Consider the following 72,089-nt stretch of genomic DNA (forward strand, 5'->3'; position numbering starts at 1 on the left):
TACCACATGCATGTTGGTACGATTGGATAAGGATTGGGGAAAGGTATTTGCATGTTTTTCTCTTAGGGCTGTCCACCTCGGATTGTGATTATTTTTATTACATTATTGTAAGTGTAATAATTTATTATTAATTTAAAATAATTATAAATTTAAATTTTTATTATTTATTTTTATTTTATAGTTATTAGATATGAAATAAAAAAAAAATCATTACAAATCTGTAATAAAGAGAATCAAAAAATTTATCTTCCTTTACTCTCTAGTGTTTAAGTAAAGACGTCACATGAACAACTATGAATGGTGATGGCTATTTCATTGGATTTTTTTGAACGGGATGGCTATTTCATTGGATTGAATTATATAAAATTGTTAGTTTCAAGACTAATAATAATGAGATTATCAATTTTTTAAGATTAAGCATCCTATTTCACATCTGGAAAATCTGTGAATTACAAGGGATAATTAGTAGAATCCTGTCCTATTTGGTTTTTATTTGGAATCACTAAACATGGAATACATGACTATAATTTTTTTATTTGGAATGTCCCCAAAATAAAAGGGGTATTTGTGGTTTTTTCATTTTACTTTTTTTTGTTGAGCACAAAGTTATAATTTTGGGGAGGATTTATATGTATGTCCTAATAGGTGGACTTATTGTTCAATAGGTCCTGTAAACATTAATGACATTTTTCATCAAACACTATTAAAAAAACGTCACTAATTGTTAATTTTCAGCAACAGTTTAAAATTTTCACCACAAAAAAGTCACTAATTATAATTTTTAGCGACAGTTTAAAAAAATTATCACAAAAAATCACTAATTTTCAACTTTCAGGGACAGTTTAAAAAAATTATCATAGAAAAAAGTTACTTATTGTAAGTTTTAGAGACAATTTATAAAATCCGTAACAAAAAAAGCCATTAATTGTCAAATTTTAGTGACATGCAAAAAATTATTTTTCGTGACAATTTTACTATGACTTATTTTCAATAGAATTTATGGGAATTAAGTCTAATTATTAAGATCTATTAATTTTTTTTGAATTTTTTGTAGAGAGCTGCTATTAGCACTTGCCTTTGTTTTTTGGCGCCCCCAATTCTTTGAACCCCCACCCAATTAAATGAATCTCCTCAATTTTTTCTTTGAACCCCTACCTTAATTCCAATTATATCTAGGAATGGCAACAGGGCGGGGCCGGGGATCACACTCCCCGTCCCTGATCCCCGATGGTGAAAATTCTCCCGGCCCTAATCCCTGACAGAGAACCTATCACCCTTCCCACCCCCGCCCCCTAACGGGGATCGGGTTTCCCCGACCCCGAAAATCCCCGGCCAAAAAAAAAAAGAAAAAAAAAAAGAGTAGCTTTCATCATCATCATCATCATCATCAACATCATCATCAACAACAACTATAGTCTACAAAATCATCATCAATGATCATTATCATAAACATCAACAGCTAAAAAATATATATCTATATCTATATCTATATCTATATCTACATATATACATATATATATATATATATATCTCAGATCGGAAGAACAGTGAGAGCTAAAGGGCGACCAGTGGTGGTAGATCTGGAGACGAGGCAGCAAACGGAGGTGTGAGAAAGAGAGAGAGAGAGTGGTGGTGGTGGTGGTGTCGGTGACGGTGACGGTGGTACGATCAACGACTGACAGTGGTGCTAAAAAATGTTCATCACGGCTCAGATCTGGAAGGAGCTCTCCGTTGCCAATCTATCTCTAAACTTCTCCATGGCTTAAATCTGGAAGGGGTACATTCATCTCTCACAGAGAGCGAAGTTTTGGAAGAGGTTCATTCATCTCTCATAGAGAGCGAAGGGAGAAGAAAGAGAGAGAGGAAGCTGTTCATTCATCTCTGAATCTGTTCAAAAATAAAAGAGCAAAGGGAGAAGAGAGAGAGAGTGTGAGAGAGTTGAGAGCCTTATCAATTCAGTAGCTTTTTGACCAAATCCTTAGAAACCTGAGCCTAAACATATATATATATATATATTATATAAAGTAGCCTAGACATATATATAGATATATTGTTCGGGGATAGTCGGGGCCGGACCGGGCCGGGTATGGAAAAGTTATCACCGTCCCCGGCCCGAAAATTATCAAGGATTAAATTTTTAATACCATCCCCGGCCCTATGGGGATAATTTTCGGGGAAAACCCGTTCTAATCGGGGTCGGGGGATCGAGTCACCGTCGGGCCGAGTTTAAATTGCCATCCCTAATTATATCCTCTCCTTAACCTAACCCACTTTCCCAACCCAACCATTGCCAGCTCCGGCCACAACCTCCTCCGGTGACCAACCTGTTACCGTTGTCCATCTTACACAACCTCGCGCTGTCATCATCGTTGTCTCTCACCGCTCCCTTCTCTCCTTCTCTTCTTTTTCTTCCCTTGCTCGATCTCTCTTTCTCTCGCTTGATCTCTCTCCCTCGCGGTGGCTAAGGTTTGGCTGCTAGGGTTCCGCGAAGATGTGGTCAACGGTGATGGTGAGGATGTAGATGAAAAGAGGAAGAGGAAGAAGATAAGAGAGGGAAGAAGATGGTGATGGAACCTAATAATTCGTAAACCCTAGTTTTCGTTCCCACACCCTATCTCCATTCTCTCTCACCTTCCAATCAATTGAGAGCAACAGCAGCAGTAGCAGCAGTAATGGCAAGAAATGAAGAAGGACTAGCGATCAGAATCGATCTCGGCACCACATACTCATGCATCGAAGTTTAGTAGCATGATCAAGTCAAGATCATCTCCAACGACCAAGGCAATCGCACAACCCCTTCTTATGTCACCTTCACTAACACTAAGCATTTGACTGGTGATGCTGTCAAAAACCAAGTCGCCATGAACCCCATCAACACTATCTATGATAACTCTCTTTCTCTCTCTCTCACTACAAGAAATCAGCTTTTTAGGGACAAATTTATTCCATCCCTAAAAGTGTAATATTTGTTGGGAAAAACTTTAGCCAACCAATTTCCTCCGTCGCCAAGTTTGTCCCAAATGGTCTGTCCGGAAAAGTCAAAAAATGACTTTTAGAGACAAAATTTTGCATTTGTCACTATAAATAGACTTTTAGAGACAAAAATATGTGGTTGCAAAAAGTTTTGATTTTGAGACAACCAAAATTTGTCTCTAAAAGTCTAATTATTATGGGGTAACAAAATTAATTTTTGAGAAATCGGAGAATCAAGGAGATTCGCCGGGAAATCGGAGATTCGCCGGGAAATCGGAGAATCAAGGAGAGATGAGGCGACAACGGATTGATCCAGACATCAAATTCGTTGAGAAGAGATATATGAATCAGTAGAGAAGAGAAATTAGGGATTTGAGAGAGAGAGAGAGAGAGAGAGAGAGAGGAAGAGAGTGAGTGATGAAACTTTTTTTTGTTTTTGTTTTTGTTTTTGAGTCCCCGATTATTGAGTTCATAAATTAATATATAAAATATAATAATATATGATTTATGTTTATTAGGGACCAATTAAAATTGTAGGGATATGATTTAGGTTTATTAGGGACCAACTAAAATTATAGGGAAAAGTGATTGATCCTTTTACAACCAAATAAATTTGTCTAGAAAATGTAATAACATGATTAAATATATTTTAAAAAAAATTCTGTCATTTTGTCCTTAAAAGTATAATTTTTATAAACAAATTATTTTTGTCCCTAAAAATTTGTCTTTAAAACCTTAATTTCTTGTAGTGTATGGTGAGGATGAAGATGGAAGGGGCGGTGATGGCTGCGTGGAGGGTGGTTGGATCTAGTGATGACGGGGAAGCTATCAGCCAGAGTAAAAGTGGAAGTGGAAATGAAATTGTGGTCGGGTTGGGGTTAGGGTTGGAAGGATAGAGATGGGGTCAAAAATGGAAATTGATGTTAAGGTAAAATCGTAATAAAAAAATATATATAGAAGAAGTGGGGTTTTAAAGAAAAAAGATAAGGGCATTTGCAACTCTCTTTTTTGTATACCTCTTAGAGATGTGCATAGTCAAGAATTCCATATGACACTACCAATTTTAGTACAGACACCCTTTCTTTTTTAAGACAAATTTAGAGAAACTCTTCAACTATTGCAAAATTATAGTAGAGTAGGGATCAAAGAGCAAATTCATCAAACCTCTAATGAGTCCTACTCTCTCTTACTGTTCCACTATCGGTTTTTGTAATCCTTTGAGATATGCTTTGCATATTGAGACAAAGTTCATTACAATTGTACCAACATACTCCTCCATAACCGTGTCAAATATTGCTTCTTGTCTCTTCACCTCCATTACTTTATCAACCTCATGTCGTGCCATCACCATATTCATCATTACCAATTCGAGGTGAGTGAGGATCCTCTAGAGCCATTTTTCTAAAAATAATTTTAGAGTATTTTTTTAAATGGCTAAAATTTAATTTTATCAAAATTGAGGGTATAATAATAATTATTTTACCTTTCGACTCTCAAAATCTAACATTATCACTTTACAATGAAGCTGAGAAAAATCACTCTAGTGGATCCTAACTCATTGGAGGCGACAAACTCAACCTGAAATCATAAATCTGTCAAATTATATTAATTTCAAATCTTTTTAAATTATCAAACTTATAAATGTTGTTCAAATTGTGAAATTAAATAAATAGATTTATGAAGAAACCAAATTATATACCAAGAACATATGCTGATAATTACAATTAAATTTCAACAGAAATACACAAAACAATAAAAGGGTAAAGAGACGAAACCGAAGCCTGCACGAAAGCAGTTTCCTTAAAATAGATTTCGCCGCCTCACGGGTCGAGTGCTTGAGGAATCCCAGCGTCTGTCTCCCAGGATACGACGGTCAAAACCAGCTACGGCAGAAGCAATTTCTGTCTAGCTTAGCGAACAAGAACAGTGGCAGCACTCTCTCAATGTAGGAACTTTCTGGCAAACTAACTTGTAAAATGGAAGTAAAAAATTTCTATATTGAAACTTGATAGGAGGGTCTCAATTTATACATGTAAAGGGGAGAGAAGAAGAGCCTCCAGCCTTTAAGGCTGGTCATTAAAACACCAAGCATCCATAGCCCCTTTCCAAAAATATGAAAGTTTGGATGCCCAAAGGATTCACACCCTTTAGCCAAGAAAAAGGATTTAAATACTCTTTAAAATCCTATTCATGAATCTAACATCATGAGGCAATTTCTTGGCAATTTCTTATTCAAAACCCAATGGTTTTTGGCTCACTTGGACCTAACACAATAAAAGGTTGGGACCCACTTTAATATTTAATTAAAATTACCACACTTTAATATTAAATTAAAGTCACAAAAAATTATTTTTTTCAACAATCCCCCACATGAATAAAAATTGACCGCAAGACTCAACAAACGGACATCGTTCAACAATAATGACTCGAAGAGAGAGTACAACGAACTAATCCCGACATCAGAGAAGGTAGCTTTTGGCTTTGAATCTCTCCCAGTGAAAACCTATCGAGTTTACTGGCTGATCAGTGAATAAGACATCTTGAACTGCTCTGCCGTTTATGTAAACTAAGACAATAGATCTCACACGGGAATTACTCCTACCACCATTCTATTCTCACTGGTGTGCCCTGTGTGGCCCTGGACACTAGCCTGGTTCAACGAGTGGTTTCAAAGAATCTTGGCCTGCCCAATTCTTCTAGAAGCGGCCCCACTTCACACTCACATAGGTGACTCTACTTGAGTATCCTGCAATACCCAGCTCAACAGCTTAACACACTAGAGTCATTAAAAGCTCAGCTTAACCTCTACACTTGCAGGTATCACTGATAGAAGGAATGGCTGGAGGTTTAACCTCCTCAGTGACATACCACCGTTATACGCAATTAGGTTGTCCCATTGAACCTAGATCTTGGGATCTCCAGTCAACTAGGTTGGGTTTCCATTCCGGTAACTTCCAAAGGCCTCAACCTCATTCCTTTTGACGACGTTTCGACTAACACTCGACTTAACCCTTTGGTTAGCGGATCCACAATGTTATCCTTAGACTTTACAAAGTTTAAAGAGACAACTCCATTCGAGAGTAGTTGTCGTATGGAATTATGTCTACGACGGATATGTTTAGACTTTTCATTATACATATTACTCTGTGCCCTACCAATTGCAGTTTGACAATCACAATGAATACAAATAGCTGGCACATGTTTAGACCAACGTGGAATATCTTCAATGAAATGGCGAAGCCATTCTACTTCTTCCGTTGCTTTATCCAAAGCAATAAACCCTGATTCCATCGTTGATCTAGATAAACACGTTTACTTGGAAGATTTCCAAGACACGGCTGCCCCACCAAGAGTGAACACATATCCACTAGTGGACTTTGAGTCCTTAATATCTGATATCCAATTCGCGTCACTATATCCTTCAAGCACCGCTGGATATCGAGTATAATGCAGCCCATAATCCCGAGTGTAGGGTAAATACCTTAACACCCGCACAATGCCCTTCCAACGAGAAACATCGGGATTACTTGTGTATCTACTAAGCCTGCTAACCGAGTAAGCTATATCCAGCCTTGTACAACTCATTAGATACATTAAACTTCCAATTACCCGAGAATATTCTAACTGTGAGACACTTTCATTATTATTCTAGGTAAAATGTAGACATAAGTCTACAGGTGTCGATGACACACTCGTATCTGATCCACTAAACTTCTCAAGTATCTTATCAACATAATGAGACTGAGAAAGTACAATTCCGCCAGAGATTCTGGTAATCTTAATTCCCATAATAACATGTGCAATGCCCATATCCTTTATGTCAAACTTAGAGTTTAACAACTTCTTGGTAGTTTTGATCATTTCATCATTACTACCTATAATGAGCATATCATCAACATATAGACACAAAATGACATAACCTCTGTCAGTGTCTTTGACATAAACACACATGTCATATTCGTTGAAAACCCACTTGACAACATTACATTATCAAACTTCTCATGCCATTGTTTAGGCGCTTGGTTCAAACCATACAAAGATTTGACAAGTTTACAGACTTTCTTGCTTTGTCCTGGAGCTGAAAAGCCTTCAGGTTGCTCCATGTAGATTTCTTCATTCAAATCCCCATTTAAGAAAGCTGTCTTTACATCCATCTGGTGTGTTTCTAGATTGCGCAAAGCTACTAACACAATCACCATGCGAATGGATGTTATCCTAGTTACAGGTGAGTACGTATCAAAGTAATCCAGGCTTTCTCGTTGCCTATACCCTTTGATAACGGCCTCGCCTTATACTTGTCAAAAGACCAATCAGCCTTCATCTTTCTTTTAAAAATCCATTTACAGCCTAAAGGCTTACAACCTGGAGGTAAATCTACCAACTCCTAGGTTTGGTTCTGTAAGATGGAGTCAATCTCACTTTTGTTCGCTTCTTTCCATCAAGGACTCTCAGGAGAAGTCATAACTTCGTGGAAAGTTTGAGGTTCGTTCTCAACCATATAAGTCAAGAAGTCTAGATCAAAAGACTTGGATATCCTAGCCTTTTTACTCCTTCTGGGCTCATCTAAAACCTCAATTTGATCATCACCTGAATCATCAACATGATCATCCTCACCAGCAAGCTCATCAAATTGCTCCAAAGACCTTGGAACCCCTTCATGGGTTCGGCAAAGAAAAATGTCTTCAAAGAAACATGCATTCCTTGACTCCATGATGGTATTCCTGTGAATGTCTGGAATTTTAGACTTATGTACAAGAAACCGATATGCACTACTATTATGTACATAACCAATGAATATACAATCCATGGATTTCGGGCCTATCCTAACCCGTTTGGGTATAGGAATCACCACTATTGCAAGACACCCCCACATTCATAAGAATTTATAAGAAGGCTTAACGCCATTCCATAACTCATACAGGATCTTGTCCACTTCGCTTTAACACAAGTTTCACACTTGTGTTTCATCAGAACGGCCTTGTCGGACTCAAAAACCATGCGAAAACATGTTTACAGAGAAGAGACCTTGAGACAAGATTCTTACGAATGTCCGGAACATACAAGACTTCGTTCAAGGTTAGCTCGTTTCCTGAGGTTAACTTCAGGACCACCTTTCCCTCAACAAATGAGGTAGTAGAGTTTTCCATAAACAACTTCTCACCATTTGTAACTAGTTCGAAAGTTGTAAACAGCTCCTTCTCGGAGCAGATGTGGCGTGTAGCCCTAGTAAAACTAAAACCCTTCGCTACCACAATTGTAGCACTTCCCAAAGAACCGACAACCAGGTTCCCGCGGCTTGTGTGCCAGCTTCTTTTGCAACACCACCCCTTGGTCCCAGCTTAGAGCCCTTGTTCACGGGGGGGCTTCTTCCTTACCCCAGAAGATTTTCCGTGCTCAATGACATTCTCCTTTACTGAGGAGGTGCTCCCTTATTTCTTTCTATTATCCTCCTCAATTTGGAGTTGGATAATTAAGTCTTTTTTGTAGAATTTATACAAAGTCTTAAACAAATCCTTGTGTCACAATGATTATGAAACTCTCAAAATCATATCATAGTAAAAACATTCCTAGAATGTCATTAACCGAATTAGGCATCCAAATATAATTGGTCCAACCTATCACTCTGAAGCTAATAGTCTTACTATTAGGAAATACAAATCCAGTGTTCAATAGTCTACTATTTGGAACTTCATAACATGACCAGTAGTCTCATCACTAGGAATCACTAATTTCTCAACATGTGGTCAGCAGACTTTCTACTACTAGGAATCACAATGTCTTAGTCTGTGATCAGCAGTCACTTTACTACTAGGAATCACAGCGTCCTGACATAGGATCAATAGACTCTTTCATTACTAGGAATCATCATGTCTTGACATATGACTAGTAACCTCTCCACTACTAGAAACCATGATGTCTTGACATGTGATCAATAATCTGTTCACTACTAGGAACCACAATCTCATAACTGTGTAGCCAGTGGTCTAACACCTCCTAGGAACCACCAGTTTTCTATCTCTGTGATCAGTGATCTTGAACTCACTAGGAGCCACCAATTTAAGAATATATTTGGAATTTAAAAAATTCAAAAAATATTCATCCACTATAACAGATTGTCTCATCTTTGCTTTCAAGCAAAGTCACATAGCAATCATAAATGCTATAAATAACACAAGGATACCAAACTAATTGCCTCTGATGATTTCCTTTAATCATACTTGATCTTATGATTTCATTTAATCATACTTGATCAGAGAAATTTTAATGCAATCTTATGATTTCCTTTAGTCATACTTGATCTCTCAAGATCTTCCTTTAAGAATCTCGTGAGGCTAAGGTTGTTAGGTGGAACAACATTTCTGTTTGTCACCTTTTGAAGCCATTTTTGAAACATCACAACAGAATTTCACTTCTGTGATTTTAGAAATTAAACTTAATCCTTAGAAAATCCCTCAGATGGAAATTTAATTCAAAACTAGTCTCACCATTTAACCTAGAATCGAACATGGTCAGGAATGTTCCCAGGAAGACTGGAGGGGTCACATCGGTCCCACTTAAAACCCAGTTAACCTTTTGACAAAACATCCAAGAGCATGTTGACTCCTAATCCATAGGAAACAATTTTAAAATTAAGATTTCCAGGGGATAAACCAGGTTATAACAAACCAATTTCCAAGCAAATAAAGTTTGCTACCAGAATTACACCATTCATAAAAGCTAACCGGTACTCCCGGAACTGAGCCCATTATTTCTGAATAAAATCAAAAATATTTTAGCTACAGCTAAAATTTGGTTTCCTTTCTCAAAACCAAAACACTTGAGACATAATCAGACTATAACCAAAGACTTTCTCCAAACTTGGTTTTCCAACACTTTGGGAATAAAATGATTAAACCCAAAGACTTCCTCAAACTCCAAAGGTTTGAAACCAAATCCGTCTTAGTTGTCATTTCTGAACAAATAAGAACTACTCTTTAGCCAAGGCTAAACACTTTGGTTTCTATTACAGAAAACTAAACCAAATTCCAAATTTACAAGCAATTTAAAAATTGCTACAACCAAATACATGCATATAAAATGCTACTAATAAAACAAGCAAAAAAAACTTGCTACCACAAATTGATAAACATACCAACTAAATCTCAAGCAAAACATGCTTCAAACATTTAAACAAAATAGCCAATTCATAAGAATTCTATTTAGTCCAAAAGCCTTTCCATGCTTAGGTATTCCTATTCAACACAAAAGTTAGTAGTCCAAACATTTTTTATTTTTTACATTCCAAATACTATTCATTTGGTTTTGTATTTGTTTTTCCATTCCCTTTCGCATTTGTATGCCTACAAAGAAAGTTAGTAGCAAACCACAACAAAATACAAACAAATAATCTAAGCAAAAAATAAATATAATAAATAATAGAAACCATCTAGCCAACTATTAATTATATAAGTAACCAATGAATTAAAATGCCAATTAAATTAAAACTTAAAAAAAAAAAAAAGTTCAATACTGAGTTATGAATGAAATTAATTCATAATAAACATTTAAACTAATAACTCTAAATAAATAAGTTAAATTCAAAGTTAATGCACCCAATTAGATAATTCAGATTAATGCACCCAAATATATTCAAATTAATGCACCCAATTAAATAATTTAGATTAATGCACCCAATTAAATAATTCACATTAATGCACTCAATTAGATAATTTAGATTAATGCACCCAATTAATTCAAATTAATCATGTACACAATTCATAAAAATTCTATAACTCTAAATACATTAAACTAAAATTAATAGGCAAGAGTTATAAACCAATAACCAGTTAACAATTAACATATGCAAATAATTCTAAAAACATTAACGCTATGTTTGGATTGAGTGATTTTGAGGGAAAAGGAAAGAAATGGAGAGATATGTATTTCTCTTACTTGTTTGGATAACTTAAGTAGAGAGAAATTGAAAAAAATTGAGAGAAATAGAGATAAACTCATTTATCTTATGAGCCTCATTTTCAATCTTCCCAAAAGTGGAGAGATTGGGAGAGAAAAGAAACTACTATTTTCATAATACCAATTTTGTCCCTATAAAAATAAAAGAAATAAAATAATTGAAAATATAAAAAGGTTATTTTAGTAATATAACATAAAATAATTTCTTTTCTTTTCTCTTAATGAAATCTAACCAAACAAGAATGAGAGAAATCACAATCATTTCTTTTCTTTTATTTATCCCTTATCCAAACAAAAAGGAGAGAAATCACAATTATTTCTTTTCTTTTCTTTTCTCTTATAACTTAAGTAATCATTTCTTTTTTTTTTCTCTCCTAGGTTCCCAAACATAGTGTAAATTATGTAATCTAGTTTAGAAAATAATAAGCATGTAACAAATTAAAAACTAGAATAGAATTAGTATGTAATATGTTTAAACCACACATGGATCTATTCACTAGCAAACACAAATATATTAATTTACTTACAAGGATGAATCAGTGCAAGAAGGCATGAAAATAGTTTTATGTGCATGCAAAGAAGCAAAATCATGAACCGGCAATTAACCTACATAAAATGGAACAATGGCCTATTCATATAAATTACTTGAATCTCTCAACATGTAAATTTATATTTTGTATCATTGAAACAGTGAGCAATTCCGTAACAGTTCCTAGTAACACTATACAAAGCTAACCTAATTGTCTATATAAATCTATTCGATCAATTTCATAGAAAATATATATAAAATCTGTTTTAAGCTTGTTGTTCAAATTGTGAAATTAAATAAATAGATTTATGAAGAAATCAAATTATATACCAAGAACATATGCTGATAATTACAATTAAATTTCAACAGAAATACACAAAACAATAAAAGGGTAAAGAGACGAAACCGAAACCTGCACGGAAGCAGTTTTCTTAAAACAGATTTCGCCGCCTCACAGGTCGAGTGCTTGAGGAATCCCGGCTCTGTCTCCCAGGATATGACGGTCAAAACCAGCTACGGCAGAAGCACTTTCTGTCTAGTTTAGCGAACAAGAACAGTAGCACTCTCTCAATGTAGGAACTTTCTGGCAAATTGACTTGTAAAATGGAAGCAAAAAATTTCTATATTGAAACTTGATAGGAGGGTCTCAATTTATACATGTAAAGGGGAGAGAAGAAGAGCCTCCAACCTTTAAGGCTGGTCATTAAAACACCAAGCATCCATAGCCCCTTTCCAAAAATATGAAAGTTTGGATGCCCAAAGGATTCACACCCTTTAGCCAAGAAAAAGGATTTAAATACTCTTTAAAATCCTATTCATGAATCTAATATCATGAGGCAATTTCTTGACAATTTCTTATTCAAAACCCAATGATTTTTGGCTCACTTGGACCTGACACAATAAAAGGTTGGGACCCACTTTAATATTTAATTATAATCACCACACTTTAATATTAAATTAAAGTCACCAAAAATCATTTTTCCAACAATAAATAGATTACTTCTTGCTAATTGAATTAAAATTGATTTTAAATATGTCTAGCATGAATACTCATTTAAACAAGTATCACTACTACTGCCGCAACTCTACCACCACCTCCACTCCACGGCTACTCCCCACCACCACCATCAATTAGAAAAAGGGCATTGTTATTATACCTCAGAAGTTAGACTCACTTTTCAAACCCTATGATGTGATAATGAATTAAAATATCTAAGGCAACTCTCTCACACATATCTTTTTTAATCATTGGCTAATTATTTTTGTTACACATTATTGAGTTTAGAAAGTGAGCCTAGAAATTAAACTTATATATTATTTTTCTAATAAAGAATTAATAAAATAAACGAGTAGGTTGAATTCATTTATATAATCTGCAGTTAATAATGAACGGATTTAAATTAAATTATTTTAAATGTATAACTTGTTTTGACTTGCCTCAACCGCCCAATTTATCGCCTCTATTGCAAATGCATCAATATCACTCTACTAAAGCTTTCTTTGCTACACTTATGGAACAAATTTCACCATTGCTACCAGGGTACTCACTACCAGCTCATGAGAGCTCAGTCCTACCAGCAAATAATGTCACAATACTAAGAAGAAAAATAATATAGACCTAGTGATATGAGAAAGAGAATTGCCACATCATTAAATTTGAAAAATGAGTTTAACTTTTGGATTAGAATAACAATGTCCTACTAGTGAAAGAATTTTGACATATGATATAAGGTAGTAGTATATAAGTAAATAAGTCATATGAATCCCATTCATTCACTTTAAGTACAAAAAAACTTATTTATTATTTAAAAATATTACAATTATATCTGGTATATTTTCCATATAAAATTTTGTTAGAAATTATTTTTCTTATAATAGTTGGATTATCCATCCTTCATATTCTCTCATGATATAAAATAATATATGCAAAAAAATCATACAAAGCTTTATAATGAATAATGTTGCAAATTTATATTCATTTATTTTAATATATATATTTTTATTTTAAAATCTTTTTTTAAAGAGAAAAAAAAAGGGAGAAATTGCACTTCAGTGCATATTTTAAAAAAATATTATAAATCAACGATAAACTTTATTAATTTTAATAATTAAAACTATATATATTTTTCAAAATACCACTGAATTTGTAATTTTTTCAAAAAAAAAAAAAAAAGAGAAAAAAGAAACAGATGATGATTACCCGACATAGGGCTCCAATTTGGGCTTGTGCCGTGAAGGCAAGGGTGGGAGTAATTAAAGCAAAAAGTAAGATCAAAAAATTCCAAAATATGACTTTTCCAAAAGTCCATAAAGCAAAGCTTCTTGTTTTTGATCTATCATATTTCAAGATCCAAACACATAAAAAGTTAAGCCCACCATTGTGGAAATGGGTGTCCTATTTGAAATGGCTCTAACTAATAATTCCAAATATCACTTTTAATTTCATGAATTCAAAGCACCCTCTTCCATGTTGTTTCTACGAAATAGCTGTAATGACCCTGACCTACGTTGGCGTGTGTTGAGTTTCACATCAAATTGGAAATTTGCATGAAAATTTCGAATACCTAAAAATAATTGATGTATTCTTGACTAAGTCTTTTGAGTGAGTTCAAGTGGATATCAAATTATTAATGCAACATGATATTTCAATTTCATTTCAAATCAAGTCTCCTTGACTATGGCCTTTTGTGTGAGTTCTTCTCATGAGCATTGCTTCATCAATACACCATGGCATTTCAATTTGTTCGTCTTAGCATTATTGGCCATTCTAATTTCTCAAAAATTTCTCATTACCTCATTCTTATCATGTATTGTATGAGATATAATATATATGGCATTCAAATTTATGCATCATAATTTAATTTTCCAACACGAATCATTGCCTCGTTCTTAAGAAAAGAAATTGGAGATTTCTTAAACATGATTTTTAAATTCATCCCTCCTATGGTCCTTTGGACTCACCCCAGGTGTATAAATTCAAAATTTAGAGGTCATTCCCTAATCTAATTAATCGGCCAATTGAGAAGTGAGTCGAACTTTAGACCTCCTGAGCTACTGACTATTCAAACTACCTCTCAAAGAGTTCTCTTGAATCTTATTGATTTATGTGTTCACTTTTGTTAACATAGACAATCTCATCCATCAATAAAATTCAAGAAATAAAAAAAAAAGGCGGTAACATGAGATCTTAAGTCATCTTGGACTTCTCACCTATAGCTAAGTATTCAACATGTTTTACATACCCGAAAATAGAACCATAAATATACTCAGAATTTAGAATCTAAGGCCTGGATTTGTTTATACAAAAAAACTTAACTATACACCTTAGATTTGACATTCTAAATATTTTCTAATATTTTTTTCTAAGTATATAGATTTTTCCGTAATTATTTTTTAATTCTATAGTATCACCTGATCTTATCCATGTCGTGCTCCAAAGAACATATCACTCGTAGCTACTTCTATATATATCAAGCACACAGCATCACATATTAGCCACCCCCACTCTACTTTCTTAACCAAAACAAGCCTTAGTCTTTAGTGTTTCAATCCAAGTCCAACTCAAGAAATGGCTGCTTTCCATATTGCTCCAACTGTGTTCCCAGTCCCACCCAAACCAACTCTTGTGCCACCCAAGACCACCCCGGCCTCCACCACCTCTCCGGCCAGAACTCCATTCTCAGCTGTTGCACCACCTCGCTTCCCCGTGCTCTCAAGGCTCCAAATCCGTGTAACCCTCGAAACAATCCACGAGGAAGAAACTACAGATGAATTCACTGAAACATCTAGTCCTTCCTCGGCCTTGTTTTTGTCAAAAAATCCGACGTGTTCCTCAGAAGTTGGAAAGCATTGGCCATCGTACGGCCATGATGGTCAATGTGCTTAGTAAGTTACTGCTAATGTGATCGTCATAACATTATTGGTCCGTGAAATATTGTGTACAATTAAAGTTATGGTTTAGACTATGTGGAAACTTTATGTTCTCATCCAACCAAGTGACAGAAAAAGAAAAAGAAAAAGAAGAAAAAAAAAATTCGTGGGAATATGGTTGTTATCATTTGGACATAGTTTTGGTAGTTGGATTGGAGGTGCTGTTTGTCTCTATGCTTTTAGCATGGCAAAAAGTTTAATCAGAGCCCAACATGTTCCACTTTTGCATGTTTTTCTCAGAAGAAACTGTGTATTATTTTTTTCTTTGGACGTGATTATTATCTTCTGGAAAAATGAAATTAGAATTCTCTGTAATGAATTTCTCTGCAATAGTTTTATGATGATAATCCAATGGTCGACTATTGGATTACTGGTTTGGAAAGGTTAGCTAGAGTTAAATGTATCCCAAGAAATAAATATAAAAAAGGTTATGAATCCAGATTTATGATTCCAGAACTTTTCAAAAAAATTGTTGAAATGTGATGTCATAAGCGAAATGAAATTAAACCAGTTATTCATATTTTTAGATAAAAATTTATGAGTCGGTAACCTCGCTGATAGATTATTTACCTATCCGGTTTGAAAATGTTATAGCTAAAAAGTCAAACCTATGAAATAGATCAGTTGTAGACAAGTCCTTTCTTAAGAGGTCTCAAATTCTTACTTAGAAGGTACTCAGGCCTCGTTTGGCACGTGTTCTTTTAGTTAAAAAATTAAAAAGTCAATAATTTATATTAAAATCAAATATTCTCTTTTTTTTTGATTTTTTGCACATTTTTTCTTAAAAAGTCAAAAAATCATTCCAAATATACTAGTTTTTTTTACATCACATTTTAGCCAAAAAAATAAAAAGTTACTAAAAAAATCTGTTCCCAAACGAGGCCTCAATGCTATAAATATACAAGAAATGTTAGGGATCGTGAAAATGATCATGAAAGATTTGTGATTCTTAGATTACCTTAATTAGTGTGAGGTGCTTTATTGTAAATATAATTTAAAGGTTACAAATCTTTTATGATGATTTTCATGAAAGACTTTTCATGATACCTAACATTGTACATAAAAATTGAGATTTTTTTGTCTTTTTGCTCTTAGTGTCCTCCAATTTTACACTCTGAACAGAATGTTAACAATATTTTTTTTTAGCAGCAAAAGAAAAATAAAATATTATTGATAAAAAAAAAAGATACATAAGATAGAACATTAACGATACTTCACTTTACAGGAAGCTCTCTCAATAATAGGAGAGTTTGTACATTCCAAATCTCTCTCAATATATTTTATTATTTTATACATTCAATTTCATATTTTTAATGATATTTTTACTGTCAATAAAAAAAATAAAAAATAAAAACTTGATTTTTCAAGAAACTATATGCTTATTGCCTTTAAATTGCTCTACAACTTGAGACCTGATCTTTTTCCACTTATTTCTTTTGGCAACACAATTAAAAATCAGTTTTTTTGACTTTTTTTTGTTTTGTTTTGTTTTTTTTTTTTTTTTTGTCATCTCACCTCTCTACTTTTTGTATATTTTTTCAATTTTTTTTTTTAAAAAAAAGTCAAAAAATTAATTTTTAACTTACTTTTCAAAATAGAAGCTAATATGTTCGAAAAGTTGTTAAAAGAATCTGTTTTTTATTTTTTGTTTTTTTTTTTAAATGAAAAAGTTGATATGTTTTTTTTGATTTTTTTAACAAATGATAAATAAATTAAAAAAACAGCTTTCTTAGTTGCATCCTAAACACCCCCTTAAAACATGATATAAAATGATTGGTAATGTAGTATTAAAGAAAAGAAACAAGTACATTTGCAACAATCACAGAATTTCATAAACAATCTTACACATCATTTTTTACTGTCAATTCACAATGACGTGTGTTTGATTTGAGCTTTCTGAATTAAATTTTTTGAATATTGAATTTTTTTATTTTTGTATTTTTTTATTTTTAGTGAATATTTTTAAAATTTTAAACATTTTTTTTTTACTTTTTTAGATGTGCTTTACTTAGATGTATTTAAAAAATAAAAAAAATGTGAAAAAATATTTTAAAAAATTAAGAAATACATAAAAATACAAAAAATATACTGAATTCTTGTATTTTTTTATTTTTTTGATATTTAGTGAATTTTTAAAAGATTTTTTTACAATTTTTTTACTTTTTAAGTGTATTTATGTTAGGTGTGTCTAAAAAGTAAAAAATTTGCATAAAATATTAAAAAAATTCAGTAAAAATAAAAAAACACGAAAAAATAAGAAAGTAAAATTTTTTAAAAACTGCTTTTAAAAAAATGGAACCAAACATAGTGATGGTGGTGTTTGTTTGGACTTTTTTGAGCCAACTTATAGTTTTTGGCTTTTGAAAAGCTATTTTGAACTGTTTGGTTAAATTTATTTCAAATAATTTCTGATTCTAACAATTTATTTTAAGTCAAAAAAGCTGATTCTGAGAAGCTGCTCACCCCTTACTTCTGATTATCAGCTTTTGCTGTGGACATATTAATTTACGGTTATACTCTTAAATTTTTTTATTTTTTATTTTTTTAAAAATAAAAAAAGACCCAAATGGACTATAAAATATTATTATTATTTTTTATGAGATATGTAGACAAGTAGTGAATAATAAAAAATAAAAATTAATTGAAAAAGCTACTTCACAGCTTATTTAACAAACACTACTCAGCAATTTAAATCTATAATCCAACAGTTACACCAAACAAATTAACAATTTTTAATTAAAGTTATAATTTATAATCTGTTAAGTTATAATGTACAATCTATTCTAACAATTACACCAAACAAGGCCGACGGAACTCAGACTGCCACATAATATGAACCTTACTCACAGTATAATGGGTCTCTAATCTTATTCTTTACAAGTGCACATGCTTCTATATATGGCAATTTTGCCCCCTACAAATGAAAATGACAATTTCGCCCACAAACATCATTGGAGACCCTTTTGGCTCACAAGACCTTTGATGCCCAAAATCTCATACAATAACACATCTTTTTACAAAAGCAAAACACATCTTTTTTCCTCGCAAATGTGGACAAAGTTTTCTTTTTTTTTTTGGGAGAAAGATAAAAAAACAATTATATTAAAATAAAATAAACAACATACAAAATAAAATAAAAACAACAAGACCCTAAATAACTAAACAAACAACAAACACAAATTCTCCCCAAAAAAAATATAAAAAATCAGACAGTAAGTTAGATTATAAGGGTCGCGGACAATAGTTAACAACACCGAGAGGTTCTCATATGACGTGTCAAAATTAGGTCATGACTTGTTCATGCTTCTTGTCATTTATCACATGGTGCAATGAGAGGTTAAATCTTATTGAAATTCAAAATCCAAACAAACATAGTCTTAAGAAAAAAGTTTGTCCAAAAAAAGAAAAGTGGTCAAAAAAATAAAATGTATGACATAGCTTGATGAGAGTAAATTTTAGGTGCTATTTGATAAAATTAAAAATTGTATACTGAAATTTAAGTATTGAAAATTGAATGTTAAATTTAAGTCAAAAATTTATTTGATAAAAAATTTAAGTATTGAACTAAAAATAAATTGTTTGATATGTATAAGATTAAATTTAAAATTTATTATTTTCAAATTATATATTTTAATTTTTATATTGTGATGGTGGTAGTAGTAGTGGTGGTGGTGGTATGATGATAATGGTAGTGGTGGTGGCGGTAGCGATAGCGATGGTAGTGGTGGCAGTAGTGATAGTTGTAGCGGTAATGATCGTCGTGGTGGCGGGGATGGCGGCAGCAGCGGCGACGGTGGCGGTAGTAGTAGCGACAATGACATGATTGTGGTGGTGGTAGTTAATTTATAATAATGTATGCTAATACTTATATTTAGTATTTATAAATTCAGTCAGAATTAAGTAAGTTTCATCTAACCTAAATTTTTTTAAAAATTTTAACTTACATTTTAAATGACACTTAAATTTTTAAGTGATATCGATTGTAGTTATCAAACAGATTTAATTAATTATCACTTTATACATTCAGTTTTAAATGCTGAATTATGTTATCAAACACTCCCTTTTCCACACACTTAATTATTTTTAGCTATTTTTTAGACTATTTTTCTAACTATGCAGCATTATTGATTAAATTAACTTGATGTAATTTTACTTGATATTTTTTTTAATCATAATTTTTACTTGATATTGATTGAGTAGAATGAGTGGATATAATTTTGTTTATTATTTGTCGGTGATAATTTTTATTTTTTTATTTTTAAGGTTCTTAGACTAGTCAATGTAATGTCCTCGAAGTTTGACTTGATTACTATTTTTGATTTAATTAATTTGTTAAAATATTAACAAATATCTTTGAATATTTTGTATACAATTGCCTCTAGCGTACGCCAATGGACATGTTTAGGTTGTGTTTGTTGTCAATTATGAAGAAAAAAATGGTCTTTTATGAAGAAAAAATAGGTTTGGTTGGCATTCAGGCCACATTTCTAGAATCTTCGCGAACATTGTATTGCCTTTGAACAATATTTTAAGGCAAATGCTAAATAATAAGATTTACCTTATAAACAATCTCAAACTTCTTCTATAATTTTTTGCCAATAAAAAATAAAATAAAATTCAACATCAAATATTGGCACTTCAAACAAAAATCAACTTAGCTTAAAAAATGCATTAATAAAAAATAAAAAATAAAAAAAACTAACTTTGCAAGCTTATTTTCAATTTTTAAGCTAATCAAACAAGAAAATAATTTAAAAATAGTAAAACCAAACACTTTATTTTATTTTTTCTTTTTTTCTTTTTTTTTTTTTAATTTTTGAAGTACGATTGCTTAATCATGTGACTTTGAATTTTTAAGTTAAAAGCCTAGAAATAAGTGGTAGCCAGATGGAGATTGCCCATCTATACTTTCGAGCACATCCAAATCAATTAAATATGTACAAACTTTTAAAAATAGACAAACCTAAATTTAGCCATCTAAAAACCAGGTCCAAATAGCTTAATTTATCTCATACATAAAATTGGACTCGTTCTAACAAAGTTTCACTACCACACAAATGGCCCTCATGTTTACCATTAATTTTTGTTCAATGGTCCAACCCTAAAATTTCTCATCATTTGATGAAAAAGCACAAGTATAAATAGTCCCTACCTCCAAATTCCTCCAAAACATCTTTGGCTCTCTCCAAATTCCCTTTCGACTATCAATTGCTTTCTTGAAGATCTTTTGAAGAGAGAACAAAACACAAACACTTCTCTCATACATAGACATGGCCAAGGGAATCAACTCATATATGCACCATTGGATTGAGGTTGCCCCATCTCCTCTCATCTCTCCCCAAAAACCTTCATCCAATGTTCCTAAATTGGAGACCATTGTTGAAGAAGGATCCAACAAGTTTGACCTAGTGCACAACCACAAGATGATGTATCTTCTTCCTGTGGTTCTTTCTATTATTTCCTACATATTGATAGACAAATACATCATTGCTTGAATTGTAGTCCTTTTCACACATCATATCTTTCCTTCGATGGACAAGAACCCCTTTGTTGTTCTGCCTCAAAAACAATCCCAACTGTTTGATCATTTGATAACCTCAAGACATGATCTAATTGCTACGAATATTTCAGGACAGCAAGACAGATTTAGAAATCTGTCCCCCTCAATATCCAATGCATTGAAGTCTTTTTCCAGGAGATATATCAAAGCATGCAAAGTATATTTTGATGATGATGATGATGAAGAAGAAGAAATAACAAAGGAGGTGAGATATGTGTGTATGAATTTGGTTGAGATTGTACCTGCCCTTTCAAACCTCTCCAAAGGCGTTCATTCTATAAAAACAGAGACATTTCTTGAAGAAACGATCTAACTAGTTTGATGTTGTGTACATCATGTTTCTGCGATCCTGTACTTCTATCTTTTCTCTGTATAGCTAAATAGATATGTTCTTAATTGATGTCAACAAGATTGTAAAAAGGATAAAAGAGATGTAAGCTGCAAGAAAATTAGATATGGAGAGGTGTACTAACAGATTATATGCCTCCACAAGGGTTAGGTGTTTCTAAAGATAGCATTTTAAAAATAAAAATCAAAAACTTCTTGAGAGCAGTGCAAACAAGTTAATGGGAAAGCTTAACAGCTTCTCTAGGCACAAAAAATATTTGACACAAAATCAAGTTGTCAATGGAGTCTAAAATGCAATATGAAGCAAGGGATGATATCAACAAAGCTCACTTTTTTCTCTCCTCCCATCAGCAAAACAAGATTAAGACTGCCAATATGTATGTAAATAGCATTCTATTGAAAAGCAATCCAAGCAAAGTCGAAAAGAACAAATTAAAGATGCTGGTTATCAAAGAATATCACCCTAACACGCGACAAAACCAACCCAACTCCATAAGTTTTCAATCTTCCAAGAACCATCTATATATAATGCACTTAAAAAACAAACTTCCCTAAGGAGGATAAGGCTTAATGATGAACGACGCAAATTTTCAGACTCTCCAAGCAACAGCTTTTTGGAACCAGATGGCACATTCCTATGCAATTATTTGAGTTCCAAACCTTAACTCAGCAAAATAGGCTCCTAAAGAAAGGGTTTCTAAAGCTTGAAGACGAACCAAGCTTTCAGCAATTAATTAGTTCAGAACTTGAGGTAAACTAATTAGAAGATAGTTTCAGATTATTTTATGAAACAAATTAGCCAGGCTCCATGTTATCTTGGACCTTGGAAGTTATTAATTTACAGATTCAAGTTCAGACCTGGCTTGACATTCTGATAAGCTCTTAGCTTCTTAGCAATTGCTATTGTCGTCAAGCTCTTAGCAATTGGCATGGCCACTATAGGATCATGAATGGGCATCCTTGGGCACAACTTGGAACATCTAGGGGCTTGCTTGAGTAGAAGTTTGTTAGAAAGTTCAAAACCATTTACAAAACAAGCTCAATCCTAGTAAGCATTTAGATGAACTTAAGAATGTAAATTTGGCCCAATCCTACGTTCAGGCCAGCTCAGTCTAAATCCCATCAGTAAGGCTTGGGTGTCAACGGGCTCTTTGTTTGAAAGTTACAGACTCAAAAACCAACCAAGTCATTATGTATAAGCTTTTTGTATGAATTTTATGTTTGTGTATATCACCACTCTTTCTTTTCTCTACACAAATTTCTACTCAAATTTAAGATCCAAACACCGCCTCAAGAACAAAATTACCAAAAATTGGTAAAAAAATATAATAATGTAATTTAAATTCAACACAATAAATATAATTTAGTCCACACACTTCATTTTCTGACACATTTTGCAAGTATTTTTCTGACTCTGTAACATTGTTGATTCATTAATTATAACTTGGTGTGAAACTACTAGATATTGATTGAGTGGAATGAGTGGGCCGAATTTTTTCTTATTATCTGGCGACGACAAAAATTTATCCTGTCAGTGAAGATGAATTTTTTCTTACTACTTTAGATTTATTTAATTCTCTAAAATATTACCAATTTTCTTTGAAATTTTTCTGTACATTTCTTATATGCTAATTGGCAAGTTGCCTCTTGTGTAGGCTGAAAAATTAAATTAATTAAAAAGTTGAATAGTAGAACCCAACACATTACCTTTTTTAAGTACAACTGCTTGAGCATGTGATTTGAATATTGAAGTAAAATAAATTACAAACTAGTATAACCAAATCGGATTTGCCTCTTATACATCGGATGACATCAAAACCAATTAACTCTTGGCTTATCTATTTCAAATATATAAATAGATAAACTTAATTTTAGGCATTTAAATCGAGTTCAAATTGCTCGATTTATCTATAAACAAGATTGGACTTGTTCCAACAAGTGGCCCCATGTTTACCATTAATTTTTGATCAATGGCCCAACCCCCAAAATATCTCCTGTTTTGTTGGGAAACAAAACAAAACTAGTATAAATAGTGTCCCTACCTCCAAATCATCTTTGTTTCTGGCTCTTCCAAAATCCCATTCAATCACCAAGCTCTCTCTTTTAACTATCATTGTGTTTTTGAAGTTCTTTCCAAGAGATAAATTAAACAAACACTTCTTTCATGCATAGATATGGCCAAGGAAATCAACTCATATATGCACCATTGGGTTGAGGTTGCACCATCTCGCCTCATCTCTCCCCAAAAAGCTTCATCCAATGCTCCTAATTTGGAAACCATTGATGAAGAAGGATCCAACAGGTTAGACATTGTGCACAAGAAGATGTTGTATCTTCTTCCTGTGGTTCTTTCTATTGTTTCCTACATGTTGATAAACGGAGACATCATTGTTTGAATGATGAACCTTTAGACACATCCCTCCAAAAACTTACCCGGTGCTTGTGCTAAATGAAGACAATTCTCTCTCTAAACTCTACCCATATCACTCTATTGACATAGGATCTTGTCTCAAATTCCTTTGTCCCGTATCTCAAGATTCTCATAGTTCTATTGTAAGTATTTTCGAACAAGGGAATGGAGAATATGAGCCCGTGAAGCCATAATCCTCTCTCTTCTCTCCCACAATATATGTCCAAGGCATTGAAGGCCTTTTTCCAAGAGGGATATCAAAGCTTGAAAAGCAATATTGACAAAAGGTGAAGGAGGTAAGATGTGTATAATTTCGTTGAGGTTGTGTCAGCCTTCTCATCTCTCTCAAAGACTTTCATTCATTCTATAAAAACTCAGAGACACTTCATGAAGAAAGGATCTAACGGATTTGATGTTGCACACAAGGTGCTTGTGTGATCCTGTATTTCTGTCTTCTATGTATTGCTAACTAAGCCTGTCCTTTGATTGATGTTAAAAAGATTGTAAAAGAGAGATGTGAGCTACAGGAAAATAAAATAAAATTGGAGAAGTGTACTAAAAGATCATATGCATAAGGGTTTGTTTTTTCCCTTCTGTTTATATATATATATATATTAGAGATAAAAATAACTTCAATAATAATAAAAGTAAGATACAATTAACTATAAAGAAGTGTATGCTAGAATAAAGCTGCAAAGATAACAAAGCAAAAAAAGGGTAATCTTGCTAGCAGCCTACGCTCAAACAATTCAAGAACTTTCTAAGAGTATTGCAGGCAAGATTTTTTGCAGGCTATAACTTCTCTAGGCACTTGAAATATTTTACACAAAATCAAGTTGTTAATCGAGTCTAAAACTATCAAGAGCGAAGGATGATCAACAAAGCTCAGTTCTTGCTTTCCTCCCATCCGCAAAACAAGATTAGACAGTAAGTATGTATGTATGCAAATTAACATTATATTGATGCAATATCGGCTAGTTGAGAGCATGACAAACTGTTATGAAACTTAGGTTCAAGAGAAAAAGTCGAAAAGCAAGAAATAGAGATGCTAGCCATTTAAAAAACTATCCACCTAGCATGCCATAAAAGCAACCCAAAACAACAAATTGTCGGGCTTCCAAGCACCATCTATGCACAACAGAATGCACTTTAAAAAAATGAGCTTCCCCGGCTTAATGAAGAAAGATAAAAATTACCAACATTCGCAACAGAAGAGGAGTGGGCAGGGGCATAAGTCCAAGCAACAGCTTTTTTGAACATGCGGGCACATTCCTTTGCAAAAACTTAGTTGTTTGTGCACCCTTCTTTCTTTTCTTTTTTTAGATTAAAAAAATAGATATGCAGATAGGCTACTCCAACATATCCACCAGGGAGTATTGTCCCTTAGCACCTACAGCACATCTGCAGGGAACCTCACTGCACCTACATCGGAGCCGAAATTTAGGGCCCCCGCGTGCTCCAAGCGCTAAAGACTATGTTTAACCCCAACAAGGGGCTATGGAGACTCTAACCCAAGCCTTAAGCGAGAGATTTGAAGGTCTTATCTACTAAACCAACCCCCTGTTGGGGTGCACCCTTCCATATGGACCAAATAATAGCAAATAAAATCAAAAGCTATAGATTGAGGATTCACGATGGCTTAAAGGACACTGACCAACCAAGCAATCAATCATTGAAAGATGTCAAGTTTTGTAAATCAAACAGTAATAAATGTAGAACCAAAACACATAAGTCAAGACAGCTTACAACGACAGAAAAGATGCAAAAGAGTCTTCATCTTTAGAGCAAAAGAGAGCACAAGGGAGAAATAGATGGAATTCTAGCTGCTAGCAGGCTACTCAGAGCTAGGATGTGATGAACACATTTCCAAATAGAAACTTCAAAAGATTTAGCCCCTGTATAAGACCCCAAACATTGTATGATCATTGACAGTAAACTAAAAAAGAAGTTTGTACCCATATTTGGTAGAATAAACATCGTGTTTTTGGTAAATGGGCAAATTATATAAGAGAATCAGGGAGATGAATTACCAGTTGGAAAGAAGTCCAATGCAGGCATTGGGTATCCCATAGGGCCTAGCAAAGCTTTTATCACAAGAAGATATGCACTTAAGTATGCTGAAAGACTGATTAAAAGGTAGGAAAGTGTACATAGAATTTTCCAAAAGGTATCAAGTATATACTTCAAAAAGAGGAGAGGCTTCCCTCCAAACAAGATGGTGTAATCCATGCCCATGGATCCACTATGTGTTCCGTTTTGATGATTCGATTCGTTTATTTTTAAAATCTGTGTAGATCATTCATAAAAAAATTAAATAGATCCAATGATTATAACCACGTAATTTTATCACATTCTCCTTTTAAAAAATAAACGTTCTTTTTTCAAAATCATACTTGTCAATTTTTTTTAAAAATAATATTATGGAATCAACTAATTGCAATAATTGAATCAAACTTTTTTTTTTGTGTGGATGATCTACATATAGGGGCTTACAAGATGAACCGATTGGATCATCATATAAGAAGCACGGATATGGATAGGATGTGGACACGCGACACGGCAATTTCAAAAAAAGGAGACACGGACACGGTAATAAAATATGTTTTCATATATTTTTATTTTTTATTTAGATTAATATTACATCCACAAATAATCAATATTAACAAAAATTAACTCTAACTCTATATTTTTTTAAAAAAAATTACTTTTAAATTAACACTAATAGTTTATATCTTTTTTATGGATAATCTATCACTGTTTTTGAACTTTAAAGCGAAATATGACTAATGGAGAACCAGTCTATGATCAAGCCAATTTTAAGCCTAGGTCAAGCATATTTGCTAGTCTTCTTGATTTGTTCCGAAGACTTTTTCAAACATCATGTGTGGACTCTATCCACCATTAATTTGTTTACTTTAATTAACCACCTTCTTATATTTTTCCATCTTTCTCGCATTAACTCCGCTATATAGTCAATCCTTAAGTCCCTCCATGTCAACCCATCTTCAACTCTCTCTCTCTCTCTCTGATTGAAGGAATTTTCAAAAGCATTGAACAAAGGCTTTTCTAATACTTAAAAATGGCAAAGGGAATGAGATGTATGCACAACCTGGTTGAGGTTGCACCAGCCCGTCTCATGTCTCATCAAAGAAGTTCCAGTTCACCAAATCTAGATACTATTGTTGAAGAAGGCTCTAACATGCCTTACCTTGTGCACAAGCGAGTTTTGCATCTTCTTCCTATATTTCTGTCTTTCGCATCTTATCTTTTGATAAAGAAATATGTATTACTTTCTGAAGTGACGATATAATTTTGCAACAATGCAAGCCGCCATCTATTAAAAATTTACTCTCTCTCTCTCTCTATATATATATATATGTATATATATATGTTGGAAGATTCTAGGGCATGGAACCAAGCAATCTAACCCTTGTACAGTCAACTGCATAGACCTAAGGGCTCAAGACACTGACCAGTCAACCACACAGGCCTTAAAACCAAAGTTAAAGCCCTCTCTAACACCAATTGATTTTAGGAGAGATGGTGAGACCTAGATTCAAACCAGCCCAGGTCTGAGCCCCCCTCAGTAAGGCTTGGGTGTCGGCATGCACTTGGACTCTGGCTGCACACGCTTGGCCCAACACCTACACCCACATCCAACATGCGCTTGCGGGAAGCCCGACAGTTCAGCACTTAGGCCCAGCAACAGCTTTTAGCACTATGTTTGGAGGGCAAACCTTGGAGTTTGAAGCTAAATTTTTACTGGGAATACGTTCAGTGAGCTACCTTCCTGGGTCTTATCCTAAGGTCGAATAGACTATCACTGTTGAGTGCTTGTAAAAAGCACTCAAAGACCATGCTTGAAGAATTAGCAGCCGAGAAGCTTATAAGGTATAACCATGGAACCAAAAAATACAAGAAACTATGTTCTGCTCTCCAACATATTTGTTGTAGTAAGAAAGTAGGATGGAATCACTAAGATGATAAACTATTTTAGGGATAGAGATTTGACAGAAAGCTCCTGAATGCACTTGGCTAGAGATAAATGGTAGGTACATGAATTCTTTGTACCTTTAATTTTTGTTCAAGAACATAAAGTAAATTTAGGGAATGGCTTCCCTCCAGACTGGAGGGTACTGTTGGGCCCGTGGGGGCCCGCCACGGGTCCCGTTTCAATAATCCGAACCGTTCAATGTGTAGAACTCGTCTAGCACTATACGCCTGAAAAAAATTACGTTAATCGGATATCGATAGCTATGTGATCAAATCAAATTTTTGTCATCCTTTTATTTTTCACCGTCCATTTTTTTTTTCATACAAAACTGATTTGATTACATGGTTAGATATCTGATCAATTTTTTGCTAGCATACAGTACTCGACAAGTTCTACACATTGAACGGTTCGGATTATCAAAACGGGACCCGTGGTGAGCCCCACGGGCCCAACAGTACCCTCCAATCCGATGAAGGACCAGAGGGAAGCCATTCCCATAAATTTAAGGGTAAATCAAACCAATTGTCCCTGTAGTTTCACGTAAGTTTGAATTGGTCCATGTCGGCTCAAATGCAACACATTTTCCCTTGAATTTTGCAATTTATGTCAATCAAGAACAATGAATAGCGATAGTCAAACTTTTTTGATGGAAAATGATTATGTGCACCTCACATGACCATTGCAAAACAAAAATTTTAAACGGTGACTCCAAATTCATGACCGAAGTGTTCTCATGTCATGTGATCTCCTATCCCATGTCTAAAGGCAATGCTATGCAGATTACTATTATTATCTGTGAAAAGTTTCAAATTTATGTTTGGATAAATTACATGGTGTGGTTTTTTCTCCTAATAACTTACAAAGGCCTCTTTTTTTATTTTTATTTTTTTAATAATAGTGATTACCTTCAGAAAAACAGCTTTCTAAAATAAAATAAAATTGTTATATGGAGTTTCATTTTAGCTGATCAATCTCATCCAAAATCTCACGGATATATAAAAAAAAGATAAATTATTCTAATATGTAATCAAGAAACTTATGAACCTACCCTGCACAATCACCCAAAATAAAAATATAAAAGTTAAAATAAAAGAAAAAATCTGATGAAAGTAGGAATTCCTTATTTAATTAAAAGCCAGAGTAGTCACTATGAACCCTTGGTGAAGCAAAGTGATGGAAGAACACTTTGTAGATCAATAAATAGTATGACAAATTTAATGTGACATCTATCATTAAAATCAACAATATATGACATGGATATTATAAATGCCAAAATTGGAGGGACCGATAGGACCTAACATTTCAGTAACATGGCCAAGCTCTTCTAGTAATACACCCATGTAGATTGGCTTAAAGCAATTCATGCTTCCTGGATTTTATGAATCTTCCACACTGGCGTACTGCTCTTTTTGAGGAACATTGTTTCCAAGTTGTGGTCGCCTAAAAGCTGATAAAATGAAGAAATAGTGCTATAATAAGTATATTTAAATGTTTTACGTCTACATTGACACATAGATGCATCAAAATATGCAAAGAAAAATTGGCAAAAGCAATGCCCAAATAAGGTTTGAGAAATTTTTATTTTAAATTCCAGTTGTACAGGCTTTGAATAATTTTAGAATGAATTTTAATTACATTACTACCCTTATAATAGTGTTAAAACAAAAAATTAATTTATTTTTTTTAAAAAACTTTAACTATTTTCGAAATTGACATTCAAATATCCTAATATAAATTACTGCCACACCACTTGTCTCACGACTAACAATGCATTCTCTCTCTATATATAGTGTGAGTTTTAAGTGCTAATCAATTTGCAGAGCTACACAGTCATCATCAAGTGACAATATAAGAACAACTATCACCATAATTCCCTGTCACTGACTCAAAGGAAGAACCGTCATACTTTCTTTCTTCATTTCTATAATTCCACATATATAACAGCATGTGATGTAAGCACGTGAAGAGGAAAAACATACAAATTTTTGAATAAGAATGACTTACATTTCACAGATGATCCAGCAAGGCAGGTCAGTCTTGATTTTGTAATAGCCTCAGACAATGGGTTTGGCTTCTCTTTGTTGGCCATACGAACATCCCAGACACGTATAACACCATCTGATGATGCCGATGCCACTAAATATGGATCACCATCAGCAGAAGCAGCATCACTCCCTGCGAGCACAACAACACCTTTAACACGGGCTGAATGTGCATCCTCAATGGAATAAGCAAGCTTCCCACTGATTGTATCCCATGCTCTAATACCCCGGTCCTCACCACCAGTAAATAGAAGTCCGTTCTGTCACAATTCAAATCTATTTTAGCAAACAAAGAGAAAGTAACAAAATATGCAAAAACAGAGTGTGGTGCAAGGTACTCGATGAAAATAAGTCAGAATTTTGACTTTACTATCAGTATTGAATGCACATGGTGGAAGTTAGGTTTAATATCAAATATTGATTGACGAATTTATCCACACAGTAATTCAATAAAAACAGAACTTTTATACAAAATTTTCATACAAAACTATACACATGATGCCTCATTTTGCACCAATAATTTGAAAATAACAAGACCATCAAACTGTTTTATTATCTCAAAAATGCCACTACCACATCATATTGTGTGAAAATTCTATCCAAAAAAAAAATGTTTCTTTAACATTGCCCGATCCTTAAACATTATTGAAATACAATGCATCAATATGTTTCCTTGTTCCTCCTACCCTTAACTTCTATACAACTCTACCTCATTTTGTTAATGTTTAACACATTTTTCTTTCTTCTCGATTCCTTTTTACCAATGAATTTGCCATAGTAGTGAAAGTAATGATTTCTTCAAGAACAGGATGGAAAGTTAATTTCTATGTTTTAAACTTTTCAGGCTGGTGCTATTTTATCCAAGAAACTGACTTTCATTGATTTTAAGGATAAACGAACAATTTTATCCTCGTACATAATACTTGTTCAAGTGGGTGGCATACCAAATAAATTGGCACAGGCTGTACAGATGACAATAACTTAAGGTAATAGGAGAAAATGGAGGTTTCTGGGTTCAATCTGACAAAATACTACACAGGCATATCCATTTGGTCAAACAGACTCAATGAATATGTCAGTTTTTCTTCTCCAAGTAGAAAAGCTTTGAGATTGTAACCTACTATCTATGAAATGCACATTGGATCGTAAATATAGCAGAATGTAATCAAATTCAAGTCACTTCAAAAAAAATTGCAGGTAAGGCAAAATTTGTACAAAAACTAAAGGCTGAAAAGTGAGTACCTATTATATCCAATTTTCATTGAATCCAATATCTAATTAAAAACTGAATAGCATCTTCAATCCTTCATCAATTTTTCCATCAAATTCAAATAAATAAATAAATAAAGGTTAAAATGTTCTCCAACCATTTCATCAAATCAAGAGAGACACAAATTTTTCACCAAATCAAGGATGCACCAAATCCTTCACCAAATTTCCAGCATTCATATTTCCACTTAAAATTGATGATATTTTTAAAAAATTACGAATTGGATACGGTTTTCTTTCTTCAAAAATGGTTTAAATAGATTTGTTGGTTGATGAAAAAACCAAGTCAGGAATTACAAGTACAGGAATTTTTAAGCTAAAGAAACACATTCATGCATGCATACATACATACATACATACATATATGAAATCACAGGAGGCTCACCGTGCCTGGAGCGGCGCAAAGAACCCTCTTTTGATTATCCATTTCAAAGACCAATTTCGCATCCTCAGACTCATGTACCGAAACTTTCTCATCCATAACCATAAAGAACTTATCTCCAGCCAAATCAAACTTCACAATCAACGCTTCCTTCCCCAACCTACAAAAAAAGCTCCTTCTCCCTCTAACCAAATTCAACATCGCCAAACAAGAGTCTCTCCCAACCGTCAATGCTAACTTCCCCGAAGGGTGCACAGAGAGGTCATTCACTCCCTTCTTATGAGCATGAACAGTCTTGAGGTGTACAAAAGGGTCGGCGTCGTAGATGCAAACGGCGCCGTCGTCGGAGGCGGAGATGAGGTTGCGGGGGAAGGAGAGGGACGGCGGAGTGAAGAAGGAGAGGGCGGTGACGGTGGCGGAGTGGTCGTTGAGGGAGCCGATTTCGGAGGTGGTGGAGAGGTCGTAGATTTTGATGGTGTCGTCGGCGCCGCCGGAGGCCGCGGCGGAGCCGGAAACGGCGACTGACCTGATGGGGGAGATGTGGGAGGGGAAGGTGAAGAGTGGGGTTAGGGTTAGGGTTTCTTGGGAGTGTTTTAGGGTTTTGAGCTTGAATCCCCATATGAATCGCTCGTACGAGCCTGCCACGAGACTCATCTTCGCCTCTCTCTCTCTCTCTCTCTCTCTGTATTTATATGAACTCTCTCTATATATATGTGTGTATTGATTCTGTAAAACCCTAGACTGGTGAAGAAAGTGAGGGTTAGGGTTTTAGGCGATTGAGAATGAAGACGACGAAGGTAGAAGAAGGTGACGAGTATTATTGAGTAGCATGGGCCCAATTGGTCAGACGGCCCAAAATTTTAATGGGTTTACGGCAAGGTCTTGTTTGGTTGTCTATATTTTAGAAGTGAGCATAATTTATGCATATAAAAAATAACATTAAACAATAAAAAATACACATATAAATATGTATATCTATAAATTTTATTGTATATTTATGGATGGGTCACGTTGTGTTGGTGGAAATTATTTTAAGTTAAAAATTGATAATTAAAAATTAAAAATTAAAAATATTTCTTATTTAGGTTTTATTTGAAAATATATTATTTTAGTAATTTTTTAAGAAAAGATTTACAGAAAAATAGAGAGTGATGTGATAATTTATAGTGACTTTTTAACTTTTTTGACTAAAATATATAATTGACAAATGAGACATCAGTTTCTGAAAAATTAGTTTTTTAAACTTGTTTAAGCTATTTCTACTGAATAAATTATAAGTAAAAGTTACATCAAACAATCTGACACAAATTCTCCTATTAAAAAAAAAAAAAAGTAATAAGCTGCTTCTATGATTCCTACCAAATACCCCACTATTATATCTTGAGATATAAACCCTAAAAAATTGGTCCAAACTCAACCCATAGTATGATGAGGAACGAATTTGAGCGGACTTCGCGGGTCATCAGCCCACATCCACCCTGGGTCCAATGATATTGACGGTCAATCCATCTACAAGGCCCTGTTTGGTGGAGTTTGTTTTAAGTTAAAAGTTGATAATTAAAAAATATAAATTAAAAGTATTCTTTTTCTAACTTTTAAACAATTTTTTTTTTTTCTCCAGTTTATTTAAACTATTTTTGTCAAATAAATTATAAGTAGAAATTATACCAAACAGTGTACCATAAACTTTCATATTAAAATCAATTAGGGTAAATTGCACTTGCATCCTTGAGATTTGGGTTTAATACATATCATCTTTTGATATTTGGAAAATTACACTAACCCCTTATCATTATTTAAATGAAATGAAGGCATTGAATTCATACACTCTCTCTTTTTTTGCTTTACTTTACTTCTTTTTTTTCTTTTCTTTTCTTTTCTTTTCTTTTTTTTCCCCTTTCCTTTGCTTTATTATTATTATTTTTTAATGTAATTTCTTGTGGGAGTCGGTACTTTTTATATAAGTAAAGAGTTTGTAAAATGAGACCATTAACCATAGGGATAGGAATGTAATTTCTACAACGTCACGGATGGGATGCAATTGGACTAAATCTCAAGAGGTATCCATATAATTTATCCAATAAATTGTAAGTTACTTCCATAATTTCTACCAAACAACCCCATGTATTACTAGTTAGGTAAGAAAATTGATTATAAAAAATTGTACTACATAGTCTTGAATATATTAAAGACATAAAAAAAAACTATATTAAATAATATGTGAGTCATGCGGGGAGGTTTAAGATTTTTGAGTTTGTTTTAAGATGGGCTTAAGAATAAAATATAACTGTGATTACAGGTAATTTGGTCATTTTATGAGAGTATTTTTATGGATAAAATAATTTAGCATGTGGGGTTTTGGATAAAAAATATTTAAAATTGAAATTATGTGCCAAGTGCCCTAAAAAATATCTATAGATTTTATAATATAAAGAATTTATATGAAAACAATATTATTTTTTTTAAACTATTTCAAATATATATTTATTTTATATTTTTAAAAAAATAAGTGTAATTAAATGAAAAATTTATGATTATTAGAATGAACTAATTTTTTTTATGGATAATATGTATTGAGATTCCTACAAAATGAACGATCTAGATTATGGGACAATTTGGGAAGCTAGTAAAAAGCTAGTTTTTAGCTTTTAATCTATTTTGAATCATATCGTTTCTCATATTTTTTATACACAAATGGCCAAAAAAAATCAAAAAATTAGTTTTTAACTAGGAGTGTAAAAATGGCCTACAGCTTGTGGCCAGCCCAAAGCCTGCACGTGGCTCGAGGTGGACCCGACTCTTTTACTCCCGGGCCCGAGACCCTGGGCCTGAGCCATCATTTTGAAGCTCGATCCGACCTATCGAGCTGCTTAAAACCCACTTAAAGCCTGGCCCTCGCGCAAGGCCTAGCTTTTTTTTTTTTTTAGTGAGAAATAATAAAATTTTAATAGAAAAAATAAAAATAAAAATTTATGTTCAAGCCCATCCCAAGCTCGAGCCTAGGCCCATCGGCTCGTCCAAGGCCCAAATACCCCTTGGGCCTGGGTCTGGGTCTAATGTTTTGTCTTTTGGCCCGTCCCAAATTTTGATGAGAGCCCATGGAACCCGAGATGGGCCGACCCAAGCCAAATTTACACCCTTACTTTTAATCAACTTTCCAAATCACTCCTATCAAAACATTCAAGTTCTCTAAGCCCAACCCATTTATTTACTATTGACATTAATTGTTAATTATATAAAAAAGTGAATATAATTATGTTAAAAATATTAAATTAATTATATTTTTCTTCAAATTTAGTGTAATTATATATATATATATATTTAATGATTTTTTAAAAAAATTAGTTAATTTAGGTAATTGTTTAACTTTCTAATTATTTTAACTCGATTAAAAAAAATTAATTTAATAAGTTGATTGACTTTTTTTAATTAATTTAATAATTATGAAAAAAATAAAAAAATTATAAATTAAATATAATATTTTATTTTATTAATTTTTAATCTAATCTTATTCCCAAACACTCCCCTGGGTGATGATTTGTTCGAGACTAGGAGTGTTTGGTAAAGATTATTTTAAATTAAAATTAATAAGTAAAAAGCAAAAATCAAAAATATATTTTTTATTTTTTAAAAAATTAAAATTTTTATTAATTTATTTAAATTATTTCGGCCTAATAACAAACTAGCACAAAATCTCAAATTAAAATAAACTATAAATTGCTTCTATAATCCACACCGAACGCCCGCTGTGAAACCGCTGTCGTTTGCCGGGCTGTGCTTTGCAGCAGTGATAGATAGAGAGAGAGAGTAGAGATAGATAGATAGATAGATAGAGAGAGAGAGCAAAGAAAAAGTCATGGTTACGGTATAGAAAGGGACTCACAATTGCGACACAAAAATGGTTGAACTCGAAGAACTAGGGCCTCCTCTTCCGCCGCCGCAGGCATCATCTGATGCTGCCCCTCCGCCGCAGCCCGCACCCCCTCCCCGATTCGATCCCAGCCGCAGTAATTCCCTTCTCTGCTCTTTTTAGGGTTTGGATTCTGTCTCTGCGCATTATTTCTGATATATATATATATATACCTATTTGATTATAGCCTTTGTTGTATCAACAATTTTGAATTGAGTGAAAATTTGATCAAAAACTTGTTTGAAATATTAATAATTTATTCTAAAAGCCTGTTTTTGAGCATTTTACGTGAAAGAAAACGATCTCCAAGTCTTACTTTTTTTAAAAGTTATATCAAATTTGAGTAAAAATATGATTGTTGGGAATTTTGGGTCATACTTGATTTGGTGAAGAAATTGCAGCTCCCTTGATTTGATACAGATTTGATGAAATGGTTAAAGCACACTTTTAACCATTTTTTTTCATCCATTTTGAATGTGATGAAAAATTTGATAGAGGATTGGAGATGCTCTTAGGGGCTATTTCTAATTTGCTCTCAAGATTCATCTTTTTAATTTTTGATTTGTGTTTTCTATTTCTTATTAGTGATTATGAGATTTTTATGGTTTAATGTAACCCTGTTTTGTGAGATTACTAGTGTAGTGTCTACCAATTGAAAACCATAGTATGCAATTAGGAATGAGAGCCAATTGGTAAATCCTGTCGTTCAGCCTTTAGGAGTAATTCGGGGACTTGATTTGTTTGAACTCTTTGAAGTATGTTTTTGCCATTTGAAATTTGAGATAAAAGACACTGAAAACATATTTTTCAGTCCATGTGATTGTTTGTTTTAAAAGAATGAAATATATCACAAACGTAAGAAAATTAAGGTTTCAAGAAATGTGAAAGAAAATAAAAGATGGAAACGTAATGAAGAAAAAAGTGATTGTGGTTATTGTGGTTGGTGATGAGTGATGGCTTGGGTTAAAGAAAGAAAGCAAAGTGAAAAAAATGAAGAAGATGGTCATGGCTATGGTGGAGGAGGTTGGATCTTTAAAAAAGAAAAAGAAAATTGATTTACGAGTTGTGATGAATGAAGGTGGTGATGGGTGGTAGGTTTGGCTTAGAAAGAAAAAAAATGAAGGAAAAAAAGTAGTGGTAATTATGTATGGGGAATGTGGGTTAGAGAGGAAGTAAATAAAGGTGGTGATGGTTACTGTGGAAGAAGTGGATTAGAGATACAAGAGATAGAAAAAATGAAAAAGAGGGTTATGGTGGGTTTGAGTTAGATAAAGAAAGTAGAGAGAGAGAGAGAGAGAGAGAGAGAGAGAAAAGTAAAGAAAAAGGTGGTGGCAGTGGTTATGATAGGGGATGGTGGTTATGGGCAGTTACAATGAAGGAAGGTGATAGTGGATGATGGGTTTGAGTTAGATAGTGAAAGTAAAGTGAGATAAGAAATTTAGTTTAGTTTATGGATTCATCCAATTCGTTTGCATTGAATGGTAGAAGGTAATATTAAAACATTTTTCCTTACTTGTGCAATGCACATAAATTTTTCATTAGTTACTATTGGATTGGAGGGAGTGACCAAATTGAAATACAACTGAAACTATAGAGTTTTTGTATATTAAAATATTGAAAATATGGGATCAAATTGGAAACTATTTGAAACTATAGAGACCATTGGTGTAATTTACACTATAATATGCTTGGTTACACATTCCATAGTCTTGTAAACATAGAAGTCTATGGTAGATTCTTTTTTAACTTTGAGCTATCATCTCATATATGAGTCTTGCTAACAAGTGCCCTTGGGGCACAAGAAAAAAACAAAAAGATTAAAGCACACGAGACACTTTTCACTGAAATTAATGCATATTTTGTAAAAATCAATACACTTTTTGACATTTTCACCTATTTTCAAGGCACTTTCTATACTCATCCCAATATTAAACAATCCACCTAGGGCATTCTTTAGCATTTTCTGTATAATATGTGTACATACCAGCCTGTTGGAACATGTAATGCTGCATAACGGCTAGGAAGATGTGGAAGTATTAGAAACTATCTTTAAATTTAAAAATTGTGAGCAATTTTGTTGATGAGTTTGCACTCTTAGCCTTCAAAGGCTACGGAAGAACTCTTTTAAACAGTAAAAAATAACTTTTTTAGGGGGACAATTTTGGAATAGAAACAAGCATTATCCTGCTTCACTTATGGGTTCAAATTAACTTGGGTGTTCCTTTTATAATATAGTATAGCTGGTTAGTGAATTTAGAACTACCCACCCCAAAAAAAGAAGAAGAAAGAAATAAAGAAAAAGACTAATGCATGCTTTTTAAATCTTAAATATTTCTTGAGGTTTGTTGGATGGCCATGGGGTTTTTCATTAGCTTATATATGTACATTCTTTTACTGTAGAAAAGATGGGTACAAACACGTGACACAATACATACATGCTAATAATACAATTTTCAACAATGAGGACACAGTACTTTAGGAACATAGCAACAAATAAATATAAATATTTTTTATGCATAAAAATTAAATAGCATCTTTATTTTTTTTATTGTAAATATATTTATATTTTATTTTATTTTATCAAAATAGTAAACGATCCTTTTTCACATTCTATATATTGTAAAGTAAGTGTAAAAAGAAAGAAAAAAAAATCCATCTAATCTTGGAAAGCTTAATTCACAAAAGTTTTTAGGATTGACAACCCTACCAGAGAAGAAATTAATAGGTATAATTCCACATTATTTTGATCTTAAGCATTTGCTTCCAAGTTGTTTTCTGCAAATTTGTATTATATTTTGTGCCTTTAAACGATGGATATGCATGTTCCCCAAATGTCCAAACCATGTGAGTTCTAAAAATATTAAAAGAATAATAAAACATGTTTGGATGTGCGGTGCTGGGATCTGTCTGACGAGTGTTGTCAGTGTCTGACACATCTTTTACATATACACAACACCTTAAAAGCATTTGTGCTTCATATCTTTCACTATGTGATGACTTTCAGAAATGTTTTTCTTGTGTTGATTGGCTAAATTTTTGGCATGGAAGCTAATATTTTTTAGTTTGTCTAATTGGGAACTATTTGTTCATACATGTTGCTTAAACGTACTCACCCTTTCTCTCTTTGTTTGCTTGAAGTGATTGGTATTATCAGAAGGAAGGCCTTGATAAAAGACTTAGCTGCTGTATACCATGCAGAGTGCCTTGCATACTGTCAAGAACTGTTGGAACTCCAAAGAAAGTGGGAAGAGGTAAGAAATAGTGGCATAATATTTTAGTTCTGAAATTCTCATTTCTCTTGCACAGCCTTGGGCTTTGTAAAATAAATGAGATCTATATTTATTCGTTTGGGTGATTTTATTTATTTCTAATTAAATTATTACACCTCGTGCTGCCTAGTGTAATTTATAATTACCACTCCGGAACGTAAATTTTAATTAAATAATGAAGATCATCCAGTGATTTTCTTTTTGATCTTCTAGTTTCTCTGTTTGAGTAGGGCCCTATTTCATGATTGGATGATCTTATCTATCTGCTCTCATTTTGTTGACTATGATCTTAATGATCTTTTATTAGATCGTGGATTATAACTATCTGTTAATATTCTCACTAACAATGATATTTGCTAATCAAGAAGTGATACACAGCATACACCAGCATAATTCATATTTGGAATCTGTTTTCAACTGAATAGTTTGTGTGGCTTTATACTTTGGTCATTGTTTGCTAGTAGAGTGAATCATCCTCTTTGTACTGATACTGAGTCTCCAAAGTGTTTGCAGCCACATAGAAACACAAAAACTCCGGAGGATTCAAGGAAAGAAACGATGAGGCCCCCCAAACGCTTGAAGAAATCTTGCTAGGCATCAATTTTCATGTAAGATTTGCACCTTTATTTGTTTGCGTAGTTAAAAATTAAAAATTTGTGAAAGATTTTTTTCTTCTTCTTCTTTTTTTTTTGGGTGAATAACTCTGTTCTTCTTCTTTGTTTATGATATGAATGCTGTAAATTGGTCGTCATATTGTTAATCTTTAAGATTTGTCTAAAATATATTTTAGGTTTCAAATAGCATATGGTTCATTATGCTACAGTTTGCTTGGGATTGAAAGCTGATCAATAATACACCTTTAGGGATAACAGCTGGTGCACTTTGTACACTAGGGTTTTAAATACCGGCTGATAAGTTTTGAGATTTTAGACTTCCGATATTGATATCAGCTGATATATATGACCGTATTTTGATTCTGCTATGTATCTGATACCGTTTTTTAAAACTATGCTTTGTACCCCCTTTTTTTTGGACGGATGGCGGATGGGATGTCGCCCGATACATGATCCCCATCCGCCATCTGTCTAAAAATAGAAAAATAAAGGATGTCTCCTGAACTTCGAAACCATACATCCTTTATTTTTCTTTCCATTGGTTCGTAGTTTATTACTTGCACATTTGAACTGTAGCTTCATGAAGTTAGTATTTATCTATTGTTTCACCATGTCTGTTTATAGATGTGGCGATGCCTTCAGTATTTTATTGAAATCCCTACGGCTGGATAAAAGGCATATTCTCAAGCACCCAAGAGTTGAAGAGACCGGTTGGAGCCAACAGATAGGATCAATCTGAAATTTGCGTTAGTTAATACAGGATCATTATTTTGGTTAAGCGTCACAATAACTCACAATGTGTATAAATTTGTGGTGTGGAAGTGTGTCAATCTTTTCCTTTTGTTTGTTGGGACGTTCTACTTGTGTATCATCCAATGCATTTTGTTTAAATTGATCAGGAATTAGAACAGTTGGTTTAGAAATCTACTGGTTTTTACTTCCTATACTTCTTCGCTAGTAGGATTTGTTTTCCTAGTCATCAACCTTAGCTCTTTTGCTGCACCGAGATAGTTTGTGTGCTAAGGAATTGAAAGGCATTTTCTGGATGTGTAGTGTTGTTGTTTGTGTATTATCCATGTTGGGGGTTTTGAATTTTAGACAATCAATAGACCTGAATAGTTCATTATGATAGCAGGGTTTGGAGGAACAAGAAAGGAAATGGGAGGGATTATTTATTTATTTATTTCCAATACATGGGAAAGAAAAATGGGAGGGATTTGAGTATATCCTTTGTTCGAGTGTTTAACTGAAGAGCAAGGCAAAACACAGAGGTCTTAGTTAAACCCTACTTGGTGCATCTTCATCCGAAGAAGATCGAAGAGAAAAGATGATGCAAATTATAGGTGCAGAGCTTCACATAATGAATACTCAACCTTATAACCAACAACCAAAACATGTTTTTGAGAATAGAGATTTTGTATGTCTGTGTTATTATGGGCAAGCTCATGAACGGAATGGGGAAAGGGTTTAAATGGTTGGTTTTGATGAGTTGACAGATTTTTAGCACAAGGCATAGCAATGTGAAATTTTTAATAAAGGTGGTAACATTCACATAAGAGCAATGCTAAGAAATCTATTTTGAATATGATGAATTCTACACGTGTGTATACAATATGTTTGTTGTGTGAATTTACATTTACATAAGAGGTTTTTTTTTTTTTTTTTTTTGGGGGGGGTGGGTGGGTTACTAGATAATGTGGATTTGCAAAAACATTTTTGTTAACACAACTCTCTTTATTGATTGATTTTTTTAAAACAATCAATTTTATTTAAAATAGTTAATCTTGGTGAAAGAACCAATCAAAAACTAGTGTTAAATTGGTGGCGGCTGGCACATATTGGCTGGAAAGAGTTGGGGTAAGATGTTACAAGAGGGTCAGCTTTGTGGTGAAAATCAAGGGTGGGCCAATTATTTTTGGGGTATAGGTGAAATATCAAAGAGAGATTTTTTTTTAATATTTAAATATTAATTTAAATAATTATTAATTACTTACTTTTTTTAGTAAATTTTTTATTTAAATTTAATTTTTCTTACTTTTGAAGATGCAAAACTATTAATTAAGAGAGAAATGTTGATTTTAATCCATGAAGTTAAGCTTCTATCACACCTGACCATATATATTCTAGAGCAAATTACACTAACAGTTCTTATAATTTGAGAATCATGTTATTTTGGTTCCAGACTTTTCAATTGTGACACATTTGATTCTGAATTTTGAATCTTGTTCCAAATAAGGACAATTGAAGATACCATTACTCAATTTCAAGAGCAAAGTTGTCAATTTGATAAAATATAAACTAATGTGACAAAAATAAATGTCAAAAAAATATTTTTGAATTTTTAAAAATAATTTTTACACACCAAAGATAAAATTATGTAAAATTGATAGATCTTTTAGACTTTTATTTATTTTACCAAATTAATTTTTATTATGTGTTTAGATGATGATCATGTAATGGGTAACTATTAGGCTTTTAATATATAATCGTTATATTTAGGGTGTGTTTGGTAACGTTTACGTTTTCAGTTTATATTTACAAAAAATTTATAAACTGGTTTTTGTTTATTTTTTGTTTATTTTTAGAAAAATATAAACTACAAACGCGTTTGGTAATTGACAAAATGTTTTAAAAAATTTAAAATATAAAAAAGAGTGAGAAATGGCAAGTGGCGGCGAAAGATGGTGGTGGAAAGTGGTGACGGTGGGTGGTGGTGGTGGGTGGGTGGGTGACGGTGGCGGGTGGTAACGAGTGGGTGGTGGTGGTGGCGGCGGGAGGTTGGTGGTGGTGGCAGGTGGGTAGCGGATGGCGGGCGGTGGGGGGTGGTAGCGGGTGGGTGGCGGTGGTGGGTGGGTGGGTGGCGGTGGCGGTGGCGGGTGGTAGCGAGTGGGTGGTGGTGATGGTGGTGGTGGTGACGGGTGGTTGATGGTGATGGCAAGTGGGTGGCGGGTGGTGGTGGTAGGTGGGGTGGGTGATGGTGGCGGGTGGTGGGTGGTAGCGAGTGGGTGGTGGTAGTGGTGGTAGTGGTGGCAGGTGGGTGGCGGATTGCGGGTGGTGGCGGGTGGATGGTGAGTGGATGGGTGACGGTGGCAAGTGGTAGCAAGTGAGTGGTTGTGGCGGTGGTGGTGGCAAGTGGGTGGCGGATGGCGGGTGGTGGTGGTGGTGGGTGGGTGGGTGACGGTGACGGGTGGTAGCCAGTGGGTGGTGGGTGGTGGTAGCTAGTGGGTGGTGGGTGGTGGTGGCAGGTGGGTGGCGGGTGGGTGATGGTGGCGGCGACGGCGATGGCGGCGGCGACGGCGATGGCGGCAAGGGGTGGGTGGTGGTGGCGAGTGGGTGGTAGGTGGGTGGTGGCTGGTGGTGGCAGGTGGGTGGTGAGTGGTGGTGGCAGGCGGTAAGTGGTGGTGCCGAAAGACGGTGGTGGAAAATGGTGGCGGGTGGTGGCCAGTTTTGGGTGATAAAAAAAAAAAAAACTCAAAACTCTAAACGGAAACACATTTTTTGTGTTTTCATTTTTTGACCAAATTTATAAACTGAGACCACTGATTTATAAATCAAAAATTTTATGAAACAAGTTTTTATTTGAACTTTTTAAATTTTTATAAATATAAACAAAAAACTGAAAACGTAAGTATTACCAAACGGCACCTTAATATATGAAATATTTTTAATTTTGAATTTTTTAATTTAATAGATTGGTTTAATAATAATATCAAAATTGTTGCTATATTTGACTTTTGAAAAAATGAAAACTAATTTAATGAAAATAAAAATAACCATCCACTACATGATTATCATCTAAACACATAGTAAAAATTAATTTGGTAAAAATAAATAAATAAATAAATGTCTAAAAAATTTATCAATTTTACATAATTTTATTTTTAGTGATTAGAAATAATTTTTAAAAATTTAAAAATATTTTTTTGACATTTATTTTTGTCAAATTAGTTTATATTTTATAAAATTGATAATTTTAACATTGAAATTGAGCAATAGTATTTTCACTGTCCTTATTTGGAACAAGATTTAAAATTCAAGGTCAAATGTGTCACAATTAAAATATTAAGAATTAAAGTGACACAAGACCCAAACTATAAGAACCGTGAGTGTAATTCGCCGTATATTTTAGCATGTTTTTATTTATTTATTTGATCCATTGTAAATATGGAAGGAAAAAATACACGTGGCTTTAATATACATATTTAAAAAAAAAAATTATAATTGGTTGCATGGTCACATAGTGCTTCGGGGCAGTGAATAATTTTGAAGAATTTTTTTTTTTCAGTGGGAGGCTTTTTTTCAGGTGTGCAACTCTTATTGTATTTTTTACATGAGCAATGTTAAGGAGACCAAGAAAATTATCAATTTTTTTACTAAACACTTGTATGGATGTGGGGTTTATATTTATATGAGATTCATACCCATATGAGTATTTAGTAAAAATTTTAATAATTTTTTTTGAATCTTTAACATTTTTCTTTTTACATAGAAAAGAGTTACATCCTGTAATTTTATAAATATTATTTTATTAAATAGACTGAATTGTAGGTAGCGTTTTTTTATTTTTCAAAACTCAACTCTATTTTTAAAATCATGATTTGAATTCAACATATGACCCAAACATATTTTTAAAATACAACTTAAAATTACTTTCAAAACTCATCTCTCCTCCTTTTTATTATCATTATTAATCAATCACTTTTTTTTTTTTTCTCTCATCTCTCCTCTAGCTTCTCACATTTTCTCACATTTTATACTTCAATCAATTAAAAAAAATTAAAAAAATTAAAAATCATCTCCAAACTATTTTCAAGATTCATAATCAAATAAATTTTTTATTTTCAAATTGTGATTTAAAAATTTAAAACTCAAAATACAACTCTATATTTAAATCATAATTTTAAAATTAAACCAAACGGACCGTAATTTCTTCAATAATTTTCCATTTGTTCTGCGTCAAAATGGACCCATTTCGGGGCCCATTTTGATAATCCAAACTGTTCACATTTTAGAATACATCAAGTAGAATATGCCTGTAAAAAATCAAGTTAATCGGATATCATTTGCCCATTCATCCACGCACATTGGTATTCATTTTAATACTTTAAATCACAATTATTATTTATTTTTGTAAATATAAATGTGAATGGATGAACGAGCAAAAGATATCCGATTAATTTGAGTTTTTGCAGATATATCCTACTAAATGTATTATAAAATATGAACGCCCCTACAAGTTACAGTTTGCCACATACAAAGCAGTCAAAGGTGGTGTTGGTACTAATTTGAAAACAGTCTAAAAAATTCTAGAGAGGAAAAACTTCTTGTGGGGAATCAAAATCACAAGTTTTCTGTTTTTAGAAAATGAGAAAATCATTGGTCAAAAGTATCATATGTCACCTTATCATATGATTTCACCAACAGATTTCAACTGAATTATTATGATAACAAATTGCCAGGGTACTCCCCCGTCATCATTAGCACGGGAGTTGTTTTTTTTTTTGACAAAAAAAAATTAAATCCATACCATTTGAAAATAAATTTCACAAAAATTCAAATAATTTTGAACTTAATTTTTTTAAACTTCTATTGTTTTGTGAAATTGTATTTTGAAAACAAAATATTTTAATTTCAACTCATGTTTTGCGTTTTTGAAATCATAATTTCAATTATTTTATTGTAAATATTTTTGAAACTAGTAAGATTTTAAACTTGAAATTGTAGTTTCAAAATATAATTAAAAATATAAATATGAAATTACATGCATCTAAAAAAAATAATTTTATAATAATAATATTACACAATTTTTTTTTATTTATTGATGTGACACTTATTATATTATTAAAGTGATTATATTTTAATTTCTTATTTTTTATTGTAAATAATAATACTCTAAACCAATCATTAAAACTTGTGACATATTTAAGATTGTTTTGGGTATAACATATTTTTTTACTTTTTGCTTATTACGAAAAAATATGTAAAAAAATAGAGAGATAATGTGGTAGAAATAAACCAATAAATTGTTTGTTTGGACTCCAGACCAAGCCTTAGAATGATTGTTAAATATTGAGTATTGCTTTTAGCACCCCATCAATTATTTTGAACCCCCTATTTTTAAAAAAAAAATTTATTATAATAATAATCTTAAATGAAATTACTAAAAATGACATCACAAATTTTGGAACACCCATCTCATAATTAAGCTTACACACCCACTACATTATGGGTTACGGTTATGAGACCATCTACCTCCATCACCACCCATCCATTTTCTCCAAATCCCACCTTCAAAACCTACCCACCATCAAAACTTTGAAAACCTTTAGGCGACAATATTCCGACGGTAACAGTGACAACTATTTGATTACATACACTCTTCCGACAATGACAATGAGTGAAAGTTTTTTCGATAATCACAACTCCATGAGATGAGAGGAGTACAACCATAAGAGCTCAAAAAAAGTTTATAACTTTGATGGTATTCTTAGCTCAAAGAAAATTGGCCTTGTAAGAATAAGTTTCTTAGAAAAAAATGACAAAAATAATAAAAAATATTCTTCATTTTTTCAGGACTGAACTCCTGAACATATGATCGAAATTTGATAACACAGGTTCGACCGTTATTTATTTGTTCAAGAATAAGTAACCGAACATTTCTATTTATTCAGAAACAGATAACCGGAGTAGCAGTAGAAGCAGGCAAACAAAAGAGGTCAGACCACCCTTGGGTAGTCAATCGACTGGTTGACCGGGAGGTGAAATCTTGCCCAGTTTTGCTCACACAGAGAGTGTACAAATACAGTGAGGCCATAAATGAATCACAAAAAATAAACCAAAGAAGTATCAAAGTGGATTGTGCTGTGTGTGTGAAAAAATGTAATAGAAAAAAAAAATCAAACAGATTAACAAATCTCGTAACGAAACAGAGAAAAACTTCTTAATCACCACAATTTTTTCCTACTGGTTTTGGGAGGTTCCACTGTCGTAGGTTTTGTTAGGGTTTTGAGAGAGAGACTTTTTGTAGTGTGGGGGTGTGCATTTGAATGTGTGGAATGTTTTCACAAAAATAATTTTGGTATTATTTGAGAGGAGAAAAAAAAAATTAAGGATTTTAGAATTTATAAGTGGAAGTTCAAAAAAATAAAGGGTCTAAAATAATTGATGGGGTACTAATAGCAACACTCTTAAATGTTTCCTCATAGAGTGGTACTATTAGCACCCCATAAATTATTTTTGACTCACATTTCTTTAAACCCCCACTTATAAATTTTGAAACCCTCAAAAATTATTTTCCCTCCCTCAAATAATACCAAAATTATCCTTGTGAAAACTTTTCACCCATTGAATGCACACCCCCACACCCCAAAAAAGTATTCTTCCAAAAAATCCTAACAAAACCCACCAAGAAGAAAAAGAGTCAATGTGATTATTATCTCTGCTGCCTTATCCATTATTGTCACAGTTGGTATGCTCTCTCTCTCTCTATATATATATACACACACACACATAATTTCTTGGTTTTCTCATAATAATTTCTTTTCTTACAGGAAAAAAAAATTATAATAATTGATTTTGTTGGTAGATATTATAAAATTATGAGTTCAGCAGAGAACTATACAGCAATATTATCAAAACTACTCGATGAAGGAATTACTTTTGAACCTAATAATGGATTTGGGCTACTTTCGATAACTTCTGCAAGTGTTAAAAACTTTGACCATTCAATGTATTAAGAAATTTCCATGTTCGGACTTGCATTTCCGAACATTACTTATTTGTTCGGGAATGCCTTCTCGAATAAATAAGTAATATTCAGGCCTGTATTTTCGAACTTGAAAAAATAAAAACTTTTACAAGCGTTAACAATTTTAACCGTTCAATGTATTAAGAAATTTTCATGTTCGGACTTGCATTCTCGAACATTACTTATTTGTTCGGGAATGCCTTCTCAAACAAATAAGTAATATCTAGGCCTGTATTTCCGAACTTGAAAAAATGAAAACTTCTACAAGCGTTAACAATTTTGACCGTTCAATGTATTAAGAAATTTTTATGTTCGGACTTGCATTCTCGAACATTACTTATTTGTTTGGGAATGCCATTCCAAACAACTAAGTAATGTTCGAATGTGCATTCCTAAACAAATAAACTATGTTGCCACTAAAGAGTTTTCAAGGTTTTGAGAGTAGGTAAGTTTTGAAGGTGGGATTTGGAGAAGATAGATTGGTGGTGATGGAGGTGGGTGCTCTCATAAATCCTAATTCATGATGTAGTGGGTGTGTAGATTTAATTGTGAGATGGAGTGTAATTAATGATGTCATTTTTAATAATTTTATTTGAGGTTGTTATTGTAATAAAAAAAAGTTCAAAATTGAGAGGTCCAAAATAATTTATTAGATGTAAAGAGCATCTCCAACCCACTAGGCATATAATGCTTGTTAGTCAAAATGTCTAATGTGACTCACTTTTTTCAACTCCAATGCACTAGGCATGTGATTAGGCATTTTGGCTCAGCTCACATTCACTAGCTACATGTAGTTAGCCTTCAAGGCTAGGCAAAATGTATTTAATCATTATGATTATTTTCCTCCATCTTTGTTGTTGACGTGGCATTCTATAAAGTTAATAGTATTTGGATGAATAGCTAAAATAAAGAGTATGGTTGGAGTAGAAACATGAAACAGTTGATAGGTAAAATAAAATGTATACTTTATAATAATCACTACAAGAATTTACACATTTTGCGACTACTTTTGCCGACCAAAAAAATTTTGGTCGCAAAAATATGACATCTGGCGACCAAATATTAATTAGTCGCGAATGATCATTATTTTTGGCGACCAAATATTATTGGTCGCAGAAGGTTATATTTTGGTGACCAAAAAATATGTTGGTCGCAGAAAGTGGTATACTTTTGCCGACCAACTACAAATTTGGTCGCGGAAGGTCATATATTTTTTGGCGACCAAAAATTTGGTTGCGAAAAACTTATTTTCAGCAACCAAAAAAAATTAGTCGCCAAATTAGTACTTTTCGCGACTAATATTTTAGTCGCCGTTGATTGAGATTTAGCGACTAAAAATATTTGTCAGTGAAAGAACTTGTTTTTGCGACTAATTTGATCTTTTGGTTGCAGAAAGTTTGGGGGGAAATTTGATTTTTATAGAGGCGGGAATTGAAAATTTTTGGCAACAAAAACATTTGGTCGCCATTTTTAAAACAAAAACCATTTGTACCACGCATTCACCTTCACATGCTCTCTCTCTCTCTCTCATTTCCTTTTGTTTGCATCACTCTCCTACTACTGATTACCCCAACCCACTCCATCCACCAGCTCCAGCTATGAAAAAGCATATACATACACTTTCAAAACCCATATCATAAATTTCTAGGGTTTGAATTTTCAAATGCAAATCCATTCTTCTTCTTCTTCATAGATCAGAGAGAGAGAGTGTGTGTGATAAATTGAAATTGATAATGCCAAGGCAGAATCGGGTTGTGGAGGGTTTGATTCCCGGATCTTGCAAGATCCGAAAGAGGGGTTGCTCTTCGTCTTCGTCTTCGTCCTCTGTGTTGCAGAATTACCGATTCAAGCGGGCCATTTTGGTGGGTAAGCCTCGGGGATCCAGATCGAGCACTCCGAGGTGGGTTTCTTTTTGGTGGGTTTCTTCGTCCTCTGTCTTATCCATCTTACAGTCCTGTTTCAGAGGTGGGTTGCTTTTTCTTTTTTTGATAAATTTCTTTGATTGCTGTTTGGTTGCTGAGAAAACAGTTGAATAAAAAGGATATTTCTATTAGTAGTTGGTGTTTTCAAAATGTTTGATGTGTTGATGGTATTGTAGAAATTGGTAACTGTTTAAACAAAATTAACTTGCAATTTAGATAGAAATATCAAATTGGCTTGCAGAAGGACAAACAACTTAAAATTTGTGAAAATTTTAGAAGCATAAATATATGAAGCTTGGTTCCTTTCATGTGTAAAAATATCTGCAGTGCTTTGGCGTGTTTGAATCAGAAACTGCAACCACTTAAAATTATAAGATTGGTGTTGTTGGAAATTTCTATTGTTTACCTTCCTTTCATGTGTAATAATAACTATGTGCAATTCTTTGGTGTGTTTGAATCTCGGTAAAAAGGTACCCATTTTGCTTGCTAAAACACAAAAAACATAAAAAGCCTTCAATTTAAATGGTTAAAAAAAATATATGGGGATAAATTCTTTAAGCTTTGCGTTAAGAAGCTTGGATTTGCCAAATGTTTTTCTTTTCCATTTCTTTCTCATACACTTTATGAAGCAAGTACTTCTTCTGCTAAGTCCCTGTAACTTGTCAAGTCAAATATTTATTAATACCTGATTGAGGATGTGTTCATTTCTGTTGGAGCTAGCAATATTCATAGAAACTGCCATGTTTTTGAGTTTTCAAACCATGCCAATGTTGTTCTGTTAATTAGATGTATATCTAGAGCTAATTTCACATTTTCTATTTTCAACAGCTCAGAGATTTCATTAAAGCTCATAATCTTCATGAAACTCAGATATTTGCCAAAATTGAGACAGTGGAGGTAAGCTAGGCATTGACATTATAATTGAATTCCTAAAGGAAATGATATGTTCTATTTTGCTGTTATATAATTGCAACTGTAGTGTATAGATGGAACTATCACCATTAACCTTAGCCCCAGAAAAAAAAAAGCTATTTTAGGAAAACCACTAATTTTTATGTTAAGAAAATAGAAATATTTAATAGTGAGGGAGTGGGCACCAAATAGTGTACTCTAAACATTAGATTCAATTTAGAATTTCATGCCTTGGAAATGTCTGAGAGGGGAACCAATGAACAAAAGCAACCATTTAAGAAATGCTTTCACTCCATGGGATATTATGGTGGTCTCTTTACATCAAAATTATTGCTACAAATGTGACAGTTTGATTTGGAGACTTCTGGACGCATACATTGATGGATTTTTGTCTATGATTTTTTTGTCGCTGTTTTGTATCATCTCCTAGGTGGATAGTCATGATTAGCTCATTGTTTGAAAATAATCATTAAGGAATTAATGAAGATGAACAAGATCTCCCTATGTGCCCCCGGTGATGTTCAAACAGTGAGAAAAATATGAGATATATAGCAGTCCGCAATTTGTAAATGGCAGAAACTTAAATGGGCCAATTTCTATATACATGTTTGGCAAATGTTGTAAATGAGTGAAGTGATAAATTAGTATGCTCTTTCTTGATATTGATGCTGCCGTGATTGTTATTATTATTCTTGTTATTGTTGTGGTTATTATTATATTGTGAGAAGTAGAGAACGTAGCTAAAGGGGTCCACAACAAAATCATTTTCTTACTATTTTTACATATTTTGACTCAGAGTTTGGTAGGTTAATTGCAGAGTATCCATTTCTGATTTTGTGTTTTGTTCAATATTTGTGTGGCTATGAAAACATTGGAGATTTATTCATTCTTTTGTCTAGAACCTGCAAGACTTTACATTTGAAGTCTCTAGCTAAAGAAAGCTTTAAAAAGGAAAAGAACAGAAAAAGTATAAAGTTTATCTGGAATTGACATAAAAAAAGTTGAGGAATTGATCTTCTTAAGTTATTGATTACCTTCTTCGTATGACTTTGTAGGGTAATAGCCTTATGAGGATCCTTAATATAGCAGCATTTACTGTGTCAGGATATTCTTGTACAGAGGGAAGAAATTGCAAGCCATTTAATCTATTATTGGGGGAGACATATGAAGCTGCTTATCCAGATAACGGCCTCCGTTTTATCTTAGAGAAGGTATTTTTAATTGTTGCTTGAAGTTTTAAAATGTTAAGTGCTTCATATATAATATATTTTTTCCAAGTTTGTGATGTTTAAAGTTGTATATGATTCACTACCTTCCTGATCCTATTATGTGGGAAGAGATCTATAGAAAAATACTGTTATGCTTATCTGTAACTAACATATATAGAAAATGCTGTAGTTTTTTATTTTATTTTTTATACTTTAAGAATAGATTTTTGAGTCTCCAAACTAGGGGTAAGGTTGACTACCTATTACCTCTCCCAAACCCTTATAAAGCAAGAATTGTGTACTGGGTACAACCTTTGAAAATAGATTTTTACCTGTGTGATGTGTCACTCAATTGTAGTGTATAGATGGAACTATCACCATCACCATAGAACTATCACCATTAACCTTAGACAGATTTTACCTTTCTCTAAAAAAAAACCTTTAACAACCCCCTGTTTCGCCTAGTATGTATCTTTTTATTTTGTTTAAAATTAATCGATCTTTTCCCAGAATTAAAAAAATTACCCAGAATTAAAATATACGTATAAGATGTATTCTTTGTATAACCCTCAATCACTAACTTTAAATTTACATTGCACACTTTATTTTCCTTATAAAATTATGCCTATAATTTATTATTTTGTGATAAATGTCACTATTGTACTGATCTAATAGCCTCATATCAGTTGTCTCATACCAATGCAACAAGGTCATACCAATGAAATTGACACCCAAAGTATTTGGATTTGCAGGACAAGTTTGTTAGTGGAACCAAGGTTGAGTTAGGTTTCCTATTTCATCGATACACTTTGTTTCGTTCCTTGACATCTGTGACCCAATCTTCAATATTGAGAAGATTTCTTCATCCCTTATGGCTTTGATTCATGGCTCTTAACTGTTGTTTTTATCATAAGTAATGCCTTTTTTTTCCCTTCTTTAATTTGTTTTTCCCCTTTTTTTGCATCATGTAGCATTTGTGTATCTGGGACAGCATCTTTTTTTGTGTAGGCATGGGACAGCATCTTAAGCTTGCTTTCATTGCAGGCACCTGGATCATAATCAATTTACTGGGAGAATCCCAGATGCATTCTATAAGCACACTTTCTTGAAAGAAATGTGAGTTTCTGTCTTCAATCACTACAAGCAAATTACAGTTACCCAACACTAGGTCAAATGCTAACTGATTAAATGTTGTCACAGGTATATTGAAGGAAATGCTTTCCGGCCAGGTGTGAACCCTATTGGCATCCACAATGTCCAACACTATGTCAATGGTCAGGTTGTCATCGAATCAGCACGGGATACTCTGGAATCTTGTAGTAAAGCACAAACGGACTCTTATCAGGAGGAAGTTGTAGTTGCTTAAAAACATATCTAGCTTATTTACAGCCTAATAGTTTTTTGGGCTATTTGTATTTTAGTCATGGTGTTTGCATAACATCTTGAATTTGGAATTTGCAATGTTTCTATGGTACCTTCTCATATGTATATATAGAAAGTTTATTTTATATTGTATCAATATTTAGCACTTCAGTACTTCTAGTTTGTGTTTTAAATGAATTATTAGTTTGCATAACATCTTAGGTTTATTATGGATTGAATGAATTATTAGGAATTACAGGTTTATTGTTTTCCTGCTTTGGCGACCAATTTATTAGTCGCGACAAATAAATAATTTTTTTTCTCAAAAAATGACAATTGCCGACCAAGAGTTTTGGTCGCAAAAAATACATTTATTGGCGACCAAAACAGCTCTTGGTCGTGGAAACTCAGTTTTGCCGACCAAAAGTTTTGGTCGCGAAAAGTAACAAATGACGACCAAAACCTTTTTTGGTCGTGGAATGTCACAATTAGCGACCAAATTTTTTGGTCGCGGAATGCCACGATTGGCGACCAAACTTTTTGGTCGTTGAATGTAATAATTGGCGACCAAACTTTTTGGTTGCGAAAATATCACTTTTCGCAACCATAGTGTTTTAGCGACTAAACGAATTAGTCGCGGTAATGATATATTTCGCGACCAAAAATTTAGTCGACAAATCCGACTTTTCCCAACCAACCAAAATTTTGGTCGCGAATTACTTTTGCCGACCCTCAATTGGCAACCAAAGTAGCGACCAAAAAAATTGGTCGCGAATAACTTTTGCCGACCACAAATAGACTTTTAGCGACCAATTTTTTTGTTACCAAAAGTGTTAATTCTTGTAGTGAATGTTTAGATAGGTAAAATGCCTACTATCGTTGGAGATACTCTAATAGCAGCACTCTTCCTCATAATGTTGTACAAAGACTAAAATGTCCTTGTGACACCATGGATAAAAAATTAAAATTAAAAAAAAAAAAAAATCACTTTCAGCTCTAGAATATTGTACGGACAATTACATTCCATGATTTTATACTGTCCCATCCATATCTCTCTCTCTCTCTGCATGGCTCATGTCATGAACTCATCATGCCTCAAAGAACTCATCATGCCTCCAAGGACAAACAACAACCCACCAAAATAATTATAAATAAATATAAGAAACATGGAAGAAAACATCAAAATTTCTAGAATTAAAATTGTCATAAAGTAGGCATGAACCAAAAATAAATAACTAAATAACTCTGGAATGGGTACAAATCGTACTATTTTGACCCCCCCTTTTTTTTTTTTTTTTTTGAAAGTTTGACTATAATTTTGAGTAATCAAAAATCGTTGATTATAATTTAATTAATGTATTGAAATTCGAAATAATCAAATTAGTCTGTTTTTTAACTATTTTTAGTAAATAAACTAAAAAGAACTAAGATGCAAACTAACCTTAAAATAGACAAGCCAACTAAGTTATTCCAATCAATTTATACAATTAATATATTTGTTTCCCACATATATATTACCTTAAGTTTCTTTATTTTTGACAAATAATATTAATTACTGAATTTATATATTGCTATTTCCATTGCAATTATTTAAGTTCAAGTTTCTACTCTATTCTATTACTATTATTTGATCTTTTACTGATTGATAATGTCGTTAATGATAATTTTTATTTATTTATTTATTTTTTTTGGGGGGGGGAGGGGGGAATAATAGCTTAGAAATTTAAAAGCTAATTGAATTTTCTGATTTTGTAAATTCAATGGTCCAATTCTAGTTTTAGTTTTTAAGTTTTCAAAATGTTTGATTGATCAATCCGATATCAAAAAGAAAAATGAAAAGAACATATCATTTTCCGAACAATTATAGTAAAAGAGTGATTTGAGATTCATTACAAACATAACTACATGAACATCTACATAAATATTTGAAATTATCATCAACTATGTAGAAATAGAACTTACTTAGAACTTTCTTTCATTTTTGCGTTACAAACGCTAAAAACAATAAATAGTCATTGAAGTACAATTTAAAGTTCAAAAACCATTTTGTTAACTACATTCTACATATAGTCAGTCATATCAGAGATTATATTTCATATATGCTTAGAAATTTTCCATGCAACCAAACACCTTTTTCTCTCTCTCTAAAAACACAATCCTGTCACCCTTCTCCCCTTGTCCCCTCCGTACCTTCTACGAACCCACTCTATATATTCATATTCCTATATCTATATCTATATATATGTATATATAATGTAATTTCAAGGCATATTCCGGCAATGGGTTGGTGGTGGTGGTGGTGGGTCAGATCGCCGCCCTCAGAGCCAGAGAGCTCCGGCGTCTTTGAGGAGAGGGACTAGGGTTCCGTTGATGTGACAAGCCATGACGGTTTCAATCCCACCCAAGAACTTGCCGCCGACGAACACCGCCGGAAAGGGTTGCTGCTGGTGGGTGTCGCCGCCGGCGAGGTGGCGGAGGACGGCGTGGATCTCACGGCCGGCGGCCTTGTCGTGGAGTTCAACGATTGTGGGTCCGACACCGAGGCCAAAGAGGAGTTGCTTGACCACGTGGCACATGCAGCAACCGTTGATGGTAAAGACCACCACGGCGTTGCCGGAGGCTAGGTGGCGGATCTGATCGTAGGTTGACTCCGCCGTCGTCTTCGACTCCGTGGCTTCGCCGCCGCCGCCGACCTCCATTTGAATTGGTGTTGATCGTTTGGCTACTTGCATTGTCTGAATGTTGATGGACTCTTGTTTAGAGAGAGAGAGAGAGAGAGAGAGAGAGAGAGAGAGAGAGAATGGGGCGTTGGGAGTTTGGAGAGGAGAGGGTTTTAAGTGTTTTTTGAGTGTGGTTTTTCTAGGGTTTTTATAGGATACTAATGGCATGGCATGGATTAGTGGATAAGAATATTGAACATGCCAAACACACAAATAATAAGGATTGACCCAATGGATAGGTTTTTGTGACCTTTTTATTTCTAATTGATTTTTTAATATAAATATTCTATTTGTAAATTATTTTTCAAAAAAAAAATTATTCTTTGCGAATATCTTTTAACAGAATCACCAATCAAAATGACTAAATAAGTGTATTTATTTAATTTATGTCAAATTGTGCCTTCATGTACGACAAATGCTAATATGTTGACATATTGTTTACTATTTAAATATCAATTAGTCTAAAATCTCGTTTGGAAACATCATATTTTAGCTTAAAAGTCAAAAAGTCACTAAAAAAATTAAAAAGCTAACAACATATATAAAAAAGTCAAAGATTTTATTTTCTCTTTACTTTTTACACTTCTTTTCGTAAAAAGTAATAAAATTACTAAAAAAGTATGTTTCCAAATAAGGCTTAAGTCCTCGTTTAGGAATAGTTAATTTAGTCTAATTTTTTATTTATTTTTTTGTTATTAATTTGATAATTGTAAGAAAAAAAGTAAAATAATTATGGTTTAGATGTAATATTTTATCTTATTAACTATTTGATATGTTTTATCTTTCAAAAATACTAGAGGTCTCAAAAATTCTATCAAATGTCTCATATGAATGTGGGACCCATATGTGACCCACATGTGTAGGTCTCACATCCATGTGAAACATTTAATAGAATTGGTGGAGTTTCTAACATTACTTTTCATCTTTATTAACTGATTTGACCAAAATATCTCATTTTAATTAATACAAGAGATCATAATAAAGCCAAAACAAAGTGGCAATAATAATATTCTTGTAAAGTAAGACCAATCGTCTCCTAGGGTTTGCATACGTTTTAAAAAATACAATAAGTTGAGAGAGAGAGAGAGAGAGAGAGAGAGAGAGAGAGAGAGAGAGAGAGAGAGAATATCAGAGGTTGTAAGTATGCCCGGCAATCTCTGACGGCTTCAACTCTTTCCCTCCTAAAAAAAAAAAAATTGGGAATTTTGAAACGTACACACAAAATGTACCAATGTAATTTTTATTAGTTAAAATAATAAAATTTAATACTTTTGTCTAATTTTTAAAAAATAACATGATAAATGTCATAGGTTAAATGGCGTGAAATATTACTCGAAAATCATCAAATAATTGCTCTTCTATTCCATGTAACTTCTAATCGAGAAGTTATTTAGTGGTCTTGAGATACGGTTACATGGTGTTTCAAAAGTATTCTAATTAATAAAAAAGGTTGGACTCATGATTTATATTAAGTGATTGAGGAACAGCAAGAGATAAAATATATGGTGATTAATGAAAATATAAACACGTGATGTCTTAGGAGTACTAAATAATTTTTTGTCCAAGTCATCCAACTTTATAGGCATGGCATGCCTTCTTATATATTCATTATACATATAGAGAGAGTGTGTGCGAACACTCAATAAAATTGGTCTATGCATTTCATTTTTTTTATCCTTTTTTCAAATTATTGTTTTGTAATTCGGTGACATTGTTGGAAAAGAAAAAAAAAGGAAAAATTACTCAATCATTGTAACTTTGTCTTTTGCATTAATTTTGAAATTTTTTTCCACTCAATTTGTTTCTAAATTTTTTTATATTGTGCCAATTTAATCTAAAATTTTACATATCAAAAAATTAGATAGAAATTGTAAATATGAGCGACATGTTTCTTGTTACATAAGCAAAATTGCAAAGTCACCAATGAGTTCATTTTTTCAACAATTTTGGTGATACATGCAACGGTTGTCTTTGTGCCGGTGGTGATAGAGTTGAAGTGGAGGAGCTGGGTTTAAACGAGATCTGTTAGATGTAATGTAACCCTTTTAAATTTGTTTATGAATTTAAACGGATTTAATTAAACAGTTTTTAAATAGGTTTAGTCGGACAATTTCATAATTATGAGTTGAGTTTTTTCATCTCTGAATGCAATTTCATAATAAAAATTTCTAAACACATATAATTTGATCATAAAATTAAACATAGCTATCTCAAATGTGGCGAGATCCATAAGATGAATAAATCACACCTCAAATATGAAAGAGTTATCTTCAGTTCTCTGATTGAATCTGTGTACCTATGTTGTCGATCTCTATTACATTATTCAATAATTTTTAAGGCCTCGCTTGGGAACAGGTTTTTTAGTAACTTTTTGACTTTTTGGCTAAAATGTGATGTTAAAAAAACTAGTATGTTTGGGATGACTTTTTGACTTTTTACGAAAAGATGTGCAAAAAGTAGAGAGAAAATGGAATATTTGACTTTTTGGTGTAGATTGTTAGTTTTTTGATTTTTTTAATGACTTTTTAGCTTTTTGTTTAAAAAAGCCACTTGCCAAACGAGGTCAACAGTTCTATTAATTTTAGTTAAAAATAAAGGAGAAATTACAACAATAAAAAAATCTCAAAATTTGATCTCAATAATAAATCAAACTCCAACTTTTTAATTATTTCAATTTAAACTCTTAAATTTTAAAAGTTAAGAATTTAAATTAAAATAATTAATTCTTTACTTTTACTTTTTTGAAAGATAAATTTACGTTATTATCTCACAACCATGAAGAGTAAAATAGGGTAAATTATAATGATCTCCCCTAGCATAATTATAACGGTTCACTTATTTCATTTTTTATCAATAATTTATTAGTCATATAGATAAAAAGATAATATTATTATCTCTTTTACATTAAAATATATTTATTTATTTATTTTTTATAATCCTTATATCCATTTAGCAATGCTAAAATGGAGAGTCAATATAATTATACAAAAATTATAAAATCAATTTTTTTTTTTAAATTAGAAAACAATTCAGTCTAATTTAACCAATAATAAGATAACAGCAATACCATAAATTTAGATTTAATTATTTAGAAATTATCAAAAATTATTATGTTGTAGTCAAGGTTCTAAATATCGGCCGGTACATGCCATATCGGCCGGTTCGTAACGGAAAATGAGAGTGCCGAGTCGGATACTTACCGGTATACCGGTGAGAATGAATTTCACGTCCGTAGCGGCCGATTCCCGACACGTATCGGCTTGTATCCGATTCGTGAGCGCTCCAGTTCTGATATAGTCCGATTCGACTGAAAAACGAGCAAAGCATATGGAAAAATAATTGAGGAAAGAAAGTCACCTGGAAAAACAAATCACCTGGACAGCAAATTTGTCTTCTTCAAGCAGTAATACATACACACAGACTCACGGACAGCAGGAGACCATAAATGTGTAAAAACCTCTAAAGTTTTCCCTCAATCGGACCAAACTCAACTCCCCAATCAAACCCAAATCCATCTCCCAAGGGCATCGATCTTGTAAAGTGTTGCAAGGAGAAGCATCGAATTGAACCCAAACCATCACCGATTTCAAGTTTCTTCGTTGAAGGTTTTTCTCTCATGCTCTGTTTGCATTTGTTTCATGCTCTGTTTTTTGTTTTGGCTGAAGACTTCTTCAAATGGTTTTGCTTGTGTTCGGTTTGTTTATATTATCTTTTTTTTTTTCTTTTTTCTGTGGTTATTTTTTTATTTATATTATGGTATGGAATGGTTTTGTTTCTTAAGTTGTGTTTGGTTTGTTTATAATTTTTTTTTTTTTTTTTTTTTCTTGGTAAGTTGTTTATAATGGTTTACAATTTGTTTGATTGGTAAGTTGTGTTTGGTTATTTTTTTATTTATATTATGGTATGGGATGGTTTTTTTTCTTGATTTTTTTAAATAACCAAACTATATATAATAAAATATTAATAATACAAATAAAAAAAATTTAACAGCTTTTGTTTGCTTGATGGGGGATGAGACTAGAGTCACCCTGATTATTGAAAGTGCATTAAAATAGATAAAAATAAATAAATAAAATTAATTAATTAATGGGCAAGTTACATATACCTCCCTCGAGGTTTATCTAAATTACAGATACTTCCTGAGGTTTCGAAAATTACATCCCGCCCCCTGAGGCTTGTATTTTTATAACAATTTGCCCCCTGAGGTTTATATTTCATAACAAATTATCCCCTAATTTCTTATGCAAATATAGCATTCAGAGGAGAATTTGTAATTTTTCAAACCTCAGGGGGTATCTGTAATTTAGCCAAATCTCGAGAGGGGTATATGTAATTTGCGCATAATTAATATAGAAGATCCCAAACCCAATTTGATATCATTTCAGTCTCTCGTGCTTCATTTGAGTCATAAAGAATTAGTGATCCATGAAAAACTTAGAAGCCATGATAATGAGTTGCTTAGGATAATTATTTCCTTATAGTGTGTTTGTTTGAATTTGTCAAATTTTTGAATCTGGCAAATCTTTTTATTTCAGATTATTTTTATATCAGATTTTTTTTTAAAGAAGTTTCATCTGTTAGATTTTTTTAAAGAGGTTTAATTGTTAAGTAAAGAGGTTTAATAATTTTTTTTTATAAAAAAATATTCACAAATATTTTACTTTTTAAAAAAATATTTTCACATCAATTTTCTATTAAAGTTTAACATATATGCCAAATAAAAGCTTGAGACTAAAATAAATACATATTATTTAGTTGAAAATGAGTCAAAAGTGCCTTTACATATCAAAATTTTGATTAAAATGTGATAAATTAAGGCTAAAAGAGTCAAAAAAATACATAAAATTGAGTTTTAGAGGGATTGCTAATGATTTTTGAAATTTCACAGCCGCGACGCCCGATACCTGATACGTACCGGTCGATACTCCCAATATCGATACTCCGCACTGTTACGTTACCCGATACCGCGATTTAGAACTATGGTTGTAGTTCAAATTTATCATCTCTATGGATCTCACACTGCACAAATTTAATTTTCACTATATAACTATTCATCCAAAAAAATCTGAATTGGTTGTCGTTTGGCAAAAACCAGTTTAGTTAGTTTTTTGGAGTTCAGACTTTTTTAAATTGGGACTAAAAAGTTTGTTTATGTTGATTTTTTTGACTTTCGTAAGTAAAAAAATAAAATAATTATGATTTAGATGTAACATTTTATTTTATTAATTTTTTAATTTATTTTATTTTTAGTGACTAATTTAATTTCAATCTAACCCAACCTGCATAGCCAAACAAAGCCTTCATAAGTCTGGATTATTTATTATTGATAAGATAGAGATTTTCCCAGCACAAGCATGGAAGAGGGAGGGAATATTTTCCCGGAGTCCAAACAGGTTGCATGGGGTTTGAGACTAGAATAACAGCGGCATACTTTTTAGTGGGACCCACAATGGGCAAATGAGACTAGTACCCAGAGATCCCAACTGAAAAAATTCGCGTAGGCTCAACGAAATAATCTGAGTGAGTAAATTATCAGCTTACGCACCGAGGGTGGAGCATAGAGTCGAACACTAAACATTGTTTACCGGTCGTTTGTTCGGATGATGAAAAAATACTATAATAGTCACGGTCGATGCATGACAACCACGGTTGGGCGTGGACGACACCATAACAGTCGCGATTTACAAACTCTGCTTGATCGTTCAGGCAAACGACCGATAAATAATTTTCGTGTTTGATTTATATGTTCCATCCTATGCTTCTAAATTTTTTGAAAAATTATTGATTAATTCTGGGTACTATGCGATTATATCCAAGCTAATCACAAATTTTTAGAATAAAATATCAATAGGTCGTAATAATTGGACTTAATTCTCATCAAGTCCTATTGAAAATAAGTCTTAGTAAAATTGTTGTTAAAAATAATTTTTTTGTAACAATTTTTTATATATGTCGCTAAAAATTGACAATTAGTGACTTTTTTTGTCATGATTTTTATAAACTACCGATAAAACTTACAATTAGTGACCTTTTTTTATGATAAATTTTTCTCATAAGACCTATTAGACAATATGTTCACTTATTAGGATTTACAAGTAAGCACCTCAAATTTTTATGCCTTCTCATATTTCTTAGGCCTATATTGGGAAGTGACTTTTTTTTAGTTTATTGATTTTTTTTAAAAAGATTAATTACACTTTTACCCCCTAAACTATCACCATTTTGTTTATGTAATCCCTAAACTATTAAATTTGTCTTCTTGCTACCTAAACTTTCAAAAACTCGTGCTACTTAGTCCCGAATGGTAGATGACGTTAATTATTATTATTCCAGTTAGACAACCCAAGAAGAGGGTAAATTGAGTTATTAAATAAATTGCCAAATTAAAAATTAACCTAATTAATAAGTAAATAAATATGCTCAACAATATAAAATATAGTAATGAAATAAAGGGAAGACAAATCAAACACAGTAATTTATAATGATTCGGCACAACGGACTTACATCCACTCTCCAAGTGTCATCTTCGGAAATTTCTCCACTATTCTTCAACTAGTAATACACCACTAGTTTTACGGGTGCTAGTGAACCCTCACAACAAGTGACTAATCCCGATTACTCTGATTAGTTTAGAATCCGGTGCTTAATCACACCTAACCAAGTGATTTTATCCCCAAAATCACTCACAAAAATAACCCAACTAGTTTTGAATTTGGTACCTAATCTCACCTAATTCAAGTGATTTTATCCCAAAAAAATCACTCATAAAAACTCTTTCTTTTACAAGAAAATAAGAAGGGTGTGAAAACCCTTTTATAATTTTTGCTCAAATTCTCAACAAATTTTCTCAAAGAGAATACAACTCAATGAAACCTAATACAATGGCCCCGTTTAGTGTAACTGTTACAACAGCTTATAGATTATAGCTTAACAGATTATAAATTATGACTTTAATCAGAAGTTGTTAATCTGTTTGGTGTAACTGTTGGATTATGGATTTAAGTTGCTGAGTAGCGTTTGTTAAATAAGCTGTGAAATAGTTTTTTCAATTAATTTTTATTTTTTGTTTGTCTACATTTCTCATAAAAAATAATAATAATAATCTATAGTTCATTTGGGTCTTTTTCTATTTTTAAAAAAATAAAAAATAAAAAAATTTAAGAGTATAACCATAAATTAACATGTCCACAGTAGAAGCTGATAATTAGAAGCAAGGGGTGAGCAGCTTCTCAGAAACTGTTTAAAATAAGTTTAACCAAACAGTCCAAAATAACTTTTTCAAAACTAAAAATCATAAATTAATTCTGAAAAATTGAAACAAACACCCCCAATAATTGAGAGAATATCAATCTTACAAATTTTTCTCTTCTTTACTTCTTGCTTTTTTTTATTCCATTATATAACAAAAAGAAGAGGAGACGCACCTCTTTGGACGGGGAGAAGTTACACGTTGCAGGTCGGCTTCATGCGGGGAGGAAAATCACGCAGAATTCAAGGGAGTTTGAAAATTTTGGCCAAAGTCGCTTTTAATGAATAGTGATAGTAAAGTTTTTAACATAATTACGTTAAAAACAAAGGCTGCACAGTAGTAATCTTTCTATGAAAATATTAAAAGATGCATAGTAAAATCTCTTTGATTAATATTTATAACAAATGCATTATTTAACATGTATTTTAACAGATAATATTGTTTCAAATAATATAAAATATGTTTATTTAAAAAATCACAATTTATTTCATCATATTTTAGATATTATCAAAATTAAACCATATGATTAACAATTATTTAACAGAAAATGGGATCATATACACTGCACATGAGCTGCAGGGATGGTAAAAGGACTAAATTAAACATTTTACATATGAAGGTAATGTTGGGAATATATGTAAAATGTCTAATTTAGCCCTTTTACCATCCTTGTAGCTCATGTGTAGTGCACATGATTCCATTTTTTATTAAATAATTAAGGTCATCTACTAATGGGGATTGAGTAGCGTGAGTTTTTGAAAGTTTAGGCACCAAGAAGACAAATTTAATAGCTTAGAGACTATATAAACAAAATAGTGATAGTTTAGGGGATAAAAGTGTAATCAACCCTTTGAAAAATATGCAAAAAAATAAAAAAATAAAGAAGCGACGTGACCTAAAATTTTTTCCTAATTGTCAAAGTATGCCTTAATCATTTAATATAAAATTGGGAGTTTTATTTTTTTTTCACCAATCACAATGCATGTGAAGCGCCATGTGACACTACCTCTAGACCAACAAATAATTTCTTACAGAGAGTATATAGGCACCGTTTGAGAAGAAGGATTATAGGTTTTTTTGGCTATTTTAGCCACAAAAGATAAAATAGGCTATTTTAGCCGCAACTAACAAAACATCACATCCAACCCATAATCATTATACTATTTTCTCACAAAAAAAGTCAAAAAATCTTTCCCAAATCAAGATTTTTAGCCCAAGCTAAAATAACCAAAAAAACCAAAAAGTTAAAAAGTCAACTCACTTTCCAAACCAACCCATAGAGTTGCAGTTTAGCAAAAACTTTTTTAGTTGACTTTTTGAAAACTTTTTAACTTAGGAATAAAAAGTTCATTTGACAAATTTTTTTGATATCTTTGACTTTTATGAGAAAAAATGAAATAATTATAATTTAAATATGACATTTTATCTTATTAATTTATTTTTATCATTTGTATTCTTTCCGTTCTAAAATATTAGTCCATTTTCAAAAATCAAGTATAAAAATAATATAAATTTCCTTTTTTGTCCTTATTTTAAATTTATTAATAACATAAAAAATACAATTATGACATTAATATTTTTCAAAAAATATACTATTAAAAGATAATTTAAAAAAATTAATTTTTTTAAATATAATAATTATACTACTAAAAAAATTAACTTCTTTAAAAAAAGACCGTTATTTTATAACGAAAGGAGTATTTTTTTAATCCTATCTGGATAGTCAAACGAAACCACAATAAGGCAAGTGTTGGACTCATCATATCAGTACTTTAAAAGCGTCAGGATCGTACGGTTGTTATTCAACGGACTCAGCCTTTGAACCGTAGATATCATTATATCCTTTCCTTTCTCGCCAAATTCATTTCCATTTATATCCGCACCAACACAGAGAGATAGACAGAAAGAGAGCGACAACATAACCGACACGCCGACAGATAACGTCTTCCACGCCGTCGTTTGACGGTCGGGCTTCCAGTTTTCTGTGCACACCTATCCATATTCTCTCTATGTAGGTTTTTTTCCTGAGTTTTTTTTTTTTAAAAGATTAGTTTGGAAATAGATTATTAGAGTATCTCTAATAGTATATTTTTTAGAATTTTTGTTAATAAATTTATTTTAGAGTTGTTATAACCTATTAAATCCACAAAGGAATATTATAATTTGATTAATCTCATATACTTTTCTTTTTATTTCATAAAATTTATTTTTCTAATTTTATATTTTTATACGGACTATTATGCCCTGATATATATATATACACTGTGTTAATACATAACACGTTCCTGTGATTTCGTGATTCAGTTTTGACAGTTTTTATCATTCTAATTCAAATGGATACGTTTCTATCTTGCATACTATCGTTCTATCGTTCTGTGACTTTGATATGCTAGGGTTTTATTGTTGCTATGATTCGGTGATTTTCAAGTGAAGACAACGAATTTCATATTGTTCGGTTCTCACATTTTTTGGAGTGTAACTACTTCAAAGCGGTTGTTTTCGAGTTTTTGGATAATTCTAGGATTGCATGATTAATGTTAGTATCATTTTGGTTATGAATACATGTTCACTTTATGTTTTGATTTCTAGGATGGATCAGATGCTCTGTTTTTTAATTGCTATGGATCGGATGTTCTGTTTTTTCAATTACATGCATCATACGTGGTCCTGTGGAGGGGAGGTCATTCAGATTATGTGAAGAATGTTATAATATTTCTTTTACTTTGATGTATCCATAATGAGACTATGTGTGAGTGATATAATTTAGAGTATATGGATCAATGTGAATGTTTACATCGTGGTCCTGTAGAGGGGAGATCATCAGATTAGTGATGAATGTGGATCTGCTATAATTCAGAGTTTGTGGAACAATGTGAATGTTTACATCATGTTAGTATTACGTGAAGAATGTGGATTTTTGCACTTTACTTTGATGTTTGCTTAATGAGGCTCTGTGTGGGTGATATAATTCAGAATATATGTGCCAATGTAAATGTTTATATCGTGGTAATATTATGTGAATAATGTGGATGCTCTCACTTTACTTTGATGTTTGCTTAATGAGGCTTTGTGTGTGTGATATAATTCAGAGTATATGCATCAATGTGAATATTCACATCTTGTTAATGTGAATTATGGATGCAACACTTGAACTGTACACGTATTCATCTAATTTTTGCACAATGTGAATTTTCATATCGGTTTAGATTATTGTTGATTGTTGTATTGTTGTGTTTTTATAGGAGATGGATACCTTTATGATGTTGGTGGTGTACATATGGTTGCAGTACCACTGTAATAAATGCTGCCCGCACATTGTGTTATTCGCGTTTGGTGGACTGTTTGTGTGAAAAATAGGGGGAGTTGTCTGCTGGTTCTATTTTATTGTTCTGTCGGTTACCTGGGATTAATAGGTGTGATTTGGACAATGAGGAAAAATTTTAGAACATGTTACTGCTTGCTAAATCAATGGGGTATAACATGTAGAAGTTGTGGTTGAGCTGAAAAGTGATATTGGTCAGTCAAGTAGCTCGGGATTGCTACGTGTGGGGGTTGAGGAAGATATTGATGCGCTACGGAGATTTTGCCACCATAAGGAGAAGGTGTTGTTGTCAGCCCCTTGGGCAAATGATATTACGCATGTGGGACAACGATTTGTTGGAGGTGCACAAGAATTTCGTGATGTTTTATGTAAGTATGCCATCCAATGTGGGTTTTAGTTTACGTATGTCAAGAACGAGACAACAAGAGTTACTGCTGTGTGTGCGATGCGTGAGGAGAGAGGCTGCTTGTGGGCTATACATTGTAGAGCACAACGAGCAAATGATTTTTTCTACATCAAGAGGTTTAGTGATGTACATAGTTGTGGTACGGATGTCCGAACATCGAAGAATCTGCGAGTTAGTTCGGATTTGGTATCGAGTACCATATCTGAAATTGTGAGGGACAAGCCGTTGACTCGGCCGCGTGAGGTGGTGACTATTTTGAAGAAGGATTATGGGCTAGATGTGAGTTACCATGTCGTTTGGTTGGGTGTGGAGAAAGCAAAGGCTAGTATTCATGGAGATCACTCATTATCGTTTGACCAGCTGCGGTGGTATTCGGATGCTGTGATGCGGTACAATCCGAGAAAATACGTCAATGTTGACTATGATGCGAGTAGTCAACAGTTTTGTCGTTTCTTTGTGTCATTTGTTGTGTGTATTTCTGGGTTCAATTCTTGTCGGCCTTTATTATTCCTGGATGGAACATTCTTCAAAGGAAAGTACAAAGGTCAGCTATTCTTGTCGACCTTTATTATTCCTAGATGGAACATTCCTCAAAGGAAAGTACAAAGGTCAGCTACTTGCGGCAACGGCGAAAGACGGAAACAATGGTTAGTATTTTTTTTTAGCTGTCTATTCATGTCAATATTCATTCTCTGCAGCATAGTCTGGACAAATGAGTGGTTGAGAAATTATAAGTAATGTGAACATTGACATTAGTATGCACTAATGTGAATGTTCACATCTGTGTCTGCTAATGACAGTAATGTAAACATTCACATTAGTATACGCTGATGTAAATGTTCACATCAGTGCATACTAATGTCAGTTGATCGATTAATGAACATTATTGTGAATGTTCACATTATCAATGACTCAGCAATCAACAATGAATTATTAATGATCGTTAATGTGCATGTTCACATCGTTGATGTTTACGAACCCGAAGCCAAAAATAACAATAGTAATAGGGCAATGTAGATATAAACATTCACATGACCTGTTTCGTTTATACTGTTTTCTATTCACTTTGGAATATTGTGAATAGTTGTGTATTGGTGTTATGTTGTAGGTCTGTTTCCTATTGCATTTGCGATTGTTGATTCAGAGACCACGGCCAATTGGTCATGGTTCTTGCACGAACTTGGGAAGGTTGTTGATGGTAAGCGCTATATTACTTTTATTTTGGATCGTAATCTTGGTCTGCTAGAAGCTATGCCAAAGGTGTTCCCATCGGCTCATCATGGTTATTGCTTACAACACTTGAAGAGCAACTTAAGAGACCGGATGAAAGGAATTGATAATGGATTCAGGGATCACCTAGTAAGTAGTTTGAGTGACTGTGCTTACAAGCCAACTGTGGTAGGGTTCCATGAAAAGCTTGCAAAATTAAAAGATGAGGGTAAACAACGAGCTCATAATTTTTTTAAGGACTTGGCACCTGAGCATTGGGCAAATTCGTACTTCAGGTAATAATAGTTTCCTAAGGTGTTCCATTTGTGAAGTTTAGAATGGTAACGATGTGAATTTTCAGTTTAGAATGGTAACAATCTTTTAATTGTGTTTCATGTTCAATGTAAATGATGTGAATGTTCACATCTGCTAAAGATGACTGATGTGAATGATATGAATGTTCACATCTGTTAATTTGTCAAACAGTCATGCAATGTATTACAGATTTGGATGTTGACACCTGTCATATTTTGTTGTTGTTAACATTCACATCTGTCTATCATTTAAGTTGACAACATAATAAGCATATAATGTTTACTGGAAATGATGTTAATGTTCACATCTGTCAACGTGAATGTTCAGACCTGTTAAATTCCGTATTGTACAATGTTTGTGATGTTGTGCAGGGGCATGCGTTATAGGGAGATAACATCCAATGCGGCAGAGTCATTTAATAACTGGATTAAAGAAGCACGTAATCTTCCTATCACTCAAATGGTGGACACAATTCGTACTCAGTTGATGCGGCAAATGTCTGCACGGCGTGACCAAGCAAACAAATGGAATGAGCTTATTTGTCCTACATTCGAAATAAGGCTTATGGATTCGTTCAATGACAGCAGGTCTTGACAAGTTTGCAAAGCCAATGAGGATGTGTTTAAAGTTCATTCGATACCATCTGTTACTGTTGATGTTGCTAGGCGTACATGTTCTTGCTTCAAATGGCAAATCAACGGATTCCCATGTGACCATGCTGTTATTGCCATTCAGAAGAGCCGCTACAATGTCAATGATTGTGTGGAACATTACTTTCATGTAGAGACATATCGTGCAGCCTATTTGGGTGCCATATTCCCTATATCATCGGTGGAGAAGCCGCCTTTTGATCCCACGGACTTCACTATATACCCGCCAACTGTGAAAATACCACCCGGAAGGCCGAAAAAGAATAGGATCCCATCAAGGGGTGAGAAACTGAAGCAAATAAGGTGCATGAGATGTAATAAGTTGGGGAGCCATAATCGGATATCATGCACGGAACCGATATAGGATGTACATTTTTCATTTCAACATTGCGTTTTATATTGGGTTCTTATATTCATTTTTGAAATAAGATTGTGTCGGTTGGCAAAGATTGTGTTGCAATAAGATTATGTTGCGTTGGCAAACATAATAATGCATTAGTATTTGATTTGTGTTTTGTTTTTAATTTTTTAAGGTACTAATGTGACATTTATGTTGTTGTGTTTTGGATGAATGCATGATGTTAACTTTCACACTTGTGTAATATAATCACATTATGTGAATAATTGCACATGGGTTGAACTTTTAAACATTTTTGTGGTGTGAATGTTCACTTTCTTGTTACTGTTAACAACATCAAAGTAGATGACATAAACGTTTACATCAATGTAATCATTCATATCATCAACTCATAAGATGTGAATATTCATGACATCGTTGCTGCCATTCAAATAATCAGAAGCTATGATGTGAATATTCACATCATCAAATTAATAGATGTGAATATTGACTTGTGTTAAGAAATATCATATTCACACCTGTCATATTGTGTTACACAAACACTTTAAGCAATATTTATATCCATGTAGTATGGTTTAAAACATAAGAAAGTGTACGATCATTCTGTGATGTGAACATTCACATCATGTCATGTGTCAAAAAAAAAAAAAATACAATCTTAATGTGCATGACCAACGCAAAATAGGCCTGAAAATGCATATACATATATTGACTGAAAAATATCTGTACAAGCAGTGATATAGACTTGATTTACAATTAAGCTAGTTTGCTCAAATATGTAAAACCTATTGACACTAAATTGCCTTAAATGTAGATAACAGATTTGGGTAACAGTGATAGGTGGACACCCCCCACCTATAGGTTTTCACATTGCACTATCTTTTTGTGGTTTAGAAAAAGGTGTACTAATGAGTCTCTTATTTGACACCATTCAAAGCGATCTAGGCTGGCAACAATGTCTTCACGGTATACATGCGCCCTCATGATGTAACAAACTGTAGGTCCGTAATACACCCTGAAAATGCAAAATTCTTGTTAGATTTTGAAAATTAGGTGGGTAATGGTTGTGGAACATGTGTACAAATCGATTTTAGGCTTACAAATTTAATGCTTACTGAGGACAGATGTCTACTGATATGATTGTTTGCGAAGTATTTTGGCTTGATAATTTGGTCCATAATGGTGATGATGGTCCAATGTTGCGCACCAAAGCCTCGATGTAGTCCCTCTGCCAACAATGAAATTTCATATTAGGGACCAACCAACACAGTGCATACGTCTAAGTTCCAATATCACACATCATACAAGTATTATATGTGTTAGCCACTTACCACTATTTGTACTTTGTCAATATGTGGGTCATGTATGCCTTCTCTTGGGCACAATGAGTTATAATGCCCCCATACATTCTCTGTCACGTCGTACACAACAATTATCCAGTGGAAGTTGTCGTGTATTGGGAAGATTAAGAATCTCTGGCCTTGATACTCCTTGATGTGTACATCAATCAGTTTGTTTCTCTTGTGGGGGAGGGGGTACTCTTGCATGATTTTTTGCACACAAAGGGCGTACAATGATGTACTTAGTATTTATATCAATGCTTGATGTGAATGATGTGAATGTTCACATCTGCTAATGGTGAGTGATGTTACTGATATGAATGTTCACATTTGTTAATGTGAGTGATGTGAATGTTCACATGTGCTAATGGTGAATGATGTGAATGATGTGAATGTTCACATCTGTTAATGTGAGTGATGTTACTGATGTGAATGTTCACATCTGTTACTGATTAGTGATGTGAATGTTTACATCTATTAATTTGTGAAACAGTCATGCAATGTATTACAGATGTGAATGTTCACACCTGTTATATTATGTTGTTGTTAACATTCACATTTGTGTATCATTTAAGTTAACAACATAATAAGCATATAATTTTCACTGCGAATGATGTTAATGTTCACATCTGTCAATGTGCAGCTTCTCATTTGTCGTTTTTATGTTGTTGTTAACATTCACATCTGCCTATCATTTAAGTTAACAATATAAGCATATAATGTTGAGATGAACATTCACATCTATTGAAACATAAACAAAGCAAAAGTCTAGTGGTTACCGAACATGTGCTTGTAAAGATGAATGCTGAATCCTCCAAACTTGGGTTGACTAGCCCTTGTAGTTCAAGTAGAATTTCACCATATGCATCTATCACCTGCAGAAACAAAGGGGTGACAGTACATTATTTACAGTGTCTTTACAGTGTGTGTGTCTGTGTGTGTGTGTTTTGTACACATTTACAGTTGCCATATGTTGTTGGTTATTGATTCTTCCTTGATGATATGTATGATGTCATCAAAATACACATCTTTAGTTTTTGAGTCCCCTTGCCACATTAGCAACCTGTGTATTGTGATTACAGAAAATGTTAATGTCAACATTGCACATTTATGAAATGATCTAATTTATTAAGTATGTATGTGAACTGAACATGAGGAAAAAAAAAATTTAGTTGGGGATATGTAAGATCACTTACTCATCACCGCCGTTCTTGTGCAAATTTTGGACCTTCTGCTTGTTGAGTTTGCTCATGCTGGCCCAAACCTTCAGTTTGTTGTTCAAGGTTAACTTCTTTTTTTTTGTTGGCTCCTTTTTCTATGGATGCTTGTCTAAATCTTGTGCAATTTGGACTGCATGGGATTTCTCTTCGGCTTCCTCTTTCCCTTTCTTTTGACCAGGCAAGTTGGGGTATTCAAACTCATCCAATCGGTGCTCTTTCCTTACTTTCTGCTTGATGCACTTTACCCTCGATGGTGGGCTGATAATGTGTTCCAATGCTGCAGTGGGATGCTTCTTAAGGTTGTCATGAGCCTTTTGTGCTTCAACTTGAGTGATAATGTGGACGGACTGATCGTCAAAAAGGTCTTGAAGAATTGTTTTTTCACATTCCAAGTTCACGACCAACTTTCTCAATCGCTGAATTTCTTTATCTTTCCACTCCATGCAATTCTTCATGTCCATGTCCATATTGGATGGGCCCAATTGGTCAAATAGTTTGGCTTCAAGGGCAGCAATCACCCTTGTCCTCAACTCCCATGGTTCTTCCAACTGTTTATATTTCGTTTCCCATTGTCGTACAAGACCCCAAGCTTTTTGATTTTCTTTTATAAGTACATCCACAATGTTCGGCTCAGTTGGTTGTGCTATGATGATATCTCACTCAGCCTTGGGGGTGTTACAGTTGGGGTTGATATCATGTCCAACTTCATTCAGGTCCATTGCATCGACAGAAAATCCATCATTGTCGTCACTGCGTTGACTGTCTTTTCTTTCATTATCATTGCTTTCACCTTTTTTTGCTGATGCACTTGACAAAATCTCAGGTTTGGGCTCCACATTCAATTTTGTATGATGGTACATGTTCGCTTTAGTTGGGGATGCCATTAGTTCGCCGCCATATACTTGCAGTTGGAGACATTATGTTAGTTAGATAGTTCCTTGTCTCACTATATGAATGGGCACAATA

At 33.1% G+C, this 72,089-nt stretch overlaps 2 protein-coding genes and 1 non-coding gene across 3 annotated transcripts; 1 reads left to right on the forward strand and 2 right to left on the reverse strand.

Annotated features, from left to right (window-relative positions):
• Positions 1-28,798: 28,798 nt before the first annotated feature.
• LOC114291964 (Transducin/WD40 repeat-like superfamily protein) lies at positions 28,799-32,284 on the reverse strand. The gene is made up of 3 exons (XM_028235848.2): positions 31,394-32,284; positions 29,702-29,999; positions 28,799-29,144 (listed from the first exon to the last, which is right to left on the reverse strand). The coding sequence occupies exons 1-3, from the start codon at positions 32,042-32,044 to the stop codon at positions 29,074-29,076; spliced, it is 1,020 nt and encodes a 339-aa protein (XP_028091649.2). The 5' UTR covers positions 32,045-32,284; the 3' UTR covers positions 28,799-29,073.
• A 3,086-nt stretch (positions 32,285-35,370) lies between these two features.
• LOC114267605 (uncharacterized) lies at positions 35,371-39,917 on the forward strand. Its single transcript, XR_014339471.1, has 4 exons — positions 35,371-35,397; positions 38,439-38,551; positions 39,074-39,177; positions 39,808-39,917. It is a non-coding gene; the product is annotated as an uncharacterized LOC114267605 (transcript).
• Positions 39,918-54,652: 14,735 nt separating this feature from the next.
• LOC114267464 (glutaredoxin-C9-like) lies at positions 54,653-55,033 on the reverse strand. The gene has a single exon (XM_028208502.2). The coding sequence runs from the start codon at positions 55,031-55,033 to the stop codon at positions 54,653-54,655; it is 381 nt and encodes a 126-aa protein (XP_028064303.2).
• Positions 55,034-72,089: the final 17,056 nt, after the last annotated feature.

Source organism: Camellia sinensis, chromosome 9 (genome assembly GCF_055761805.1).
Source record: "Camellia sinensis isolate YWXY chromosome 9, ASM5576180v1, whole genome shotgun sequence".
NCBI classification, from domain to species: domain Eukaryota; kingdom Viridiplantae; phylum Streptophyta; class Magnoliopsida; order Ericales; family Theaceae; genus Camellia; species Camellia sinensis.

Excerpts from the sequence above, each read along its gene's own strand:
- LOC114291964 (XM_028235848.2), bottom strand. The coding sequence starts at position 32,044 with ATGAGTCTCGTGGCAGGCTCGTACGAGCGATTCATATGGGGATTCAAG. Across the intron at positions 30,000-31,393 it reads TTTGCGCCGCTCCAGGCACG|AACGGACTTCTATTTACTGG; the intron begins GTGAGCCTCCTG and ends GAATTGTGACAG. Across the intron at positions 29,145-29,701 it reads TGCTGGATCATCTGTGAAAT|CTTTTAGGCGACCACAACTT; the intron begins GTAAGTCATTCT and ends TCATTTTATCAG.
- LOC114267464 (XM_028208502.2), bottom strand. The coding sequence starts at position 55,033 with ATGGAGGTCGGCGGCGGCGGCGAAGCCACGGAGTCGAAGACGACGGCG.